General features: G+C 51.2%; 3 protein-coding genes across 3 annotated transcripts; 1 reads left to right on the forward strand and 2 right to left on the reverse strand.

The window, feature by feature from the left end:
- Positions 1 to 8,977: 8,977 nt before the first annotated feature.
- Positions 8,978 to 10,120, reverse strand: NPY4R2 (neuropeptide Y receptor Y4-2; the record flags this gene model as incomplete). Its single annotated transcript, XM_084244822.1, has 1 exon — positions 8,978 to 10,120. The coding sequence occupies exon 1, from the start codon at positions 10,100 to 10,102 to the stop codon at positions 8,978 to 8,980; it is 1,125 nt and encodes a 374-aa protein (XP_084100948.1). The 5' UTR covers positions 10,103 to 10,120.
- A 23,634-nt stretch (positions 10,121 to 33,754) lies between these two features.
- GPRIN2 (G protein regulated inducer of neurite outgrowth 2) lies at positions 33,755 to 35,128 on the reverse strand (the record flags this gene model as incomplete). Its single annotated transcript, XM_084246273.1, has 1 exon — positions 33,755 to 35,128. The coding sequence occupies one exon, from the start codon at positions 35,126 to 35,128 to the stop codon at positions 33,755 to 33,757; it is 1,374 nt and encodes a 457-aa protein (XP_084102399.1).
- Positions 35,129 to 53,308: 18,180 nt separating this feature from the next.
- SYT15B (synaptotagmin 15B) lies at positions 53,309 to 60,589 on the forward strand (the record flags this gene model as incomplete). The annotated part of the gene is made up of 8 exons (XM_084245432.1): positions 53,309 to 53,492; positions 54,634 to 54,823; positions 55,336 to 55,487; positions 56,181 to 56,476; positions 57,638 to 57,808; positions 58,370 to 58,490; positions 59,419 to 59,598; positions 60,447 to 60,589. The coding sequence occupies 8 exons, from the start codon at positions 53,309 to 53,311 to the stop codon at positions 60,587 to 60,589; spliced, it is 1,437 nt and encodes a 478-aa protein (XP_084101558.1).
- Positions 60,590 to 60,948: the final 359 nt, after the last annotated feature.

A 60,948-nucleotide genomic window follows, 5' to 3' on the forward strand; every position in this document is an offset into this window, starting at 1 on the left:
CTCTAATCCATAAAACTAGAGAAATGGGATGGCATTCATTATGAGATAAACTTACCCAAAAGGAAATATGCAGAGGATTGGTCACCCTCCTGCTGTCTCAAATGCTTTGACACTCCCCAGTCCCAAGCTCCAGGCCAGCTCAAGCAAGGTAGGAGGGAGACAGCTGCACCAAGTCCCATGGAGAAGATGCCTGGCAAGGCTCAAGCACTGACATTCTCCACCCAAGCATCATGGAATGCATTGTTGGACACCTGCCTGAGCGCTGGAGCCCAGCGTGGCAAGCTGGCAATAGTGTGATGTGGGGCGTTGACCCAGTATATCCTCACATATTTTCTCAACATTTTGGACATTTATAGCTCATAATCTAGCACCATGTGTCCATCGATGCTCAGTAATAATTCAAAGCGATGAGGCTATTTTCTGGCTTTAATAGCTACTTGCACAGCTCCAACATGCCTGATACCACCTTAAATGATGACATTAACTTGCAGAGATAAGGAATCAAGCTCTGGACTGGCTATGGAAGGCTAGAAAAAATCAGTACAGTCATGAAAATGAGACTGTATTTCATAAGAATTGGACAACTCCCCCCACACACCAGGCCCATTTTACACCTTGGTCCTGATACTGGCTCTGCCAGTGAGGGTCTCTGCTTCCATCCACGGAAGGTCAGAAGTCTTTAAAGTTACTATATTTCCCCCAAAAAATAAAGATATCATAAGCTCTTCTAAAAGAGCACAGATTCCTGAAAATATTCTGATCCAAATCCCCATTTGACTAATTTGGAAACTGAGACTCAGAGTTAGTGATTTTTCGGTATTTCTCTGTAAGTTGGTGACATGAAATTCATTGAGCAATGAGAAGATAGTTACCATGATGTGACAAGACTTCTGTGACATCCTTCTGCACAATAAACCAGACCCTGTGAGACAGAACTGGACAGAGTCCTCCTAACTTCTGTATTAGAGGGCAGACCAGGTAACATGTTATGGGGCAGGGAGGAGGGGTGGTTCTGGCTGGGGAGAGCAGCCTGGGGAGGTGGGTGGGCATAGCAGTAATTGCCCCATCACCAAGGGGTTCTCTACAACTCTCTCATCTCCCAAATCCCTGCATTGGTCAGGAGTCTGCGCTTGTGAATGGGATAGGTTTCCTTTAGCAAGCAGAACGCAAAGGGTATGGAAACAACTTAGGTCCCCAAACTCCTTAAACAAACAAGGGAAAATTACCTGGCAATCCACACTCTCCTTGTTGAAGTGGAGTTCAGTGGTGAAAACTCACAGAGATAAGTTCAAGAACAAGTGTGTTCACTCCTTCCAGGACGGGACCTGAAGGATTAGCTGGACCTGTGTCAGACTCCAAGAAAGAACTGTTGGGCCTTGGGCTTATGTGATTTGGAAAGCACCAGGGCCTCCCCCATTGGAACCAGGACTGAAGATCTGGCCATAGTGTGGTGTGGCAGAACTCTGGCCATAGGCCCTTCTCTTCCAGACCAGCATTCACAGTTGGGGAGCAGCAGCCCACTCTTAACGTGGTCAGGGGTTGGGGTTCCAGTTTGTTCACATTTGAGATTCAGCTGCAGCCAGCTTTCTTGCAGCTCTGCAGGAAAACAGCTTCTCTGTGAGATCACACCCACTACAGAGAAGATGCCAATGAATACCAGCTGCATACACCCCTCCCTAAAGCTCAGATCCAGGCCTTTCTGCCCTGCCCACAGCTGTAGGCCCCCAGAATTCATAGATGGTGTAATAGCCCCATATTCTATAGGCCCTATTATATTTAACCATGTTAAATCTGTGTACTACACAAAAGTAGTGCAGGCCAATAGTTAGATACACTGATGAGAACATTCAGTATTGCCTTCACTAGGAGGTGACCCTAAGAGCGTTAAAAAAATCTTTTACAACCCCCTTCTTGTTTGCATAAATAAGTAAGTCTTTAAAAAAAAAAAAAAGAGGGGCCTCCCCTGGTGGTGCAGAGGTTGAGCGCTGGGCTGCAAAGCTGCCCACAGCCTCTGCAGCGCCGGTTCAATCCCCAGCCCCTGGAGAGGGTCCCACATGGCGCAACAGACATCTCCTGCCGTGCCCACTGCTCCCCTCAGCAGTGTATTTCATCAGTCTGCCTGTTGTGTTCCCCGCTCTGGCTGTGGTGAATTCTCTCACCCTCCCGCGCTTCTGACTGTACCCAGTGCTTGTATAAATAAATAAAGAAATCTTAACAAAAAAAAAAAAGAATCATATTTGAAACCCCATATGATGGATTCTAAAGTCTATCCCATCACCTCACCAGGATGTGGTCATTGGCAGCACAATCTGACAGGAGCCTGGGGAAAGACTAGCGCTCACACCTGCCCAGCTAAACTTGCTCCAGGTAACTGAGTTGAAGAGGTAGGTATTTAAAAGAAAGGATAGGAAAAGAAGGTCTCAATTTGGGGAATCTCAGGTAGATCCACCCCACACCTTCAAGTCATAAAACCCCGAAGAGGCTAAAAATGACATCTCCAAGGGGACACCAGGATGCCAGCTGCCACAGAGAGAACTACCTGAGGAGGGAGACATGAGTATCACAGAGTTTTCGCCAGTGATTTAAGGCTCTTTATTCCGAATACATGCCCTGTTTTCAGTATGGTTTCCTCGGCAGTCAAAATGATGACTAATCCTATGCCCCACTGATGGCTTATGAATGAAAGGAAATGTATTTTAAGAGAGCTTTGTGCTGGTACCCAATTGCACTGATAAACTGTTTTCAGAGTTTTCAGGAATCAGTTTCAAGTAAATGGTGACCTTAAAACAACTCAAGGGGTCATGATTATACAACCACACTCTCAGCTACCCCCTGCTCTAAGGTTCATTGGCAAGTTCACCCAGCAGATGCCCTTGCCACTTCCCAGTGAAGGAAGTGCCTGGTGCTCTTGGCTAAGAAGACATGTTAATAAGCCCTGCAAACCCTTTTCCAGGTCTTTTCAGGCCCCAGGAGCCCAAACCAGGTCTACATCTGTGTTTTTGCAAGCAGTTGTAAGATGAGTCAGAATCTTGAAGAGACAGTCTGGGAAGAAGCCCTACCACCAGACCAGGCCAGGCCAAGGGCTTTGTCTCTAAAGGATCCTTGTCAAGTCTGCATAACCCACTTCAAGAGAGAAACAACAGCTGTGGTCATTCCTCTACCCCAGACCAACCCTCAGCAGGGTGTAAGAATAAAAATTTCTTCCTTGAGAAACTTCCAGATCTTTCCAGCCTAAGTCCCATCAGCAACTCTCAACTTTGAGCCAAGAAGCTTGACCTTGAAATTGCCATTGTCTCTAAAGAAGTTAAACCACAGAACATGGGTGAACGACAACTTACCTTGTGTCACCTCTGGAAATATAGCTCCTTTTCCTGCCTTACTTCAGCCTATCCACCAGGGCCTCCTACTGGAACTGCCCCACCCTATGTCCCAGGACCCCAACTTGTTGGCTGACCTTGATGTCCTATCCCCAGATTCCACTCTGGGAAACTGGAGTGCCTTTGGCGCATTGCCCAGCTCCAAATCAGGCCATACCCTAGTTTAGCCACATCCCAGGCCTGCCTTTCAGCGTCGTTTTGGTCAGGCCCTGACCAAATTTCATTCTAGAGCTCCAGATTGAATTATCTGCCCATGCATCTGCATGCCTAAGAGTGCCTCATCCAAAGATGAACTCCCCCTCCCCTTAATAAAAACACTTGTTCCATCTCATGAAGTGGACCAGACACCAACCCACTATCCCAAGTCTGAAACTTGGGAATTATTGTTCTCTATCCCATGCCCAAGACACGCTGCCCATTCAACATCTAAATATCTTTCCAATCCACTCTCTTCTCTCTGTGACCATTTCTGCTTTCATATTTTTTCCTGCTTGATATCACTTTCCTTGGGGGACTATTGCAGTCCTCTGCTATGAAAATGCTGTCATCTCCATGCAATTCAAGTGGAGCTGACCCCACCAACCTGATCCAGAGGTGCCCACTTCTCTGTTTAAAACCCTTCAGTGCCTCTCCATTGCCTATAAAGTTCAAACTCTCTAGATGAAAGCTGGGAGGCAACTTAGAGATCATCTGGTCAACCTTTCATGCCACAACAGTCCAAATCATAGACTTTAGGAGCCATCATATTGGATTTCAATTCTGGCTCTTTTTGAAAGCTTAAAGCTTTTTTTTTTAACACCTTAGGCTCAATTTCTTCATCTAGCCAACCTCAGGGTTGAGGGGAGACAACATATGGAAAGTGTCCAGCACAGCAGCCAGCATTATTACAGGGTCAGAACCCAAGATGCAAGAGCTGCTCCTCAAGGTCCCACCATCAGCTAACAACAGCTGTTAAACCCAGAACCCAAATCCACAAAACGAAATGCCTGCACTCCACAAATAAGAGATTGAAGTACCATGCCCCACTGATCAACTAACACATCTGAGCACTGGACAGTGACTAAAACATACCAGGTCTCTGCTTCGTGGAGTTTAGTTCTAATGAGGGAATGAGACTCAGCAGTGAATCACGTAAATGTACAAAGCAAGCACTGAGTCCAGTGGCATGAGGTAGGAATGCCCAGTGAGAAGGGTTGTGTTTTTATAGTGTGGTTAAGGAAGTAATCATCTGATAAGGCTCACTTAAGGTAAGGGAGAAAGGGAGTGAAAATATTGATATTGGGGTAGCCTTCCAAACAGCAAGAGTAGAAAGTACAAAGGGCTGAGGGAGGAACAGGGAGCATGTCAAGTGTTTAGGATCCAGCACACACGCCAGCACTGCTGCAGACCGCGGGCAAGAGGGCTGGGTGGGAAGTGAGGCCAGAGGACAGGTGGTCAGCTCAGGCAAGCCACAGATTGTGAATTTTACTCTGAGAGGGACAGAAAGTCAATGAAGGGGTTTGGACAGAGGTGTGGAGAGATCTAACTTAGCCTGCCAAGCGTCACTGAGACCAGAGAGGTTGCTGCAGTGATCTTATTGGAGATGACAGCGCTCAGACCTGATGGCAGAGTGAGTGACGTCTCAGGTGAGAAGGGGTCACTCCAAATACATTTTAAAGGCAGAACTGATAGGACTTGCAGATGGACTAGATGTGGAGTGTGAACAGAAAGTTGACCCCAAAGACTATGACCCGAACCAATGAAAAGAGGGAGCTGCTATTTACTGAAATGACGGAGATTGAGGCAAATCAGAGTCTGCTTTCTAAGTTCCAAATTTGAGATGCCAACTGGATGTCTGGTAAACACAATCCATGGATACACAAATCCAGGGGCAGGGAGAAATTCATACTGGAGAGTCCCATTTGTGAACAGGAGACATTTAAACAGTCCGTGGTGTTTAAAGCCAGAAGATTAGAAGAGTCCACCTGGGAAGGAGAGCGAGGACCTCACTGGCTCTTAGAGGACATGCCAGGCCAGGGAGATGAGAGTCCAGGGAAGGAGCATGAGGAGAGCCCAAGCAGGGAGGCAGCAGAGTAACAGTATGGTGTCCTGAAAAAGCTACATGCAGAAAGAGTTTTAAGAAGAAGGGATTGATCAACTGCCAGAAGGACACTGATTGACTACCTATGAGGAGACTGAGAATCAGTCATGGGGTTTGGAAACATGGAGACCACTTGGCAAGAGCTTTTTGGATGGAGAGGTGAATGCAAAAGAGCCCGGGAGGAGAGAAGCAGAGACTTTAAAGCTAGACAGGACTGGGAGCCAAGAAAACTGATGATACCGGAGTGAAGTCACAAACAGGTGAGAGGGGAAGCAATGTAATGAACAACAGGGTCTGTCCATGAAAGACAATCCCTCTTCATCAGCCAGGGGTCACAGGTAAGGAAACAGTCACTGGTAAGGAAGTGCAAATCATTTTAGCCTCTCTGTAAATCAATTTAACAATCATATCAAGAGCCCTGAGAAGTGCCCATGTCTTTTGAAGCATTCATTCCCCTGTTGGTATTCTGTCCTAAGGAAATAATTTCAGTTACAGAAAAAGCTCTCTACATAGACATTCATCACAACTATATGTAACAGTTCTAGAAACATCTAAATATGCTGCAATATTTGGTTAAAACACAGGATAGATGTAGTCACTGGATTGTCAGCTCCATGAGAACAGGGACAGTAAGCTATTTTATTTTTACTAGTCCCAGCTCCTACCATGGTTTGACATATTTGTTGAAAGAACACATAAAAGTTCACATATATTTTAAGCAAAAGACAAGATATAAAGTGATATAAAGTGATCCTCCAACGTAATGTATAAATGTGTACACACTTAAGGAATGACCTCGACCATGTTTTAGATAAATGACATGATGTCTAGAAAAACTAAAGAAATGATCCTCCAAAATGTAAACAGATTATCTTTGTGTGGCGGAAATGCTCTTTTTTGTTTTGTTTTTGTATATTTTCAAAATGAACAGGATTACTTTTATTATGGAAAAAACAAATCAAGGTCATTTCTTAAAAAGCAAGGGCAAGAATCAGGCAGGATTAAGCTCAATCCACCAGGATTCGATGAGGCTTTGCACCCACTGAAGTTTCCCAGGGAGTCTTTGTGGGTTAACCTCCATTCCAGCCATCTCAGATGGATCCTCCCACAAAACCTCCTCTAGATGCTAAAGAGATCCTGTACACAGGTACCAGCTTTCACAAGAACATTTCTAAATTCTTAATCAGCTGTCAAAAATAACATCCTGCAAGACAGAAAACTGTTGATGGTGCAGTTTCCAGTGAAAATGAAGAGAATAAAGAAGGGCATGTTCACTGAGAATGTAACCATGCAAACTGTTTATTTGTCAAATATATACTGAATGAATGAATACATATTTCACAAGAAATATGTCCACATGTGAGCAGAGATGAGGCAAACAGCTGAAAGGGAATCCACCTTTTTGGCATCACCACTTGAAGTTGTAGCTCCAGAGTTCACGTTTCCAGACTCTGTGCTGGATCCCACCATAAGTGTCAACGGGTGCTCACGGGGGGCTCTGAACTAAGGGGTGATCAGTTAGCTAGTGCAGGGCTTGTCAAACTTGAATGTGTGCACCATTAATTTGGATGCAGGTAAAATGGATTCCAATTCAATAGGTCTGGAGTGGAGAGATTCTGCTTGTCTAATAAGCTCCACATGAGGCTGAGGGTGCTGGTGTGAGCACATTTTGAGTAGGTGCTGGGTAACCAAGTGACCCCAAGGATCATTAGGAACCATGAGCAGGAGACAGGCAGGCAGGCTGTTTCAATCTAAACAAGGTGAGGGAGCACAGAAGATGCAGAGTGACTTCCAACCATTACCCCAATTCTTAATGCCAAGCACCTTCACCAGGTACCCAGCCTGGCCCCTCAGTTCACAAGCATGCCAGCACTCTTGCTCAGGCACAGAGATGACTGATGAACCACAAGCTCCAGGCAACTGCATGGGATCCAAAGGGGCTTAAGCACCCCACCCCCAACTCCAGGAAAGGAACTCATGGCTCAAAAAGCTTTTGCTTGGGGGTTAGTTGCACAGGTTATTGATCAGGGACCAGACCAGAGAGATGGTCAGAGATGGCTCCTGCTGTCATCTCTTTGCCAGACCTCCTGGTGCAGCCAGTCCTTGGGGCCTCACAGTGAAGCTTCTCAAGGGCTCTGGGCTCCTGAGCACCCTGCCTTGGTAGGCTACCACGGGTCCAGTCACTGTCCCCGGTGGGTCTAAGCGGGCAGAGCCAGGCTCAACAAATGGCCCAGGAGTAATCTAGACATTTCCTTCCCAGCAAGGACAGGCTGTCAGGTCTACACACAGATGAAGCCTTGGATCTGGTTCAGCATCCAAAAGACTGGACCGTAACCCCCATGGGGGGGGGGGATATTTATACTTATCATAGCACTTGCTCCATTTTCTCTGGCTCCTTACAGTCCCATTAAGCCACACTCCAAGAACTCCCTCCCCCTGCCACTACTGAAGGCCATTGAGAGGCCCAAACTCCTGGGGAGGTTTGGAAAAACAGTGGCACATCACCCAGGGCTAGTCAGCTCAATGAAGAGTCTGGAAGGAAGGCGGGTGCAGGCCATGAGTACTGCAGGCCTCTGCAGGGTCGACACCGGGGAGTGTCACAAAGTCCCTGGCCAGCTGCCTTGTTAAGAGAGGTCCTAGCAGGCAAGAGAATATAGCTGCAGTGGCATGAGTTCTTCCCATGCTGGACCATGGGACACACAGGGCACCTGTCCTCTGCCGAGTGCTCAGTAGGGACACCTCTGGTCAGTCTACCACAGTAAACCTCTGGAGCTCACCCCCATGCCAGGGTCCGTCCAAGACATGGAGGACACAGCTCTATGAAAATACAGATGGCCCCCTCAAAGCGTTCACAATCTCATCAAGGAAAGGCACTTGCACCCTTATTTCCATTCAAGGTTACAGATGCAGAAAAGCCAAAAAGGAGCAGGGTGTGACTCCTGAATTCTGCAGTTCAGGACAGATTTTCAGAGCGTGAACACCCAAAGCTACCAGGACCCGTTGTCTGCAGTTGGATGTGCTAATGATTTAACAGTAGATCTCATTGTCTTTTCTCCAGAGAATTATTTTCCACACACAAAGCCCATCCACAAACATCCCCTCTCACAGAGGTTAAGGGTTGACCAAGGTCCAGAGTTCTGACTCCACATGCTCCTTCCCTCCCCCACCCTCAGTGACCTCACCATGTCACCAGTGGGAGTGAGCTCCTGAGTCTCCACATAGAGCATCTGCTGCTGAATTACTAGAATGAGCCCTGTCTGCTTTGAGCGCTGGCATCTGCTCAAACGGCAAGGAGCACTGCGACCTGCAGAATCCAGACTCAGAATCCTCCCAGGAATAAACGGCTGGGCCATCTGAATGTCAGGCTTCACAATGCAAATGGATGCCAACATGGGCTTTATCTGAACCCCAGAAAGTCAATAAAGATGAAGCGCCACCCCTCCCCCAGCTTGCAGCGTGCCCACGTAGCTAAGTGAAGGAGCCTGGCAATGAACATGGTGGGAAGAAGCCCTAGCCCTGGCTAAATGGGGTTGAACCTGCCACTGAGCCTCAGAGACCCTTTGGAGACCTCTGTGTGCACTGTGGACAGGGGAAGATGTTCAGACTCCTCCACCGGGGCGCTCTGCTGGCAAGTCAGCACCAGGGCTTTAACCTCCTTCTTGAAGTTGGTGTTGAGAAAGCCATAGATGAAAGGATTGACACAAGTGGAGGCCATGGCAAGCAGGTGGCACACCAAGAAGATGAGGTTGCCGTGACAGATGGGAATGGCCTCATGGTGCCAGTCCTCCAGGCTGTTGAACACATGCAGAGGCAGCCAAAGCATGGCAAAGGTGGCCACCATTACCAGGAGAACCCCATTGATCCGCTTCATCTGCCAGGCCCGTGAGCTGTAGGTGCCCTTGCGGAACACCCGCCTCTGCTTCCGTAGGCGCCGGTAGATGCGTGCATAGCAGACCAGGATGAAGGTCAGGGGGATGCAGTACTGGAAGAGCAGCAGGAAAGTGGTGTAGATGATGCGATGGTGGTCCAGTGGCCAGGACTCAGTACAGACCACCTTATCCGCCAGAAATTCCAAAGCCCTGGAATGGTTCTTGTGAAAGACATTCTCCAGGACATTGTTGGCCAGGAGGGGCAGGGAGAGGACGAATGAAATGAGCCAGATGATCACAATCCCCAGGTAGGCCTGGGAGACACTGGGTTTCCAGCCTGTTGGGTTGATGATGAGCTGATGTCTCTCCAGGGCGACGAGGACCAGAGAGAGGATGGATACAGTTACTGACATGCATTGGATGAAGGCTGACATCTTGCAAAGGGCCTCACCAAAGACCCAGTAGTCCATGATGGTATAAATGACCGTGAGTGGCTGGCAGATGAGGCACATGAGAAAGTCAGAAAAGGCTAGGTTGGCAATGAGCAGGTTGGTCACATTGGCCTTCTCCTTCTGCCTAATGGTCACGCATATCAGGCAGAGGTTGCCCAGGACCCCCACAATGGTCTCAATGCTGTAGGAGGTGACGATGAAGACCATCGGGTCTACAGAATCCTGGCAGTGGTCAGAGAAGTTGTACAGGATGTCCTTTGACTTGCTCCTGTTTTGAGCCTGCCAGGATCCTGGGAGCAAGGTCAGAAAGTGAGAGATGTTCATGGTGGATCTAAGAAGAGTCCAGAAGACTCAGGGATGACATCTGCAAAGCAAAGAGACAAATGCTACTCAGGGATCATGCCTCCTGTGTTGAGTCCAGGGAGGACTAGGGACCAGGTTCATGGCTGTTTTTACCCCATCAGTAAAATCTATTTATTAGCTGTTATAAATATCATTCACCATGTAATTGGTCTAACTTATAAAGATGAGTCTCATAGTCATTTATGTGATCAAGTCATGAATTCAACTGACAGCTTAGTCTAGTTATTTTGGCCACTGGATCTCAGAAACAGGAGGATTTTTCTGGCGCCATAGTCTTCTGGCAAGAAGAGCCATGTGGAACTGAATATGACAAAATGAAATACACCAGAGCCAAATGTAGGGTCCAGTATTTGAGTCCAGAAATAGTCACCAGTGCATGAAATGGTGGTAATAAGATGCACCGTGCCCAGGAGCAGCAAATGGGACAGAAACTTAAGACTCTGATTGCCCATCGCCTAGGGCAATGGACGCAACACTAGTGATTCCAAACTGACCAAGTACAGCATGGTCAGAGCAGAATTCCTAACTAGAGAGGGCTCTAGGAAATCCCACTTCATCTGCTCATTGCTCAATAAGCATGTCTCAAGCTCTATGGCAACCACAAGGTCTGCAAAAATGATATATCCAGTCCCTCCCAGACCAGAGGAACTGATCACCAGGAATGCAAATGAACTTTCAAGCTCACATGCCATCACCAAAACTACTATAAACGAAAGTCCTGGTTGCTGGGAGTTTAGAGAAGGAGCAGAGAGATGATAAAAGAGGTGACATTGATCCAGGGCTCAAAGGTTGAGGAGAAATCAACCATCCAAATGGATAGGGCCGAGGAAGAAATCAAAGGTACAGCAAGATCAAGTCCATTCCAGAAAGATCACTAGGATGTGAGAAAGTATTGAGGAGGATGCCGAGACAGGGGAAGAGGACATGCTGAAGGCAGCACTGGGAATCTGCCTGGCTTGCAGCTCTTCTTCTCAGAGAACCCATGAAGAGCTAACACAAGGGATGGTCACAGTGGACAGGGCCACCCGTCACCCGTGCCTGCTGCCTAGACTACATGGATGCCTGAACCCAAACTACCCCTTCCCAGCAGCTTCTGGGACCAAGGCAGAGGAAGGAAGTGCTGGGGCTGGGATAGTATCATGGCAGGAAATCACTGGGGGATCAGGAAAGAAGCAGGAACTGACAGCTGACCCATGCATCTTTCTCCCGAGCTGCAGGGTCTGGGAAGGGCCTCCAAAATGTCCCCATTCCCTTGTGCAGAGACTGAGGATTTCCAGAGGCAAACTACAGAGGCAAGGTGGCAGTGATCCAAATGCCTGAGTCTCAGGTCAGCGGGAAAGCTGGTTTCCTTTTGTAGACTGTGCTGAGAAGTGGGCCCCTGGGACATAGGAGGCTCCTGAATAAAGCCAGGTAAGGAAGTCTTGAGATAGGACTGCAGTGTAGCCAGCCCCGGTGAAAGCAACATGACCCAGCAATAACCCCACTGATTGAGGCTAATGTGCTCAGGGTTAGAGACAGTCAGAGAGCCCAGGTAGTGGCAGAAAGCAGGTCATCTTACAGCTAGGGGAGCTTTTCACCAAGAGCGGACATGGCTCTCAGTCATCGGAGGGCTTTTTGGGTCATGAATAGGCTCACAACTAAATCCACCAGAGGTATCTGGGAAAACAGCAAAGTACCATTTCAGGACCCCAGGGCAGCATGCTTGTCCTGAGTGCAAGTCTTAGCTCTGCCACCTACAAGCACAGTGGCTTTGGGAAAGTCACCGGACCTTTCTGAGCCTCAGTTTCCTCAGTTATACTTTTGGGTGGGGGAGCGTGAGTAACACTTACCTTGCAGGATAGTCTGTTTCCCTCCTAGGGGAGTCCCACAGGATGAAACAGGGAAGAGGGGAGTCTGAAAGGTAGGATCCTTGCATTTCCCTCCAACTAAGTCTCCAACTTGGTTCTTTGGGCAAGTGATATAATTTGATGAACCAGGTCCTGCTCGGGAGCTTTTCTTGCCACCTGGAAAGCTTATTACCTAGTTGCCTAGGTTGGTAATAAGACCTACCTAGTACTTAATGGGTGCTCAGCAAATGCTAGTTCCCTTCTCTTCCCACTCATGCCACCAGCCCCATCCGAGGGAACCTTGCTCCCCTCCACCATGAGAAACAGGTCACAGTGACTACACAAACCCATGCCCAGATCTCTGAGGACATCTGGCTCTACATCTGAACCAAAGCCTCTTGAGAAAGCCCTCTACGAGGGCACAGGGTTGGGATGCATCACCTCCAATCCTTCACCCATGCCCAGCCTCAGAGCACCTGTCTGGCTATAGCAGCCCCCTTCTGTCCTGCTCTGAGCCCTGCCCCAGATCCAGCACCCATCTCTCTCCCAGGCTAGAAAGGGTCACACTCCCACTCTCCCATTTCAGAGCTGAAGACCAGCCCATCCACAGGCCAGTGCCTGGGGGACACTCATGATGCTAGTCACACTGCCTTTGCCACAGAATCCCATGCAAAGATGAAACCCCAGGACAGGGGGCAGTGGCGGCAGCATGCAGAGGTGACTCTGTCCTGTTTGTTCCACTGGAGATGCCTAAGCAGCCTGAGAGGTTGCACCTGGGAGGTGGGATGGGATGGGGGTGAGGCGAGCAGTTTGCACCTATTGTACCAGAGGAGTGGAAGGGGAATTTGGAAGAGCAGGCAGGAGAGGGGATGCAGGAGCCTGATCTTGGATGCAAGAGCCCAAGGAAGGGGATCCCCTCACCCTGGCAAGCACCCACTTTCTTAGGGCAGAAGGGTCAGTTTTCACTGAGCTCTGGGCACTACACATTAATTCATACCATAGCCCCACCAGGAAGGACTTATTAGACTACACCATATGAAATTGCAGTATTTGACCATTTTCAACGTGCAATAACAGCGAATTCCTATGTTCAGATCTATATCAAACCCATTTAAAATTTATAAAGAGGCGGTCGCTCGCTGAGGCCCCCTTGGATGGAGAGACATGGTGAGGCTAGTATGTGGTGATGAGTAAGTGGCAGAGCTGAACTGAAACCCTGGTCAATTTATTTCTGAAATCCAGCACTGATGCTTCCAGACACATCTTGAAAAGGAGGAAAGTTAAGAGGACCCCATGCAGGAACACCTGGGCACAATGGGATCTGACTCCACCAAGTGTGAAGACACCACAGGTAGAGCAGCAGCTGCCCTGGGTCCTCTGACCTGTGGCCCCCACATGTTGGCTCAGAAGCCCCAGCTCCCCAGCTGCTCCAGCCCCTCATTCTTTCCAACAGACCTGGGGTCGCTGGGCCGCTGTAATGACACTTTCAGGCAGGCTGCCTCCCTCCCGACATGGTTGGGAACCTCGCAGCAGCCCTCACTGTGACAGAGCACAAAAGCACAGTCCCCCAGGGGAGAAATGTGGGCCATGATTGAGCAAGCGCCTGTCCCTTCCAGCGTCCATCCCTTACAGACTCCAGTCCTCACCTGATCACCTGAGCCATCACATCACTCTGGGGCTGCTTCAGAAGCTTCTGGCAGGTTTGCCCCAGCAAGGAACCTCATACTAAACTGGCCCTCACTTCCCACTGCATTCCTCAGAGATGCCCAGCAAGGACAGGATCTGTTAGATCTGCCAGATTCACCCCAGAGGGCCAGAGTCAGGAGGGGAGAGGCAGATTGTAAGGTCAGTACAATGGTGTCTCCAGGTTGAGTTCCCTGGCGGCTCTCTAGACAAAGTAGAAACACCTACAATGCCTGGGGGGTAGGGGAAACCCCCCCCCACACACACACACACACACACACACGCACACACACGCGCACACACCACTGCCGCCTGCCTTCCCCATCATTCAGAGGAAAACTAACCAAAGATACAATAAAATCAATCTCCCAGCGAGGAAAGAATGGAGGAGTCTGCTTTGTTTCCTGCAATTTCAGAGAACAGCTTCTAGCTCCTCCTGTCCCTGACACCTGGACACTTTCTAGGTTCCCTCCCCTCCTCCCCTCACGCTCCCAGGGAGCGGCCGCGGGCCCCTCCACACCACCACCCGCTCCAGGTGAGGCCAGGGCGGCTGGAGGCGCAGGGCGCTCCCCCGGCCGGCCTGGGCGGCGCGATTCCGAGCCCTGGACTCGCGGAAGCCCCCGGGGCGTTCACTCCCCGGCCGCGCGGCGCCCGCAGCAGGCTGGGCACGCGGTCTACCGAGGCTCCGGGCACCCGGCCCTCTCCGCGCCCGCAGCCCGGACTCACCTGCTCTGCGAGCGAGCGGCGCGGCGTCGCCCGACCCGTTTGTTTGCCGTTTGCGGGTCGGCTCTGACCTGCGCCGCCGGCCGCGCCCGCCCAGTCTGCAGCCCGCGCCCGCCCACCCCGACCCGGGCGCCCTCGCCGCCCCGCGCCCCGCGGGCTCCCCACGCCCACCCAGCCCCGCAAGCCAGCGGCGGGGAACCCACTGCGCTCCTGCGCGCTCGCGCGCTTCTCTCTCGCTCTCTCGCTCTCTCTGTGTGTGTCTCTCTCTCTCTCTCTCTCTCTCTCTCTCTCTCTCTCTCTCTCGCTCGCTCGCTCTCGCTCTCGCTCTGGCTCTCGCTCTCTGTCTGTCTGTCTGTCTCCCACTCACTCTCTCTGACCTCGCTTCCTCATCCGTGAAATGGGCACAAGACCTGCCTTGTAAAAACTCCTTCACAATTATTGATCTCTGCGGAGCTCCGCTGTTGGCAAAAGGGCTGGGCAAGACAAATTCCCCCGCCTTGTGTCATTCAGACCTCCCAGTTCTGGGGGGACAAGATCAAACAGGGACGAGTAAACGAGGAAATAAATAAGTTATTGCAGAGAATGGGGTATAAGGAAACAGGTTGGCTTTAGATGTGTGGTCCAGGCCTAGAGCACAGCAAGGCAAACACCCCAAGGCTGGAGCCATTTAGCCACTGGACACCAGGGGAAGGCAGTGTGGCTGGAGAAAGTCAGCAGGGGGCTTCCAAAGGTGCAGAGGGGCACCTGGGGAAGGCCTCATATCCTGGAAGGGCCTCCTGGATGGTTGCAATGAGAGTGAAATGAGAAAGCACTGCTGCGTTGACACTCAGGTGACAAAGGACTTGGCTGAAATGGAACAGCATTTGTTACAAGGTTGTCCAATTTTGAATACACTAACTTGCATTCCCTCCCCCAAGAAGGCCACATGGTAAGATCAAGTATGTGCTCAGAGGAGTCGAGAGTAAGGAATCTGCTTCCAGAGCATGTCAGAAATATTGGACATGCGAGCAGCCCTCGCATAAAACCTTCTGTGGCTTGAACTGGGAGAAAGAGAGGAGCAGTTCCCAGGGGCTGGGGGGGGGGGGGGGGGTTGGGGGCATGGAGAAATATTGGTCAAAGGGTACAAATTTCCAGTGATAAAATGACCTAGTGTACTACAGCATGGTGATTATCACTAATAATACCGTGTTATAGGCTTGAACATTGCTAAGAGATTAGATATTAAATTTCCTAACCCCACAAAAGAAATGACAATTATGTGTGGGTATGGGGGTGTTAGCTAATGCTATCATTACTTTACAATATATAAATGTATCAACTTGACTCTTTGTACACCTTAAACTTCTATGCCAGTTATATCTTAATAAAGCAGGGGAAGAACTTCTGTGGCTCCCTATAACTCACAGGCCATGGCCCAGACCTCCCAGCCACCACACACACATTCATGGTGCCATCTGTGGAAATGATCCTGAGTTGTGAGCAGTGGCCCTTTCTAAAGTGGCAGTTGCCATTTATGGCATATGTGAACTCATTATTTGATGATCACAACAGCTCTGAGGTGGGCATTTTTATTCCTGTTTTACTGATGATGCCATGTGAGAGTCAAAGATTGAACAATGCCCCTGAAATGCTCATACCCAGTCAACTCCTCAAGCCTCTGTTCAAAGGACCCTTGAACTTTCCCCCGCTGTTTCTTCTTTCTGGACCCCTCTCCTCCTCCCTTGACTGCCTGGAAGACTCTGCTCCTCCTTCGCTCCAATGTCGCCTATGCCAGGAACCATCCCTGAAGTCTCCATGCTCTGCTGCAGAGGTGCATAGTGCAGCATGGTTGCATGTTTGCACGAGCATCCTGGTCCTCCCACTCCCCAATTCTAGGGTCCCATTCTTGTCTCTGTCCCCAGACCTCAACATGGGTCCACACACACAGGCAGCGTCTGATGAAGGAAGGAATGCATTAACAGCACCTAATTGTAATGGAGGCTTTCTGACTCTAAGTGGAAAATATTTTCTGTCCAGGAACCCCTCAAATCTGGCATGGAGCCTTATAGATACCTCTTCTTTGTTCAGGCAAGAACTCAAATGCTGTCACCTCGTCCTTGTGGGGCAGCTGTGTGGGTCATGTGCTGCCTGCCACCACTAAGGCCTTGCTGGTGAGCCTTTTGGAACAGGTTACCACATGGACAAATTTGAGAACCACTGCCCAGGGCTCATGGTCCCAAGCCCTAGCCTCGTGGTCAGCCAGGAAACTGAGAGGTGAGTGGAAATAGTAAATGGCTCCCATGCCAGGCAGAAGCACCTGCTCTAATTCCATCCACGTGCCCACCTAGTGAAGTATGTATACATTTAAAGTGAGAAAACTAAGGCTTGAACAAATGGAACGACTTAGTCACCCAAATTGTAGACCAAGACTGGGTTCTGAACCAACGTCTGAGCTCCTTCTCCAACACTCCGGTGCCCCTGAGATTGGGCAGTTGCTCCTGGTGGCAGACAATCTTAATTAAATCAAGGCATCAGGAGCTGCCTGTCAGCTCCTTTGCTTTTGCTGGGGAGGAAATAGCACCCCCTGGTGGCATCAGAGCCTTGCATCAAGTAAAGCACAGGCATCTTAAGCTCCCCCAAGAAAGCAGAGGCCACAGCAAGAAACTGGGAGCTATACTTCTCCAATTGCTGGGGTTTGGGGACCAGGAGCTCAGTGTGGGATGCCCTGTCAGCAGCCAGACTGCATTCCACAGCCTCTGGGAAGGGGCTCAATAGGGATTTCCCTATGCCATAAAAGTGACTGAGTTTCTCTGACCTCCTAGACATTGATTCTCCTTAATAGCTTAGTGACAGCCTTCATTGCCATTCCCTTAGGAATGCTCCATGTGAATCACATTGGAGCCGAGCAGGAGCACTAATCCCTCAGGCCTTCAACATCTTGCAATGTGACCTCTTAGTCTGCTTCAACGTCAATATTCTCCCTGGACTGATGGGAAAACTGAGGGTCAGGAATGAGGAGATGGACCCCGACCAGGTCCTTGCTGGCAATTTGCTAAGATTTGGCATCGGGCGCATTTCACTATCATTTTCACCACCTTAAAGGAGAATATAGGGAGTGGTCATGATGGGCATGGGAACCAATCCATCAAGTCTTAGATTTTCTCCTATAAAACAGAGCTAATAATACAATCCACCTCGAAGGCTGTCATGAAGAGGAATGAGATAAGATTGCAATAGCTCCTAGCACAGGCCCTGGCAGGAAATACATCCTGGTGAACTGTGGCTGCTGTTACTATTCCTGGGTCCCCTGTGCTTGTCCACGACCCGCCCCCAAGCCCACCAAAGCTCTTGAGCAGTCCTTATTGATCCTGGTTTGAAAGTCTCCAGCTCTACATCATGACCCAACCTGTCCTTACAGGCCCCAAACTCAGCCATGACGAGCTTCTAAAATTTACTGTGACTGTTTCTCCTTAAACCCTTCTAGAGTGTCTCCCCAGGCTGCTTTCCTGCTCATATAGTTAATCTGTAGTGAATAGCATTTATGTTTCAAATATCCAGGCTTGTATAGATGCTTCCACAGCCTGGACTCACTGAGTTTATTCATTACTCCTAATTATTCTTGGAGAACCAGCCCATATTGTCCTCTGTCCCTGAGCCCCCCACATTTTAACTCAAAGCTGACAAGTATCTCTCTCTCACTCTCTCTCTCTCTCTCTCTCTCTCTCTCTCTCTCTCTCTCTCTCACACACACACACACACACACATAAAGTTCCCAGATATCTGTCCAGCTTTTCTCCCGGGAAACCCATTGCAAAGGAAAACCTCATCAACTATCTGGGGAGATCAACTGAATTTCCCATTCTTATGTGAACAAAAGATCCTATACATTTAGAAAATCAGTAGCACAAACAAGGTAGGTCAAGCTATAGAAATAAAGTAACTGATGTCAAAAGAAGCTGAAATAACTCAGGGAATAGAGAAGAATGTTACAAGATCGCAAACATCCTGCGGGGGAGGAGGAGGGAGAGGGATAGGAAGGAGGGAGGGAGGAGCTCAGGGGATAGAGGTGATGGTTCTCGGGTGCATTGGTGGTGGAAATTCTATGGGGACTATACCTTGGGGGGAGAGGAAGCAAACATTGTTTAAAAATGAACAATGGGGCCTCCCCGGTGGTGCAGCGGTTGAGCACTGGGTTGCGAAGCTGCCCGCAGCCTCTGCAGCGCTGGTTCGATCCCTGGCTTCTCCCCGGCCACCGGAGGAGGGTCCCACATGGCGCGCAGACCTCTCCTGCTGCCCGCTGCTCCCCTCAGCAGTGTACTTGGGTCCTTCTGCCTGCTCTGCTCCCTGCTCTGGCTCTGGTGAATTCTCTCACCCTCCCGTGCTTGCATAAATAAATAAAAATAAATCTTTTTAAAAAATAAATAAATAAAAATGAACTATGATGTGAAATATATATGAATAAATAAATTTTTAAAATAAAATAAATAAATAAACAGAAAGTAGCCAAGGGTAAATGTTCTTTATCCTCTCTTGAAACTTCTCTGGAAGTTTTAAATTGTTGAAATTATATTTTTAAAAAAAGAATAACAAAAAGGTTTTTTTCACTTGTGTGGAATAAAACAAAAGTTGAATACAGCAACTTCTAGAAATAGAATGTGAGTTGGTGTGGGAAGAATTTTCAATCAGTTATCTAAGGCAATAGGAATAAAGATGATTTCATCTTCCCTATTGATGAATAGTTATTATTTTATTTTTAAAAAAGAATAAATACAGCATCTAAGTTTGGGGATAAAGAATAAATAGAAGTGAAATGACACCCCACCACATAGAGGGTACAGGCACTTGGTAATGACCATTCCAGCCTCAGTTTCCTCATCTGTAAAATAGAGCCAAGCTCACAACAAGATGCAAAGGACTAAGGAGGGGGATACTATGTCAAGGACTTTTCAAAGCTACACAGAAGGGAGATAAAAGGCAGGGACCCCAGGAATTCAGGGTTGTCAGCAGGTAAGTGTCTAGCCTTCCAAGAGGTCCTCTAAGGAGTGGACAGGGCTGCTAAAGAACCACACCAGCTGTGGGAGGCGGCTCTGGGGCCTGAGGGATCATGTGTTCTTTGCCTTTGCTCCCTTCCGAGGCCATAAAGAGGCTGGGCTGTCAAATTACCTGCTCTCGGCCACAGGGGGGAAGATAAGGGATGTCACCCTGGTGGCCAACAGTCCTCCTGCCCCACCCCAGATAGCTGGTCCTGCCTGGCCCCCAGCCCCTGCCTCTCTCCAGGGCAGAGCTGGATTCCTAGTACCTTTTCCTGCTCCATTTACCAACACCTCACTCCTTTGCTGCTCCATCTTCAGGGAGGGCGATGCAGAGCATGTTCACCAGTCAGAGGGGAGGAGGAAGAAGGCACGACTGCCACCTGCCACTAAATCTCCACCCCACAGTCCAATCCATGGTCTTGAAATGGATCCGCTCAGAACAGCATCAGGAAAAGAAAGACAAGGACTAAGGGACATCATTCCTCTAGAGGCCTGGCTTTTGTGAAACCAGTGTACTGGCTCCGTGGAGGACTGGGGTGAGATAGCAAAGCCATGCAGCTGCAGTGTTTGTATCCAGTTCCCCTGTCCCTGCCTTCTGGGATTCATGCATTCTATAGTCATTCAACCAATATTTTAAAGCATCTACATGTGCTAGACACTGGACACAGAGTCAACTCCCCAAGACATATGATAAGGGTTTTTGATACAGAAACTCCCAAAATGTGTACAGATGGAATATTAAGTAAAAATCTACTAGATTACCATATGCCTTGGAAGAAGTCGTTCTGTTCTGTTCCTCTTCTCAGATTGTACTTAGCTGTGCTGTTTCCAAGTTTACCTGATATAAAACTGTATGGGCCAGCTATTGTGGAGTAACAACCACACCAGCATAACTGTAGATCAACTGGGGTGAGCCAGTCGAGGCCGGGCTCAATGGGGAGCCCTGCTCTGAGTTCTGAATCCAGCTGGACTTGACTCCTCTCTGAGGTTTAGGCTCTTCCACCTACTTTCACTCTGAGGCCCAGGCTGAAGGTGAAGTTCAAAAGAAGCTTTTCTCACAGAGATGGCAGAAGTGCAAGGGTACAGGCCCAGCTATGCAAGCTTGTTTTCAGCCCCATTTGAGCCACATCAGCTAATGTCAATTTTCTGAAGCAATGGCTGATTGCAGGGTCGAGGGAGAAGGAACGGCACCCCACCCACCAATCCTGTGACCAAAACAAGTCACAGAGCCACACCCAATATTAACAGAACCAGGAACTATACTCTTGTGATGAGGTGGCAGCGGTGGTGGGGATGAAGAGGTGGTAAAAAATAAAAATACGTCCAGAGGGCCTCCCCTGGTGGCGCAGCAGTTGAGCGCTGGGCTGCAAAGCTGCCCACAGCCTCTGCAGCGCTGGTTCAATCCCCAGCCCCGGCCAGGGTCCCACATGGCGCGCAGACCTCTCCTGCCGCCCGCTGCTCCCCTCAGCAGTGTACTTCGGTCCTTCTGCCTGCTCTGCTCCCCTCTCTGGCTCTGGTGAATTCTCTCACCCTCTCACACTTCTGACTGTACCCAGTGCTTGTATAAATAACTGAATAAAAATGTTTTTAAAAAAAATATGTCCAGAAATAAAGGACACATTTACTTCTATCCCGTTAAACTCAACAACTAAGTTTCTCTCATCTTCCATTATCAAATCCAATTCTTCTTTTCCACAGAGAATTTTAAATCTTCCCCCAAATAAAGAAACCCCATTTCATTTTCTCAAAGAAAAATGAAGCTCAAAACGCCTCTTTCCCAAGAGTAGTGTCACTCCAGCGTCTGGACAATGTCTCTGTTTCCTTAGTGCCTGGCTCAATGGTGACTTTTTTCCACAAATGTTCCCAGGATGCCATGTTGAATAGGGGCAGCTGAGAAAGAATGTGGTGGACATATGTATTTAGAGGTAGAGTGAAGGAGGAGGGGACACTTTAGACTTGTGGCAAGCTTTCAAATCAGCTGCTCCACTTTGGGCCAAGCATGTTTGGCTGGGCATTTGCCCATGAGAAGATGTGTCATTTTTGGAGTTCTACTGGGACTCTATTATTTGAAATCCTTTCTTCTCTCTCTTTCTCTCTGTCTCTGTCTCTCTCCTCCTCCCTCCCTCCTTCCCTCCACACTAATTCTATTAAAAGTCTCTCACACCGAGAGTCTGCGTTCTTTGCCTTTGTGCACTTAGATGACTGGACCCTTGTGTAGCCCTTAAGTTTGGGGGCCCTGAATATCCCTCAGTTGTATGCTTATACTAACCAATCATGAAGAGTCCCCATTTTACAGATGAGGAACAGACTCAGTAAACAGAAAGTACATGCCCAGGTGCATCAGTAAATGGCATCTATTGGGGTGAGGCACTTGGGGTCACCGCCTTGGTCGAAGGCATCAATTGTATACCACACCCTGCAAACAGTGAGATCACTGTGTCCTCTCCAGGGTCTGAGTGATGCAGAGGAATGACATGGGCTCTGCCATGGCTATAAGCATATATCGACCTGCCCCTTGGGTATTTTCCCTGCCCTTCCCTCTCTCCCACCTCCATGCTACTGGAAGTTCCATCCAGACCTGTACCCAACATTGAGGACCCAGAGGTTCTCAAGGCAGAGATCCAGTAATGAACAGTAACTCTAGGAGATGTGAAATGCCCCAGGAAAGATTCAGGAGACACCAAGGGAAACAGGGGCAACCAACCTCACTCATCCACAGAGGTGAGGGGCAGCTTTCAAATAGAAGGCACATTTGTGCTGAGTAGACTTTCCTCCTGTAGACACAGGGATGGGGCGGAGGGGAGGAACTGCTTGAAAATTGACATAGATCTGTTGAATGAGACTTCACAATTTTCCAAGGACACAAAAATGATTCATCCTGTTAGGCAGCTATGTTAGGCACAGACGGATGAGAAGCTTCCTTCTCTTCCCAATAAACTGGCATGCTGCCACGCTCTCTCACCTAATAGACGATGAGTCGGTTCCTGGCCAAAGGGTCCTCTTGTCTCTCCTCCCACCCACCCCTGCTGCCTCTTTCACCTTCCAGTTGTCCAAACAAACTGACTGCACAAACATTTCCCTTGCTCCTCTAATTTCTGATTAACAGCATTTTCTCTGCAAGCAGAACTACACTAATTCAGATGCATCAGGGGAAGCTGAATCTGAATTTGATTGAGAATCTGTGTATAGAAACCCTGTGAAACACAGCCTTGGGAGGTTGAGAGAGCCCCCAAGGGGGTTGCTCAGATAGTAGTGAGCTTTAATAGCATCCTAGAACTTTCCACCAAGTATATTTCTTGGCTTGGTTGTTAGTTCCTTGTGGGCGGGGGGCTCATCTTAATCATGTCCAGGAGGTCAGGCACACAATAAATGTTTGCTGAATGAGTAGTTCACAAATAGGTCGATTTTTGTTTTATAAATATCGTGAGTTTATAAAAACACAAGCTGTCATCAATTTCTACTTTTAAATGACTTGCCCTTTTGTATACCTTACATACGTACGGCCTTGCATCAACCAGCTTCAGACCTTTGCTCACACCGGCAGAGATGGGTTGAGTTCAAATTGCCCCACCCAACCCAGGCAGAAAGTTCTCCAGGTCTATACAGCAGTATTCATCCATTATCCAAATGCTTTGTATTCATTTTTGCCTGGTTTTATTAAATTTTTACTGGAAAACTGAGAAAGTGCTCAGGGCTCAAGAATTACACAATTGAAATGAGGTTAGAGATCTTTGGGTATGCCAAAGCAGAGGTGCTGAGCTTCCTCTGGGTACCCACAGTTGTTAAGCCACTTGACTGTGTTCATATGTGAAGGAAAAGAAGAAAATTAAAGCACATGTTTGAAATGCTAGCAACAGAGCCTTGAATAATGCCGCAGTCAGACGTGGAGAAGGAAGCAAGGATTGTGCCATCTGTCCTCTCCTCCTCACTCTGGGAAGCCACACCCCCATACCTCTCAAGTGCATCCTTTCTCGGTCTCCACTAACCACACTCTGTGAAGGTGGACAGGGAAGCCCCTGTTGTGTATTTGAAAATGGTGTGTTTCCCAGGAGCATATCACCCGTGGCCCGCCATGCAGTGTTGTACACATTCTTCAGTTACTCAGTAAACCTCTTGCTTCTGGAGAGCAAAGGTCACTGGCAACCCTACCTCTGCCAGGACCAGGTGAGGTGGGGCAGGAGCCAGGAAAGCTAAGAATGGTGGCCAGGGCCACAGCTCAGAGCCCTGGCTCGGGCCCTAGGCGCTCCAGACCTCAGGCAATTTGCTGCAATTACCCAAACCTAGGTATTTTTCCAGTGTAAAAATGGGTACAAAAATAATATCCTCTCTGGACATTATGAGATGACACAGATGATAGTGCTTTGGAACTCACAAAGTGTTGTTTCAATATTAGTTGATCCTTCAATTAATAACGCCTCTCTAATTACATATTTGCACAGAATGAGTCTGTGTGTCTATTGTACTCTCCAGCCAGGGAAAACAGAAATATCTCGAAACTCCCTTCTTTGCCAGAGCAAGCTTCTTTCTCAGGGTACCCCAGCTCTCTCACAGACCCCTGTAGGCACACTGGCCCCCAAATGGGGAGCAGGCCTGTCCAGCCCAACCAGAGGGGATCATGGGCTTTGTCTGTGGCCACTTTCCACACTCCACTGCGGTGATTCTGAGGTCCCCCCACCCTGGCCACACACGAGCGCACACACACACTGGTGTATCCCAGTACTGACTTGCTCAACTGTCAGCTTTCAATTGTTTATTGAACACCTTCCAGCACCAGGCACCAGACCATCTGCTTTATGCAAAATCCAGACAGACACGGAACCAGAGTCAGTCCTTGAATAATTGTGAAAAAGAAAGAGGTTGACCAGGGGGAAGGGAATACCAAGCTGGGTTTCCTTATGTTTCTCCTGCTCCACATCCTATGCTTCCACTCTGACGTCATGTCTTTCTAAATTGTAGAAAATTCTGTCATTACCTCTTCTGCTGCTCCTTCTCTGCCATTCCCTCTCAACATGGTTCTTCTTTTCCATCTTTTCCTCTGCTTGTACCTGTAAGTTGTTTTCTGTCTTTCAAGTCAGAAAATTCTTTGACTCTCTTACCTATTGTTTTAATTAGATATTTTATATCCATATTTCTAATAAGTTCTTTCCAGAACCAATCTATTCTCAAGTCATATTTTCTCACTTCTTGTAATTTTTTGTGTGAATTTTTTTTCCATTTTGAGACCCCTACTTAAAAGTTTTTAGATTCTTTTCATATTTCAATTCCTTTAGCAGTGAATTCACGTCCTTGTGGTCGATTTAATTTCTCACTTATCCTGTAATTCCTTTATAGTTTGCGATTGGAATTCTGTTTTTCTTCACTGTTCTCACTTCAGTCACCTCCTGGCCTACCACCCCATGCCTCCCCTTCCCAGGACTTTGTAATTGCTCCCATCTGGCCTTCCAGCATACTCAGCCCCAAAACAAGTTTCGCATGAGCAGCTTAGAGTTTCTAAAATGTTGGCATGGAGGACACTATGGATCCTGTCATTGGCCCAGGAGCTGCCTGTACAGCCTTCTTTGCACCTGCTTTACCTTTAACCATGGTTAGAGTTCCAGTTTCTTCCAGACTCCTATCAGAGACGGATAGATCTGCCCACTGGCAAATTCTGAAGTTACTGCCACGAGTAAGATGGCTTCGGTTCCCAATTCCTGAATGACAGGATCCAATGCCGGCAGACCCATGGCCTCACTGCTCTGTGTTGTGGAACCCTAGAGGACAAAACCACTAACTGCCCCCCAAGAAGTCCAAGAAAGCTGAGAAGGTGAGTTGGCTTAAAGGTCACTACTATGGGCCAAGGCCAAGGCAACTGTCACCTGTTAAATAGACCTATCAGAAGCACATCAAGGGGTAAGATATGGAAAACAGGAATGCTGAATCTGGGTAAGAACCAGCTTCAGCTGTCTGGCAGCCCAGAGTTATGGCAGGGACAGGGAAAGGAACAGTGGGGAGGGCTTACAGGATCCTTAGCCCCAGCACCAGCCCAAAGGCAGGAAGTCAAGAATAAAACCTACCATTTAGGAAAGCTGATCCAGAGGCTGACTGGAGCCACCATGAGGCCAAACCATAGAATTGCATGGCCCTGCCTGCTTCAGAGACCTCCCTTCATCCAGGGGCACATCATTTTGACCAGACCCTCCCATCCAAGATGCATAGTGACATCTGGGCCAGCTGCCCACATCACGAACATCAGTAAAGAACATGAATGTTTTATTAATCAATTGCCATTTGTATGAATACTTTTCTGTACTAAATATGCAACACACATTTGAGATGGATCAGCCAACATGCATTTGAGATGGATCTAAAAGGATAAATAGGAGTTCCCCAGGTGTGCATTTCAGAAAGAGAGAGCCCAGGACTTGGAACATTGGAGACTGGGTAAGAAAGCCAAGACTGGAGGGCAGGCAAGGTTCAGAATTTTGAGATCTTTCCTGTGTTATTGGGAAGCCTTCTGAGACTTTCAGCAGGAGAGAAACAAGATAATATTTACATCCTAGGAGGAAAATGGGTGGGTTTATGGAGGAGCTGTTGGAGAGGGAGAGATAAGAGGAGGGAAAGTTGCCATGTCCAGATGAAATTTGATGGGATCTCACAATTCTAAGGATTAAGCAGAAGAGAAGAGGTGGGATAGGGGGAGAAATAAAAGGAGAGTGAAGAGGCAGGTGGGGGGGAGGAGAGAGGATGAGGTGCTCCATTCTCTACCAGATCATCACCAGTCTGTACCAGAGGAGATTATGCTCATTTTCCTTTCCTGTCTACACCCTGTTTTTCCAGTCCCCTGGCATGCAAAGCAGCTCCCAGTGCAGCCCTTATCAGGGAGTGGCCTTCCAGAATCTGGATCTGGGACACAGAATCAGGGCTGGGAAGGCTTGGTTCCTCCAAGCATCCCTTCCAGCATCATGATGTTCTGACTAGACTACTCTCGAAGGAGACCTTTCCCCAGGTTTCAATTTTACACCCTTCTGAGAATTCCTCGGTGCTGACTTTGGGTCCAGGCCCACTTATTCCATGCTGACTCAGTAAGCCACATTCCTCCTTAAACCCATCAGCGTTTCCATGGCTTGAAGTCACAGGTCTAATGCACACAGTGCTTTATGTGTTTTGTCTCCCGTAATTATCACATCTTTATAAAGGAAGATCTCAACCTAGACAGAGAAAGTGCCTGGCCCCAGGACACAGCTGTCAGACAGGCATTGGGATTCTGACTTGACGAGTCATTCCTTGCTCTCCCTACAGCAGGAGGCTGAGAGCAGCAAGTTAGAGGTTCCCAATGAGTGATGTGATCAGTCTAGCTGCGTAGTTATTTAGACATTTTGCTGTTTCTTGAGTTTTATCAGAGCTGTGAAAATTTCAAATAATGGACAAACAGGTGCCTCCCTGGTGGCCAAGGGGTTGAGGCTCAGCACAATTGTTAGGGGGAAAGGATGTCCTGAGCTAATTCCATGCAGGCTTTGTGGACCCACCCCCAGTCCAGACCAAAGCCATCAGGACATGGGAAAGACAAATCCCGTCACCACCAAAGGGAAGGTGGTTGGGACATGAGGGTGGAGTTAAGCAGCCAGGTTTGCTATAAAAACCTTAACACCTTGGGCCTTGGGGTGGCTCTCTCGCTCACCTCCTGGCTTCACGACTCCTGGCTGGCGGCCAGCTCTCAGAGCGCCATTTGGGATTCCAGATCGGCGGATCGGGTAGGACACATTTAAAACTTTGTCTCCCACTTTTCTCCCTGAGCTGTACATTTCCTCATTTCCCCTTCCCTTGTAAATAAACCTTTTGTTAACCTTTCGTGTGTGCCTGCAGTAGAGCATTGATAAGTCCTTTTAAGCGCGCAGGTGAGGACCCAAAGTCAGGCACCCCGTTTTGTATCGGGGCTGCCCTATAACACTACCACCTCAAAGCCCCGAGTTCCATCCCAGGCCAGGGAGCACATGGCACAGCAGACCTCTCCTGTCTCTCCCGCTGCTCCCCTCAGCAGTGTACTTCAGTAGAATCCTGGTTCAGCCTCCTACTAAAGGTGTGGTCAGTATCTTTACCTTTCTGAACCTCAAATTTTTTTTTCTTTTCTTTTCTTTTTTTTTAGATTTAGTTTATTTATTTATGCATACAAGAACTAGGGTCCAGGCCAGAGGTGCGGCATGGTGGGGAGGGTGGGGTGAGAGGATTCACCAGAGACAGAGTAGAACAGGCAGAGCTACTGAAATACACTGCTGAGGCGAAACAGGAGAGGTCTGCTGCACCATGTGGGTCAGCTCCCTGGCTGGGGATCAAACTCATGCCTCAGTGGCTAGCAATAGCTTAATAGCATTGAGATTTTTAAAACTTGTGCCACCACGGAGGCCTGAACCTCAACTTCTGCATCTGTGGAAGAGGGTGAGCCAAAGCTCTCCGCAGGTTATTTTAAGAAATCCCTACAATCACTACTGCAAAGTGCCCAATATTTGCTAAAAAGTTCTGATTCAGAGTTGACAGTATTAATGCACTGGTCACCCCTCCCCTATCTCCCTGTGAGTTCCATGGGGAGCGAAACCACATTGATTCTTGTCTAGAACTGTTACAGGGCAGGGAGAGGGGTAGCCCAAACCCCGCAAACCTGCCTAGTCTATATAGGGTTCTGCCATCCGCCGCATCAACACAAAACACATGAGACTTTAATGGGAAGGAACTTTAATAAAACTAGGAAACAATACAGGAAAGGCAAAGAGTCTAGTTTCTAAATGAAGCACCCAAAGTTACCCGTCCCCTCGTGGGTAAAAGTCCATCCATATGGGATCGGCCCAGAGCAAGGCCCCAAAGCCTGCCACAAGCCCAAAGCATCTTCCAGTGGGGACCCACAGAAAAGGATCAGAAACAACCAGACAAGCCCAGAAGGAAAAGAGCAAAATCAAGAAAAGCTGCCATTGTCACCTTCCCACGGGTCTCACCCACATCCGTGTCCCCCAGTCCATGACCAAAAGACAAGCGCAGTTTCTTCACGAGTCTCTAGGCTCCATGCGCCTCCTCCAGGTGTCCTGGCTCCATCCTGCTTCCTTCCTTAGTTTCCTCTGCAGCTTCTTCTCTCCCTGATCAGCTCTACCCTCCCTTGGGTGGGGCAGGAAACCTGGAACCTCCCCCTTTCCTGGGGACCACCCTGTTACAGAACCAAGGCACACCTCAGAATTGCATGTAAGATAAACTGGATAAATGCAAATGATCACAGCCCTCTTTGCCAGTCAAAGCATTAACTGTGACTCCTTTGAGAAACCAGAGACCATGCTGGTGAATTCCATTAGCCATCAGAAACAGAATCAGCTCTTCCCACCCAAGCTCTGGATGGGCCAAGAGGCAGTGTGGGTCTGCTACTCCTAGGCAGCCTATTCGGCCACCATTTTGTCACCTAAATAAGATCAAAATGGTCTGGTCAGTTAGGAACAGGAGCCCAACCCTTAAGCCCTTCAAATCAAACAAGAGCACAAAGCTGGATCACACTGGGAAGGTTATGCATCACAAGGTATGTCCAGAATGCCCGGTGGGCCGAGGACTGATGTATGACAAGGGACCCCAGAAGCTGATCAGTGGAGGCCTTGTTGATAAGATTAGAACCATGGCTGGGTATTAGGGTGTATCATCAAGTAGATTAGAAGTGCCTGGAGGGCAGACTCACAATCCCTAATCTTCTACACCCTTCCCCTTTCTTTAATCTCCTTAATCTCCTTACAACCAATTACATCTGTGAATAAAAGGCCAGGATCTTGCTCTTCAGCAGCATCCGGCATAGTGCAGCCTCCTCCACAACTCCCATTTGTCAGTGTGGTGTTGTCCGACACAACAAGGCAGCAAAAGTGCAGGAACAGGGAGTGAGAACCAATCATGTCTGTAGGCTCCCCTTCCACAAAGCCCTTCTTCCTCAACAATCCCTGGGGGTCCCTGCCCCGGACTTTGGGAACAGATGCTCTCAGAAATTTTGGAGCTTCTCTCCTCCCCAGCTAGCCTCAGAATGACCAGGCTCCCAGCTGCTCCTCCTCTGAATCCTGCCTGTGGAGGAGGGAACTGCTCCCACATGGCCCCTGACAACAACACTGTCCTTGACCAAACTCTAGTGAGGCTCCTCCAAGCCCTCTAGGACTCCACCCAGAAATCCATCCCTGCTGGGCCTGCATGGCAGGAATCTTTCTAGTTAGTTTGGCTAGAATCCCCCACCCTTGATATCTGATCACCTTCAATATCTGATCAAATTCCTCACCCCCTCCCTGGGTATCTGATGACTCTGGCGTCTAGTAGGTTTAAGTAGGACACTCCCCAGTCCTGTCTTTCCTCTTAGTAATTTTCCATCCACTGACCCCCACCCTCACTATGAATCCCCACTTGTCCATGCTGTATTGAGACTGGAGCTCAGTTCTATACTAAGTCTCTTCTTCCCTATTGAAAAATCAGTTTTAAAATTCTTTCCAGCTCTGTTAGTTATTAACAGCCACCACAAGCCCTGCCCAAGGGGTCCTCTTGACAACCAAAACCTCTCTCTTCCCAACCTCTAGCAAGGTGGAGATGATGCCAGGCAGTGCATGACAGGGGGAAAGACCCTACCTCAATGAACCTTAGGCCCCAGGGCCACTTTGACAGCCAACTCAGCTCAGAGGCTCCTCCTCAGCCCACTGCCCGCCACTGCCTCCCTGTGCTTTCTTTCTGCCAGACAGGGTCAATCCCCGGAGAGGCGGCGGCCATCCTGGCTGCTCTCCCATGACCCAGGAAGAGGACCCTCTCGGGGTAGGACCCTCTCTGGGTGCGACCATCACACGACCTAGAGGCTCCAGGTAAATAAGCCAAAAAAGGGTGACAAAAGCACAACCGAGTTCAGGGTGGAATGACCAAGGCTCCCACATCTAGCCCCCGGCGTCAGAAGTATAAGTACAGCAAGAATGGCTTCCCGTCCAAGGGCCCCTCCCAGGACTCCAGTCCCAACACAGTCTCCATCTCTAGCCTCTTCTCTGGAATCTTCCATCTTGCAGTCCTGGTTGGCGGGGAGAGTCCAGAGGAGCTATCAAGCTGCAGGACCTTACCTGGTGGTGACACTCAGCCGCTCCCCTCACCACCTCCCACCCGCCGCAGGCGAGGACTCTGGACTGAACCCCCGGCTGATGCCCTGGAGGGATGGGGGGTGATAGACGGGGAGGGGATGGGGACAGAGCACGCCGTGGGGGAGGGCTGGAGGGGGTGGGGGGAGGGGTGAGAGGCAGGCGGGAGGGGGCCCGCGTTGGAGCGGCTCGGTGGCCAGTAGGGGGCGCCCAGGCTCCTCCCCGGGCCACCCGCCAGCTGCCGCCCGACTCCCAGTTCCAGGTCCCGACCCAACCGGCCTGGAACTGCGGCTGCCAACTCACCACCCCCACTTCCAGCTCCCGAGAGCTCTATCCTCCCGGGAGCCGCCCTGCACCTGCCAGGGGTAGGGGTCTGGAGCCGAGAGAAAAATGGCGTCTTTGCTCGCAGCCCGGATGTCCTACCGCAGGGGAGCGAGACCCTGGGGAAGGAGACCAGGCAGGGACCAGGCACAAAATTTTAGGTGTCAAAAGACTCTGTCATCAAGATAGCATTTTAGTACAATGTTTTTAAATCAGGATTAATACCAAAAAAAAATATCAAAAACTCCAATAAAGGCAGGTTTCAGGAGAGCCAGCCTGACTTTCCTGCCTTTCAGAAGGTGCATTGTTCAAGGTCCAGTAGTTGCCGAACCATGTCCCAGCCCTGCTGCATTAGGGAGGAGACAGGGTCCTGTGCGTCTCAGGAAACTCCATGATAGGGACATGGACTCAGGCCGAGGCAGACTGTCGTCATAAAGTAGAAAGCAGCATCTTCTCCACTGAGATGCAGGCAAGGTCAGCTGCCCACATTCAGATGTGACTGTCCCTGTCTCTAGGAAGGATTATCTCCCCAACACAAACTCCAGATAAAGTTTTTACCACTAACCTTCTCTGCTAATGATAGGGCATCCACCCTGAAGAGGTCACAGGCACCAGATCACAGGTTCAAGAGATGGAATGACCTCATTGAAAGAGGAGTGAAGAACTCCAACCCTCTAGTTACACTGGGTAAAAACTGCTTAACTAAAGTTTCCACCCGTTTCTCCGAGAGCAGCATACAAATAGATCCTGTCCCTGATGCTGACTCCCTTGTGCTGAGTTGCACAAGCTTTCATAAATCCTTACTTGGCACCCACAGGATTAGAGTCTCTATTATTTCTGTTTCTCAGAGCACTCAAGAACCCAGGATCCAGGGAGGGCCCTAATGGCTCCCGCATACACCTCCCAACTCAGTGGGTAAACACGGAGGCAGCTTGGGGTCAATAGCAAGCTAGGATTTATGGACTCCACCTTCTTTCTCTTTGTGTTGTGTTGCCCCTAACAGCCCTCCTTGGCTCCCACACCCACATCCCCCAGGGCTCCTGCCTCTCAACTCTTCTTTCGTGGTATCATTACTAAGGTAAAAAACTGAGCGCCCACTCCCTGCCCAGCAGACAAGTTTGGGAGGCTTAACTGGATAAGGGGAGTGGATGGGACTGCCTTGGGAACCGGGCCAGGAAGCTGATAATCCTCCTGTGTCAGGACATGCCCAAAGCCAGATATCTTAGCCAGTCACTGATGCCTGGCGTCTAGGGCCTAGGGACCATCTAGGCTCTCCCATCACACCTGCTGCTTGGCTCAGGAGTGTATTTCAATAAATTCCTTTTCTGTTCTCCATCTGTCTCTGGTGAGTTCACACACACACACACACACACCCCTCCAGCCTACACTCTTGATTCTCTCCCACAACATCTTCCACTCTAGTCATTTCTCCAGTGTCTCCTGGCCCCCCTTGGCTTATGACAATGCCTATCCTGCTTTAGAAGTTGCCCAGTGTTGCATGAGTCCTTTCCACATCGGTGAGTACCAGGTTCTTGGGGGTGGGGAAAGGTACGCTAGGTGTCAGGTCCTGGGTACCTAGGTGCAGAAGGGGGCCCAAGCAGCAGGCTATATCTGGGCCCTTACTCCATGCTCCCAAGCCAGGTAACCCTAAACAGGCTCACCTCCTGCTCCCTCACAGGGTAGGCTGGCAGATTCTGTCCCAGAAGCTTGGGTTCTTTAGCGATAAGCCCCTGGATGGAGACACAAGCCTACTGCCATCTTCCACAGGCCTTGACATCCTAGGGCAATGAAGTCAGGCTTTGCCAAGGTCCTGTATACTGGGTTTCCCTACTCTACTCCACCCCTGAACCCCTAATCCCCACTGCTGGCTTATGCCAGTCATGTGGGCAGGACTGGGCAAATAGAACCACATACTTCCCTGCCATCTATAGCTCACAGCCAGTCATATCCCACCCCATGGGGGTCTTCACCCTAAGATCCTTCCCTTTATCCTTACCTGCACTCCCTCCTTCAAAGAATTACACCAGCTGGAAATAAACCCATAAACCAAAGGAATAATAGTGCAATCTCAGGCACTGCAACATATTTGGGGACAGGTGGCCACCTGTTCATCCCTTACTGAGTCCAGCCTCTGACACAATGACATACCTGGGGGTTGGCCCTTAGAAGTACCCCATGCCAGCTGGTGGCCCTTCTATAACACTCAGCACCCTAGTACCTCACACACTGAGGTCAGTGAAGGCACCAGTAGCCTATCATTTCCTGGAGGAATCCCCAGGACCTTGCACAGAGAATGGGCCCAACAAATTCTTCTTGTTCATGACTGCCTGTAAGACACTGTGTGCCATGGGGAAATGTCCCAGGCTTCAGCCAGTCCTGGCTGTGACTCTGCCAGCTTGAGGCACATCAGCCAAATGCCTGTGGTTACATCAGCAAAACAAGTGAAGAGATAAAGAACCAACAAGGTGATGGTTCACCGTGTGTGGCAGGCAGGAGGCCCCAACAATGTCAGTTCCCTTCCCTAAAGACCGAGGCAGTACCTGCCACTTGGAGCCCTCTTGCATGTCAAGAATTTGTTATATTTTAGCACTGCTTTAAAAAAAACCACCAAGAATCTAAGGGGAAGTCATGGTGGAGTTGGGAGGAAACGCTGAAGAGAAGATCAGGTACTTTTAGAGAAAAACCAGCATGTCCCTTATGCACAGTGCTGAGACCCTGTCCCAAAGTTCAGAGCCCAAGATGTGCAGAGATGTGGTTCTTGGAATCAAGCCCTTAAAAACCAGTCCAGCTTCATGGAGCAGGAAGCCCCCAGGCTGCAGTCCTGAGGTCTGTAGGCAGCAGACAGCTGAGATATGTCCATGGCTGCCAGCAGATCCAGTGGGCAGTGTCTCCACTGTCTCTGTCCTTAGCCCAGGGGCAAATCCATGGCTCAAGGCCCACTCTGACAGCTACAGCTCATCACTCAGGGGCTGCACTGGAACAGCCACAGCAGCTGGGGCGCCGCAGGGACTGCATGACAGCTCGCAGTGGCCCCCTCCGGCCCTCTGCAGACAGACTATCTTCACTGGGGGGCACCCGCTGCAGTTGCTCAAACTGCATCTCCAGGTGCTTCTGGATGGCCACACCAAGCACCTCAGGGTCCACAGCAGCTCCATACACCTCCCATGTCATGCCCTCAGCATCCCATCGCACATCCCGTACAGGGGATGGTGCTTCCTCTGGGCTGGACTCCAGAGCTACCTCCGGGAATGTGTGCAAGGCCACAGGGGCTTCCAGGGGTGGGCTGGTGGCCACAGCCTTGCAGGTGGCTATGGGAGCCACCTGCACACCAGCATCCTGGGATGACGGAGGAGATGCCCACGTGGGGGCCAAGTCACTGGCTGAGGTCATGGTACACACATCCTTGGTCCTAGAGCCAGGCTCCGTGGCTAACCTGGTAGGACCCCAAGGGTGGGCACAGCAGTGGGAATGCCCAGGAAACCCTCCAGGCAATGTACACTGAAACTTCACCCCATGCTGAGCCTGCAACCCAGATTCACTCACTGATGCCACTAGTTTGGGAAAGGTCAGGATCCGTCGGGTAGGCAGGGCATGGCAACAACCACCAGCTCCCACCTCCCTCACACCACAGAGTAGAGCTGCTGGGGGCAGGGCATGGCAGGAGGTGGTGGCCAGCTGCCCAGTGGTTTTGGGCATGGCCAGGGGGCTGCTGCTGTGGGCAGTTGTGCTTCCCAGGTCTCCCAGGTCTAGTGGCGGCACCCACACCTCTCCCAGGGTCCAGGCTGAGTCTGAAGTTCCATCCTCCGGACCCAGGTCCCTTTCCAGACCTGAAGGGTCCTGGTCTCCCTGCCCAGCAGTACTGCTAGGCTGCAGACGAGTCCTGTGGACCGGTGAGCTGCCAAGGGCTGAGCAGCTGAGGCTGGCCTTCTGAGCACCACCGGGGCCCCGGGTCTGGGTAGTACGGACCAGGTCCGAGTGACTCCTCTGCACAGCAGTGGCGCTGGGGGCCCGCAGGCAACACAGGTCCCTACCACCCACAGTGGACACATTGCCCACAGTGCTGCTCCGCCAGTGGCCCACAGCACTGGGCCGGGGGCTGGAGGCCTGTGCCTGCTCCACGCTCTCAGTCTGGTGTCCCTCTTCCTCCAGGACCCTGGGACTGTCACCAGCTTCAACCGGCTGGGCCTGCCACACAGTGCTGCTGGCAGTCTTGCGGAGCTCTGGTCTCTGCCCCCGGCCTTCACTCAGCAGGCTTGAAGAGCTCCGGGACAAGGGCTGTGAACGGGGGCTCAGAGGTGTCCCGGCATCTGGCTTGGGGTTGCTGGTGCTCATGGCTGCCTGCTGGAGAAAGAGGAGGGATTGGAGTTGAGTTAGGTGGCAGCACCTCAGTGGATTCTGCTGTGAGCTCACATGGTGCTAGACACTATGAGGGGACAGCTTCAGTCCCAGATGCCGAAGGGTCACAGCCACACACAAAACAGGTACAGGACGTCACACTTCAAATCAAAGTCATCACACATGCACAGGGATGACATAACAAACATCTGTAAACAGTACAGAATCATTAGACTCAGTCCTAGAGTAGGGTCCTGAGGCCCTCCCACCATGCCAGTTGTTGATTTTATTGTTCGACATGGAGAGGGAGGTGAATCCAGGGCAAAAGCCAAGTCCACTGGGGCTTTGGGGGCAGGCCCTTTGGTACAATAGCTCTTTTTTTTTTTTTAAAGATTTATTTATTTATGCATACAAGAGCTGGGGCACAGGCCAGAGATGCTGGGGAGGGGGGGTGGCGGTGAGAGGATTCACCAGAGACAGAGTGGGGAACAGAACAGGAGAACAGGCAGACTGACTGAACACTGCTGAGGGGAGCAGCCGGCGAGACAGGAGAGGTCTGCTGCGCCATGTGAGTTCCTCTCTCTGCCGGGGATCAAGCTCATGCTGCAGAGGCTGCGGATTGCTTCATAGTGCGATGCTTAACCCCTTGCACGACCAGGGAGGCCCTGGTACAACAGTTCTTAGTCCGTATTTTAATAACCAGTGATGCCCAGTGGGTAAATACTAGCCGGGTTCCTCCCAGGACTGTTAGTAGCCATCTCAGTCTGCACTGGGGCCTCCTTGTACAGAGGCTGGGAGGAGGTGAGGGGGATGAAAAAGCAATGAATAGAGGACACCATGAGGACCTCACTGAGTTCTCCCATAACACCTCTCCTCCCCCTCTGGCCTAGCCTGGCTGAGCTGTCATGTCTCCAGGACTCAGTCTTGGAAGCTGGAAAGGAGAAAGGAGCTCCCTGATTGCAATCTCTGCTTCCAGGCAAGGGAGAGGGCCTCACATCAGTTCTTCATGCACTGAGATCACTTGGCATTTGTTCATTCCACAGCTATCTCCTGAGAACTACAGCATGCCAGCATCATCTCTGGCTGAGCACTGTCTGGCCTGGATGGAAGAGTCTGGCCACCTGCGGGCCTCCCACCAGCCAGAACCGGTCAAAGTCAGCCTTGTGGCCTGTCCCCCACTGTCTGCCCAGCATCCAGCATTGACCTGGCACACAGTTGGCATTCAGAGAATGTTATGACAGAGAGAATAAGTGAATACAACAGTAAACCCACAGAGGAAAGGGCTGAGTACCAAAAACAGGGTCTGAAGGAGAGAGGGTGTCTTTAAGGCAGGGGAGCTCGACCAGCCATAAGAGTCCTCAAGGCCTGAGGGAGAGGAACGAGAAGCTGCCTGAGGGTAAGGAACTAGGTGAGCAGAAGGTGGAGGTCCTATGGTCAGAGCACAGGAGAGGAGCAGCAGGCTGGGGGCAGGGCGAGGGCCCAGAGGGAGTGAGAGGGGTCAGGGGAGCTGGGACTGTTATCAGGTGTGTATCAGGAAAACCACCCTGGGACTCCCTGCCAGGCAAGACTGGCTGGAGAAACAGGGTGGGGACACAGGCAACAGTCGCAGTTTGGGCAATCCTAGTCCTGCCCTCCCAGCCCTGGGCTGATAAGAACTACCAAGAAACCAACTGCTCTGGCCAGGGGAGAAAGGCCACATGAAAGGGGATGTGGGAAGGCTTTCTCAGGAACTCAGTTTCTGCATAATTACACACACTGGCCTTCCCGGGGCTCAGGAGGTGGCTGGCAGCTGTTTGGGCCAAGGTGCAGATGTTTCTGGAGCAGCAGTCCTCCGGGAGCTCAAGGTTTACTGCAGAGTCCAGCTCAGCACACCTCCTGTGATGCTGGAAGGATTCTACTTGGCACTGTCCACTTGGGACCACTTGGCAGGTCGCTAATGTGACCGAGAAACTGAATTTCTAATTTTACTCAAACTAACTAATTTCAACTTCAATGGCCACATGGGCTGATGACTACCATACGGTCCTAGCCTGGACAGGAATATCACACTGGTCTCTAGAGGAATGAGGAAAAGGAGTAGTCAAGAGAAGACTAGGACCCAGGCCCTGCCCTCCAGAAGTTCTAAGGTAGACATAGGGACAGAGAAGGATCACAAAGTCCTAACAATCACAGTGAAAATAATAATAGCTTATGGTACCCAGTTACCCACCATGAGTCGGGCTCGTGCCACATTCTTTCCAGCATTGTCTTAACTGGTTCTCAGAACAACCACATAAGATAAGCATCAGGGCCTCTCTGGTGGTGCAGGGGTTAAAGACAGCCCAATCAAGCTATCACCAGCCTCTGCAGCATGAGTTTTATACCTAGCCAGGTTGCTAACCCACATGGCACAGCAGACCTCTCCTGTCTCGCCAGCTGCTCCCCTCAGCAGTGTATTTCAGTAGATCAGCGTGTTCTGTTCCCCACTCTGTCTCTGGTGAATCCTCTCACCCTCCCCCCAACACCTCTGGCTTATACCCCGGTTATTGTATGCATAAATAAATAAATCTTAAAAAAAAAAAAAAAAGATAAAGCATCATCCCCATTGTAGGGCCAAGGAGGCTGGAAGAGCAGAGAGGTTTAGTGACTTCCCCAAGGACACAGCTGGTGAGTAGCTAAACCTTCCTGCCTGAGTGTCTTCAGGTGGTCAGTCACCTTATCTCTTTGAGCCTTAGTTTCCCCAATCTGCAAAATGAAAGTAAATCTCGCCCTGCAGGATTATTGTGAGGACTAAACGTGATGGCATATGAACTGTCTAGAACTGATATTGTTAATGATAATCTGTCTCCCTCCTTCCCATCAGGAGTAACTTGTGCTAAAGCTATCATTGCATGAAAAGGTCTTTTAGGAAGTCAGAGACACCCTAGTGTCTAGTCTCGCTTCCCAATCCTTTCTACCTTCAGCCAATCACGGACCTCGTCATCCCCAACATAGATAAAGTCCCATTTTACACTGAGTTAACCAGCCTATTTTAAGCCTTAATTTGGGAGGATGCACATGCATGTGCTAGTACATGCATGCACATGGGCACACGTGTGCACACAAGCTTGGGTTCTTCATTGCAAATGCCCAGACTTGCAAGCCCACAGAACTTAAAAACCATGGGGAATGGCTATGGCTCTACTTTCACCTTAAAGAGCCCTAGAGGAATGAGGAAAAGGAGTAGGCAAGAAAAGTAGTAAGATGCTTTAGCACAATATAAAGGACAGTCATGTAGCAATATCTAAATCCTTAGTTCTTTGGGTGACACCTTACGTTGTCTCTTACACATTTGACGCCAATCAAACCTGTGATCCAGGCAATGTCCTGTGACCTCAAGGCTGCTTGCCGGTAAGTGAAGATTCAGTGAGCCTCACATGCAGCAATCAACCAATGTCATTTTGAATAAAAGCTCCCATTTCTGCAGAAACTTCCAGAATGGTCCATCCAAAGAGACAATTAGATCAGCATAATTAGAGATTCTGTCACTCCAACAGAGAAGTCCAGGCCTTTGAGGATGTGCGGGGACTATTAAGGCGACCACATGTAGGCCCCATCTCTGACCACATGTGGCATCCAAATAAATCACCTTTCATTAGGATAGGTAACTGAATGATGACTTCTGCTTTCAGAAAAACTAAAATAGGAAAAGCAAACCCACATGGTCATGAGGGAAAACTGTCTAAATGTTAAAAATAGCCCGACACCTCGGCACCGGGTAGGGTTGCACACTCCACAAATCCAAATCCATAGTAGGGGGGTGGCAACCTCCAGCAGGTGGTCTGACTCATCCCCGCAGCACAAGGGGGCTAGCAAGAAAGCTGAAAGTCAAAATTGCACAAGGCAACTAAGAGCACACCTGAGCTACGGAAGAGTGTTTGGAGGGGATAAAACCAGCCCATCACAGAAAGGATAAAGGGGCCTTACAAACGAGATGCCTCAGATCACAAGCTGCACCAGAAAAAGATTTGGGAGTAACAGTGCAACAAGGTCTCAAGGGCTTGGCTCTCTCACCAGAGAGGTCCAGGTCCCCAGCACTTCCTCCTCAGAAAAGGATTTGCTCCTACATTCCAAGAGACACCTAGAGTGAAGAATTTAAGCCTCCCCACCCAGCTGCCCAAAACCAAAAGCTTCCCATGTGGCTGGTGTGTCCCCACCTTCAAGCTCACAGCCACCCAAGGACTGATGCACCAGCAAAGGCATGCTTCCCACTTTGGACACACAAAGGTAGAACCACAGGCCCCAGTGCTGTGGGAGCAGGCAGGAAACAGCATCTGCACAGCTGCACTCTGCACACCCATCGAGCTGCCTCTGGCTGCTGAACCAAAGGCCTGAACACAGCACACCATACACTCTCCCCCAGGGCTATGCTCTGTTCCCTAGGCCCACCCAGATTCAGGGAGAAATACTCCACACTGAAACTAAGCTACCGACCTTCCCAGCAGCAGAGGCAGTGGCTGGACACGGATCTGCGGGGCAGGAGAATGCGGGCAGGGAGATCTGGGCTAGGGGCGGTGGGAGGCGAGTGGGGTGGGAAATGGCGAAGGGAAAGGGGCGCAGGAATGCGAAAGAGAAACCACAGGAGTACGAATGGGGGCAGACAAAGTCGGGGCCCTGGGCTAAGTATTAAAAATGGGAGGATGGGCAGATGAGCTAAGAGGGGGCCGGACAGGCGGCGAGAAGAGACGGGAGGAAGGATGCGGCCATGGGGAGCGCGGAGCGCCGGGCAGGGATGGGAAGGGGCTGAGCGCAGGGCGAGGCGGAGAGCGGGGTTCCGCCGCGCTGGGAGGGGGGCGCCGACCACCCCCCCACCCCCTGCACCCGCGCACACGGAGACGCCCTCTCACCCTCTCGCCCACCCGAGGGCAGCGCGGGTCGTTGAAAGCGCTGCTCCTGCGGCCTCCACAGGTGCCGGCACTGCGGCCCAAGATGGAACCGGGGCCAGACCCGGCCTGGGCCGAAGACGCCACCAGTCGCCGTCCGCCGGACCGCGAAGCCCGCGCCGGGGAGGGGCCGAAGGGCGGCTCGCGGCGGGGGACCCGGGGAGGCGGGGCGGGGGGGCGGTGGCCCTGCTCACCTGGGCCCGCCCCCGCGCTGCTCGCCCGCCGGCCGGCGCCCAGGCCCCGCCCCCTGGCCGAGCCCCGCCCCTGGCCGAGCCCCGCCCCCCGGGCCCTCCGTCCGCGTGTCCGCCTCCGCCCACCAGACCTTCCCCTCGGGCTCCCCGCCTCCGCCCCCAAGTCCCCGGTCCTCCCTCGAGTCCCTCCTCACGCCGGGCCTCCACTGTTCCCTGTCTTTCTGCGCCCTCCCACCATGAACCCCTTTTTTATAGGCTTTCCCAACAATGTACTCGTCTTCCACCCGACCCCGCCGTCCCCAAGACCCAGGCTCCGCTCCCCACAATCCTCCAGCCCCAGACCCAACCCCCAGGCCCCTTCCTCAGAGCCCCCCTGCTCCCCTCCAGCTCCGCGCCCCGCACCGTGGCCCACCAGCCCCCTGGTGACCTCCTTCCCCACCACCAGGCCCCCGTCCGCCGTCATCCCGGCTCCGCCCTTCGCAAGCGTCGGGCTCGTGTCCTGGAAACCCCTGGCCCCAGGACCCACTCCCTCAGATACCAGGCCTGCTCCCTCCCGGTCGCAGCCCGACGGACCCCCAGTCTCCAAGCCCGGGATCCCACCGTCCCATCCTCTCAGCTCCACAGACTCCGAGACCGATCCCTGTTTTTTCAGCTCCGCCTCCAGGGCCCCTCCGCGCTCCCGGCCTTGTCCTCAGAGGGCGCGACCCGACTCCCACTACCCCTGCCTCTCAGACCCATCCCCAGAGTTGGGGCCCTGCTCCAAGCCAAGACCCCAGTTCTCCCACCCCTTCCCTCTCCCACTTCTACCTCCCCCTCCCCAAACCAACCCCCAGCCCATTCCCAGGCGCTCAGAGCCTGCAACACTTTCCATGGCTCCCTACAGCCCCCAGACGCCCCTCCCGCACCATATCCCTGGAGCGTGCCCAGACCCACTGCCCTTTGCTGGCAGGGGGGCCTTAGCACTCGGTTCCCTCAACATCCCCCAATCTCCAACAGTCACTAGCCTGCTTCCCGTGCACTGACTCCACAAAAGTCCGCTGGCCCAGGCTAGTCCCCGCCCCTTTCACCCTGGAGGGGTTTCTACCACCCACCCACTGGAACAGGCGGTAAAAGGAGCTTGTCTTATCTCTGGACCCCCATCACCCATGAAGACCCCCATCACGCCATCCAAATGTTGACCCTCCGCCATTAACCCCAGCTTCCAGGACCCCTGACCTCCTTCCCCAGACCTTTACGGAGGGGTGTGCACCCCTTCTGTCCAGTGGCCTGGAAGCCCAGGCTTCTCTGCTCCTCCAGTTTGAAAAGATCTCAGGTCCCAGCCTCACCTCTCTGGCATCTTCCTGCCCTGTCCTGTGCCGGGAGCACTAGGGGCGGCCTACAGAAAATTCCCCAGGTCCTTGGAATGGAGGCCCAGGCAGAAACAGACACTCTTCATTCCCCCACCCCACCCCATAGTCCCTAGCCTGGCACCTAACCCAGAGCGGGGATGTGACTCAGACCTCACACATAGCGGCATATTCTCTGCAGGCTTGGAACCTCTTCCAGCCTTGGTGCCCCGTCAGTAGCTCTGAACTGCCCTCCATCAGATTGTATCATGGATGGGGAGAGACAGCATGGTCTCCTTGGACCATGAGAGGAACACCAGGCCAAATACCTCTAAACATGCCCACACCCACCAGTACCACACACCATATACTTTCCCCAGAAAGTGGTGGCTGGGTGGCCAGACACAGGCATGTTGTGACAACTGGTCATATTTGACAGGCAGGGAGAAGACCCCATTAAGAGGGAATGGCTAAAGAACAGGAAAGAGAGGGACTCACTGGTGGCATAAAGTCCCCAAGGGACTGAGGCCAGAACATGTTAAACAGGAGTAGGGGCAGCTTCTCTACATAATTGCAGATCAAAAAGAAATGATGGGGTAGGACCTTGGTAAGTCCTAAGTTTGGAATTGAAGTTTAATCGTTTCTGTTTCCTTATTTGATGGTTTCTGTTTTCTCTGTGAAATAAAAGGTCAGATCATGTGCTAAAACCTTAAGGGAAGATAGGAAGGTTGGAGGGGTAAGGAGAGTGGGGGAGGTTTGAAATAATCCTTGCAGGAAGATGGCCAGGCCAAATTGGGACCCACAGAAGATTTGTGACCAGCAGTAATACCCCTAGAAAGAATCTTCATGAGAGAAAAGCAAGTTTTAGTTTGGACTCACAGTTGTAAAAGAGAGAAAAGAGAGTCAAAGGCCATAGCATTCTGGAGGCTGTCATCAGGGGGACACGGTCCAGCTGGCTGGGCGCTTCTTGGGTCACCAGCTGAGCCTTGGCTTATCAAGTGTCAGTTGAGTTTGTATCCAGAATTACTCCACTGTACATGTTATGATTTAATTAAATAGCACATGAACTGATGGAATATGGGTTTGAAAAGGAAGTTTTGTTCCTGTGAAAACTAGGTTAAATGCTTTGGAACGTGAGTCACAAACAACTGCTGTCAAGTGTGGGAAAGGCAAGTTGAAAAAGAATGGGAGGAAAAGCCTAAGCATCTAGAAATATTCTGAATCAGTTTGCTTCCCTACTATCTTTAAGTTAACTGGCCCGCATTAGCATTAACCAATTATCAGACCTGACTATGCATAGAGAGGCTAGTATTGCAGAGTTGAGGCAAATAAGAGAATGTGCTGAATCTAGCTTCAGGCATTGCTAAAGCCAAAGGCTCAAATGATGTGGACTGGGCTGGGTCTTGCTCACTTCTTCCTCCTGACTCCCTCTGGGTTAGTCATTCTTATATAGGCCCTTTCCTCCTGGAAAGTAAAGTGGCTGGCACCCCCCAAACTGCATCTCTAGATCTGAAAATCAGATCTTACTAGTCTTGCTTGACAATTCTGACCAGGGGAGAGAGTTCTTCAATTGACTAGCTTGAGTCATGTGCTCTTCCCAGTAGGGTGGAGACATTGCACTGTGGCAACCCCCACCAGAGAGTGGGGGCCACATCAGCCCCCAGTTCCAGAGGGTGCTGCAAAGACAAAATGCTGTAGGGAAAGTGACAATGAGTTGGCCCAAAGCACAGAGGATCACTGGGAGTCTCAGCAAATGAGGTTTTTGTGTTTTTTTATTTTTGAGATAACCTTGGTTTACAGCACTGTATATGATTTAGGGGACTAGTTTCACACATCAGATGTCACCATACCACACCAACCACCAAAGCACCCATGATCAGAAAGAAGATTCTTTGTTTTTTAAAGATTTATTTATTTATGCATACAAGAGCTGGGGTACAGGCCAGAGGTGTGGGAGGTGAGAGGATTCACCAGAGACAGAGTGGGGAACAGAACAGGCAGACTGACTGAAATACACTGCTGAGGGGAGCAACAGGCGAGTCAGGAGAGGTCTGCTGAGCCATGTGGGTAGCTCCCCAGCCGGGGATCAAACTCACACTGCAGTGGCTGTGGCGAGCTTCATAGGTTACGTCTTAACCCCTTCTGCCAGCAGGGAGGCCTCAGAAAGAAGATTCTTAAAGTAGAAATGTGAGTGTGTCATCAAGGCATAAAAAGGAGAGAACTTTGACTAAGTGAATTGTATCTGTTTTTCTGACAAAAATATCCCTGGAGTGTGAGAGAGAGTTATAGCCATTAAAATTCTGACATATAATGGATGCTCACTGAATAAATGGATGCATGGATAGGAATCAGAGCGTGAAGGAGGGAAGGAGAGAGGGAGGAAAAAAGCCATGAAAGATAGTGGACAAAGAGGGAGGCACCAGGGCCCAGAAGAAAGGTCATGGAAAGAGCGCTGTCATCCAAGGTATTTGCTCCCCCTAGAGAATCTTAGCGATTTCTGACCCTCCAGAACTTACTCAATGACTGCAGTCAACCAGTGACTATAATGGGCTGTCATTTTCCCTTCTTGTGGATGAGTTTCCTACTTTGTTACACTACTCTACCAACTACTGTGTACCAGGTGAGATGAGGCAGAGAGCTTGTGCATGCAACTATAGTGAATTACCTCACCCAGCCCCACCAGTGCAAACTATCCTTGTGCTGAGAGCTGGGTGCAGGCAATGGACATAACTTTGGGGGTTTCTCCCCCAGGAAGAGAACATTTAAAACTTTGGAAAAAGGAGGCACGCATATATTTAGTTGGTCAAATGGATAGAATGAAACTGAAACATCTCATATTTCCCCCAATGGTCATGATCCCCTTCTACATTGAAAGAACCCCCGCTTTTTTTCTGGGGACATGGAAATCAGGGAGAAAAGATTGTATTTCCTCATCTTCCCGGAAGCTATGCTTGGCCAAGAAAGTGACCAATAGGACTGAAGTGTGGAGAGGTGACACCTTTAACCATAAGGGGTGAGCTCTCTTTCTCTCTTCTGTTTCTAATGGCTGGATGGTAGGCGTGATGAAACATCTCAAACCACAAAGATGCACAATATCTAGGGCTAACGAAGCAACAAGATAGGAAAAGATCTGGACTCCCAGGCTGCTTACCTGCAGACAGGTGAGACTTGCTTAAGCCAATCTTATCTGAAGACTCTCTTCCAGCAATTCAACCTATATTCTAAAAACTACTCACCTTCTCCTCTACTGGACATCCATGTGCTTTGGGTAGGGCTCAGAGGAGGAGCATATGACTAGGTCTGAGCCAATCACTGCATCTCATTACCTTCTAAGGAAAAACATGCGTCCCACTTAGAGCCCAGTACACGCAATAAAGAATTTCTCTGGGAGTCCAGATGATGACACTCACTCTTTCCCCTAAAGGGATGTAGGAACTGAAACCATCATCTTACACAAAGCCTGATACTAGAGTCAGCCTAGAGAGTGACAAAGTAAGGATGCAGAGTGTGGTCCTTAGTACATCATGTGAGCTTTGAATTCAGTTAAAACTAAGGGTGATCTCAGATCTCATCACTTAACTTCTCACTAAAGGGAGTCAATAATTTTTTGTTGTTGTTGTTTAAACTGGTTTGGGTTAAATTTCCAACCTTTGCTACCAAAACTGGCCTCAGAAAAACAGCCTTCAATTAAGCCTGGGAGTATAGTAGAGGCACTATGGAGGGAAGACAGATGCCTGAGTTCAGACTTGCAAAGCAAGACAGAGACCATCCGAAGCTTGCTTGGCAAAGGTGGGCAAATGGATTTGTTGTTAGGATCCATGTGGATTTGGAGCAGAATTGGAAAGTTTTCAGGAACAGGCAAGACAAATCCAGAAATGTCCATTTCTGCATTGTAGAGCCACGTGAACCCTCTCCTACTCTTCTCCACTCTGCTCTTTCTGCCCACTAGCACCCTCTACTGACGCAGAATTTCTGCACTTCAAAACCTCCAATCATCAAGCTCTTCCTGGTGGCATTTCTTAATGCATCCCTCACACCTCTTCCCCTGCGGCTAGCTGCCTCCCTCCTGCCGTGTTCAAATAAGAGCAATCTGATAGATATAGGTCATCTTTAATGCCAGAGAAAAACTTACACGTCTCGGCCAACCAGTGGAGTCAGTGCCACACATTGGCAATGAGAGGAGAAAAGAGCCCTCCCAGAACACAGGTGTGAAACTGTGGCCCTATGGTCTAAAAGATGTCCACTTACTGGCTGCCCCCTCTAATGAGACTATGGGCATGGTGGACACAACTGCTTACATGACTTGTGTGGCTACACAGAAATATTGTATCAGTCAGAACTTTTCTGACTTCATGAGGCAGAAACCCAACTCAAATTGGCTGAAGCACGGGAGGTACTCTTTTTTGGTGTAAGTCAGGAATCCAAGTCAATCAGGCTTGGCTGGATCCACAGACTTAAATGATGCCATCAGACTTGGCACCTCTCCATCTGTTTGAGCCAGGCTTTCTGTAGAGTGGGCCCTTAGCAGCTCCTGGATTATAACCTCAGAGATCTAGTCCAAGTTTAAGGCTTTGAAAATAATGCCAAGTTATTGTATTAGCCATTCTTGTTATTAGCACTCCCACGGTTCCCCCAAAATCTAAGTCTGAGTCATAGTGAACTAATGTGAGTTACTGCCGGGGCTTAACCCATCATTACAGCTTAAGGAATAAGAAGCTTACTGGCCAGCTCCGTTTCTCATTGGCCCTGGCCTGTCCCTTTGCCACTGTCTCCCCCAACATACCCCTGCAGGTTGGAAAGGGAGTTTCAGAGGAAGCAGGGCTGGGTTCGAAGCAAAGAGTAGGATCAACCACACTTGATCCATTGGCAATAAGAGGAGAGAAGAGCTCTCCCAGAACACGGGTATGGTACCATCCTAGCATGAAGCTGTGTTCCAACAACCCCAGGCATCTTCCCTTCTCTCCCCACTTTCACCACCCAAGCCTTGGAGTTTCATCCCTCCCACAACAACAAAGGCTGCTCTAAGTCAGACAGTAATGAGAAGTGGCAATACCACCCACTTTGAGCATAACTTTAAGGCACTGGGGTGGGGGAGGGTGAGCAGAGGAGGACAAAAGATGTAGCTCTTCAAAAATGAGCCCTGCTCAATTCACCTCTCTAGTCTCAAAAAATAAATAAATAAAAAGTAGGCCTCCCTGGTGGCATAGGCAGTTGAGCACCACGCTGTGAAGCTGTCCGCAGCCTCAGCAGTGCTGGTTCGCTCCCAGCCAGCCGGTAAGGGTCCCACATGGCGGTGCAGACCTCTCCTGTCTCGCCCGCTGCTCCCCTCAGCAGTGTATATCATCAGTCAGCCTGTTCTGTTCCCCACTCTATCTTTGGTGAATCCTCTCACCCTCTTGCACATCTGGCCTGCACCCCGGTTCTTGTATAAATAAATAAATAAATAAATCTTTAAAAAAAAATTTTGAAAAGATTGACTGTGTTTCACTCATTTTTGTTGCTCACAGCATCTCTATGGTAATCATCCGAAGTGTTTCTATCTCCCTCCTGTGTCTGTGGGTTGGCTGGGGAGGGTTGGCATAGGCTGGACTCATTGCCTCTAGGCTTCTGGTCCAATCTGCCTCTGGTCCACAGATCTCCCATTGACCTAGGACCTGCAGCCACCTGGAGCATGCTCTTCTTACACACACAGCGAGGTGTTTCCAGCACCTACTCGCTTCCTCTCTGCTAACATTCTACTGGCCCAGGTAAGTCACATGGACAAATTCAAAGTCCCTGACTGGCTCAGACTATCAGATTCATCCCTGAGGGCTGGGCAAATGCTGCTGCAAACATTATCTGGGTTTTTTGGTCTTAGCAGTGGAGAAGCTGGAGGAGTGGCAGGGTGGGCACTGGAGGCTGAGTAGGAAATGGACTGTGTTCACCGCAATGGCTATGATTGATATGACCCCATCCCTAAGGAGCCAACAATCCTTGGGACAGCTTCATGGCTGGAAGTGACAATCAGTCCCTGATTTTTGCTCTGTCTGAGGTGCAATCTTAATGGTCAAGAGTCTAAGAGTCTAAAAGGAGCAAAGACTATGCATTGGAGCAAAGAAAGTTTGTTCAATAAATGGTGCTGGGAAAACTGGGTTGCTACATGCAAAAGAATGAAGCTTGACCACTACCTCACACCATACACAAAAATCAACTCAAAATGGATTAAAGAACTAGACATAAGACCTGAAACCATAAAATACATAGAAGGAAATATAGGCAAAACACTACGTGATTTGCACATCAAAGACATCTTTACAGACACATCACCCAAAGCAGTGATAGTGAAGGCAAAGATAAACAGCTGGGATTACATCAAATTAAAGAGCTTTTGCACAGCAAAAGAGACAATAACAAAAACAAAGAGAAACCCCACCAACTGGGAGAACATTTTTGCACCCAACACTAATGATAAAGGACTGATCACAAAAATCTGCAAAGAGCTGATGAGACTCAACAACAACAAAGAAAATAATCCAGTCAAAAAATGGGCAGAAGAGCTAAAAAGAAACTTCTCTGAAGAGGAAATGCAAATGGCCAACAGGCATATGAAAAAATGTTCAACATCACTTGTCATCAGGGAAATGCAAATCAAAACTACCATGAGATACCATCTTACACCAGTGAGAATGGCACATATTAAAAAAACTAGCAACAACAAATGCTGGCGAGGGTGTGGAGAAAAAGGAACTCTTCTGCACTGTTGGTGGGAGTGCAAACTGGTCCAACCACTGTGGAGAGCTGTGTGGAGATTTCTGGACCTACTAAACATAGAGCTTCCATATGATCCAGCAATTCCACTCCTAGGTATTTACCCAAAGGACACAGAAACATCAATTCCAAAGAACACCTGCACCCCTATGTTTATAGCAGCACTGTTTACAATAGCTAAGCTTTGGAAACAACCCAAATGCCCAAAAATAGATGACTGGATCAAGAAGATGTGGTACATATATACCATGGAATATTACTCAGCATTCAAAAAAGATAAACACATGCAATTTGCAGCAACATGGATGGCGCTGGAAGGGATCATGCTCAGCGAAATAAGCCAAAAAGAAAAAGAAAAATACCGGATGGTCTCACTCATAGCAGGAATCTAGAGAACTTAAGGGACCAGGAAAATGAATATAAGAAAGTGAAAATCAAAATCAACAAAAAACTATGAACCAGAGACACTTTTAGGGGGGCGGGGGCGGGAGGGGAGGGATTGGGGTCAGAATGGGGGGGCTGCAATTGTATGGGGAATATAACAATAAAATTAAAAAAAAAAAAAAAGAGTCTAAGAGTCTAGACTAGCTGTTATCAACCAGCCATCCATTTCCCAGGGAGTGGCCTCAAGCAACTCATCAATTAGAGGTCCCCCACTTTTCACTGGTCTAAAATTGGAATAAGAGCCTCTCAGAGCTTACTGACCCTGCCTCACACCACCCTATTCATCCATCTCCTGCTTTGAGTAACAATTAAGACTCTCAGTTTCAAGTGGCAGAAATCAACTCATACCAGCTTAAAGGGTGGGGCACAGAGGGGAAAATGTCATTGACTGAAGCTTCCTGGGATATGGCTACCAGCACATGGGCACCAAGGGTCGGGCAGCATCATCAGGTTTTGTGCCACACACTTCCACCTGGGCACTCCCAACAGCCCCAGACTTAGCTTCTTCAGCTCAACAACTCTCACCAAAAAAGAGAGAACTCACAAGAATTCTAAGGTTGATTCTGATTAGGTCACAACCCATCCCTGAACCTAGCACTGTGATCTAGGTCATGTGCAAAGTCCCAGAACAGAGGTGAGGATGCGGACACAGAAAGGAGAGACTCATTCCCCAGGGGCAAAAAGCAGGATGTAGTTGCCAACAGAGGGAGAGAGGCTGCCAGGCAGGAAGGAGGGAGAGAATCAGGGGAGACAGGGAGTCCTGAGCTCTGGACTCCATTGTGGGACCCTGGGTGGTTGGCCCTAGGATGGGATACATGAGCCAGCCTGATGGAGTGGGGCCAAGTGGGTAGCCTCTGACCCAACAGTAGAGATACCCTGTCCAGCCTCCTCAGGAGGGGCTGTAGGAAATTAATGCTGAGATCACGCTAACATGAAGCAGGCTTGATGGATATGCTCCTATGGAACCCTGCCTGGTGTCAGCTCTGAACACCCTCTCAGAAGAGGAAAATAAAGCAAAGAGAAAATAAAGCCAGAGGAAAGAGATGATGCTGGGGGTAGGGGAGAGAATCTTCCCCACCCCCTAAGAAGGGACCTGGAGTGACCAAGCTGGGATTAACATAAATGTGAGAAACACAATCTTCCATGTGTTTCTCAACATGGCCTTTATCCTGTGCTGGCCTCTCTGTTCCTAAGTGATGAGAGATGACACTTCCTCAGACTGGGCTGATTCTTAAGGTTAATTGAAAGTGGCCTTTCCCGTGAATCATCCATTGCACTGAATTATTAATCACCTGCAGACATTTGCAGTCCTTTAAACACTTGGACTTCCTGCAACCCTCCTTGGAAATGCTTTTGCCAATGGAAATATAATTTCCTTTGGCCATGGAAAAGAGAAACCCTGCCTGCTGCGGTTTCCAGAGTTCCCAGCTCCCAGACCCAGCAAAGAGCTGAAAACAGGAAGCAGGGCCAGGGCTGTAGGCAGAGCCGGAGGCCATTCTGATATTGGCTCGGGCCAGCCTGGTCTCAGAGGCCCCGTGAGACTGTAGATGGAACAGAGACTGACCTCAGTGCCTGTTGCTCTAGCCTAGTTCATGGTTATCTTCTGGGGCCCACTGTAAGCCCCTCAGCTGGTCAGTGTGAAAGAGAGGAATCAGGAGGTCAGGTGCCTGATCTAGCTTGACTTCTTACTGGTGTGTCATAGAATCTCTTTGCTTTATTTTCCTCTTCTGAGAGGGTGTTCAGAGCTGACACCAGGCAGGGTTCCATAGGAGCATATCCATCAAGCCTGCTTCATGATGTCCGGGAGATAAGAAGCAACAAGAAAGGTGAGTTCCCGCCTGCTCTTGTCCTTCAGTGGAGGAAGAAAGACTCAAGCCTCAGTGGGCTCACCTGCAGGTGAAGCAGCCAGCAACATAAGTGGAAGCCCCAGCAGCTGGTCTCCAGGGCAGGGCCAAGGAACTCCTGTCTGGTCCCTAGTGTGTTTCCAGGATGAGTATGGTGCATGCACAAGGTTGGCAGGAGCCGGGGGGCAGCTCTTCTTGAGGACACAAACTCTTCATCCACCACTCAGGACAACCTGGCCACATAAGTGGGTACTGGGCATGCAAGTTGAATAAGACATGACCCCTGAATTCACAGAGGTCCTGATCCACTGGAGAGATGGTGACAGGTATAGAGTCCTATACCTGGAAGGACAGGAAGGGCAAGAGCTTCATGGAAAAGGAGATCTGGAGGGTTTTTTTTTTTAAGATTTATTTATTTATGCATAAAAGAACTGGGGTACAGGCCAGAGGTGTGGGGGTGGTGAGAGGATTCACCAGAGACAGAGTGGGGAGTAGAACAGGCAGCCAACCGAAACACACTGCTGAGGGGAGCAGCAGGCGAGTTAGGAGAGGTCTGCTATGCCCTGGCCAGGGATCGAACACATGCTGCAGTGGCTGCGGATAGCTTCATAGGTTGCATCTTAACCCCTCGCGCCACCAGGGAGGCCCTGGAGGTTTATTTTGAAGGGGGAAGAGTAGCGAAGGAGGACAGCACCAGGGAAGAGAGTGAGCAGCCTGGGTCATGGTGGCTGACACATTAGCAGAATAGCCAGAATTAGCTCACCAGTCTGGTAACTGAGCACTACAAAGAAATGGGGGCGGGAGCACCCAGGTACATAAGCATAAGGAGAGAAGCCTGGAAGCTATCAGCTAGGGTGGGCGTAGAGGATGAACTCTGAAAAACAGAGAGGAAGTCGATGCACTGACCAGGTGAGGGCACTCACCAGGTAGAGACCTGGGTGAAGTGAGTGGTGATGGAGATGGACAGAAGAACTGGAGGACTTGACCACTGTTTGGATGTGGGGATGAAAGGAGGCCAGACAGGAAGATGGGGACCCTGGAAAGACAGCTTGGGGCTAGAGAAGCATGGGCAGGTCTGGGCCTGGCACTTCCTGACTAGCCACAAAGTATTCTCTTTCCCCGGAGCACTTACTTGCCACCCTACATCCAGAAAAGCCCTAGGCCAAACTAAGCTCAGGCCCAACTGTGGAGTAGCCAGATATGAATGGGTGCCAAGGCCTGAGGGGGCTGGTCAGGTCTGCACACGTGGCAGCTGAAGGGCTACCATGCAGGAAGTAGGTGGGCCTTGCTAGCTGTGGCTCCCAGCCTTGGGGTTCACTAAGAGCTCCAGCAGCGGAAGGAGGGAGAATGTAAACAATTGCCCCCAGAGGGCTGCATGCACCCTGTAGTCAGCACAATAACAGCTCCAAAGATGTCCATGTCCTAACTCCTGGAACCTAAAAATAGTTACCTTACAACTTTGCAGATATGATTAAGTTAAGCACCATAAAATGGGGAGATTATCCTGGATTATCTGGGTGGGATCCAGGTAATCACATGGGTCCTTATAAGAAAGAAGAAGGCAGAAACTGCCATATTGCCTAACGTACTACCCCCAGCCCCTGAAGAAGCAGAGTTCAGGGTCTGAGTTCTCAAGACATTCCAGCCATTATGGTGGTGGAGGAAAATAACTGCTTCAACCAAGTTCCTTCAGGGGTCCCTGGTGGAGTGGAAAGGAAGGCCCACCCCTCGGGGACAGTGGCTGGGTGAGGGTGTGGAGCCCTGCGTTGTCACCACTCCACTTTGGCCAGACTCTGCAAAGAGAGTGGCCACACTTCCTCTGTACACAGGCAGCTGGAGGTGCCCAGACCCCAGCCCTACAAGGTGAGGGGGACCCCAGTTTGCCACCCATGCCACCTGGAGTCATTCAGGACTCAGACAGACTGGAGTCTCACCCACACTGATGGCCTGGAGGGCTCTCCCTCTTACCCACATCCCTCCAACATCCTACAATAGGCAGTAGTGCCACCAAGAATCTGGTACTCAGGTTCCCTTATTGGACACAATTTTCTAGGCTGTAAAATAACAAGCCTGATCCTCCCCCACCGGACATCTCCCATGCTTCAACACACTTACAGCTGCCTCCAGATCTCAAAGGCTCACACCAGAGCCCCCTGCAGGGACACTGGGCCAGCACCTTAGAGGTGTACATGCCAGCTGGGGCGCATGCCCCTGGAAATGTGCACGGGACACGGAGGGCCCTTCCATGACCTTCTGCCAAGGCTCAACTGGTCAGGCCCCATTAGTCTGACAATAATCACTATAATGATAAAGGCTGTGAGTGCAGAGAGGGACTCAGGCGATTCTGCCCTCTCTCAGATGAGCATCATAGTAATGGTTGACAGGCACTGCACCCCCTTCCTAGGCCTGCCCACAGTTCTAAATGACCCTCGCATATCTTAATCCTATTGCAAAAGTGAGCCCAGAGCACCCAAGTAAGTCGTCCCAAATGGCGCAGTTGGTGAGTGGGGAACCAGAGTTGGCCTCCAGGTGGTCAGCTGCGGAACCCTCGCTTTTCAGTGCCTCATGATTTGGTCTACTGAGTAGGCGAAGGAGTAAACTCTAGCGCAGCACGGTGGGCTGGAATCTGGGAAGGCTCCGGGGAACAGGCACGGACCTGGGCCCGGGGTTCGCAGCCTCATCCTGCTGAGGATCAGCGAGCCGCGAGGCCCATCGCTGCATGAGCATGGCACCTGCCGAGGCCGCCGTGTACCGACCGGCACCCCACCCGAACCGCAGCGGCAGTGAGCACCGAGCGCGCCTTAGGGTGAGCCAGGAGCAAAGGGCGCTTCCACAACCGCCTGGGGCCAAGGCGGCCGCCAGCCCGCAGCTTCGACTGCTGCGTCCCAGCAGCCGCCGCCTGCGCCACAGTGCGCGAGCGAGGCGAGGGCCCGCCCCGTGCCCGCCCGACGGGCCGCGCTCTGCGCTTTAAAGCCTCCCGGCGGCGGCAGCCAGTGGAGCCGACTCCAGACACCAAGCCAAAGCCCGCTCCGAGCCACTGTGGAGCGAGCCAGAGTCCGCGCGCCAAGCAGAGCCATGGAGGGTGAGTACCCTGGCCTCCCCGCCCCTGCGCCCAGGCCACCCCCCGGGACCTTCCACTGCCTCCACCCCATACTCGCTGGGGCGCGCAGACCCTGTCCTGCCCTGCGCCCTCCTAGCCCGACACCCGGGGAGAGTAGAGGTGCCTGTTCCTCCAACACAGCTGTGCATCAGGAGGTGGGAATCTCCCCTTCTCACCACCCAGGGAGTCCAGGCCCCACAGCCAGAAGCTTCACCGGCACATGACCCGAAGAAGGCACCTTTTTTTGCCCAGCCTGGTGGCTGACTCCATACCCAGTGTCTGAGCACTGCCACAGGCCAGTGGAGCCTCCTAGGTGCCCACAAAAATGTGGGGTGTAGATACCAGCAGCAAAGGGTCCTGTGTTTTAGTTACTCATACCCACTACCCCCCTTACTTACCCACATCCCTCTTCCCTCCTCTCACTGACTCCCCTAAGTGGGCTTGCTTTCAGAGAGGGTTGGGCAGATGCAAGGGATTTAGAGATCACTACAGAATTAAAGCATGAGTCCAGCCTCTCAAGAGAATCCAGGTCCCTAGGGATCTAGTGGGTGAAAACCAGGGCATCCTCGCATCCCTGTTTCCCTTAAGTGCACATACCCACACACCCAGGCTCAGCCTCAGTCAGAACAGAAACCCAGGCAGGGAGGATCTGGAAAGAGGTTTCATCTCTATTCAGCAGCACAAGGAAATGGTTCATTTCAGCCAGCATCCCAGATCCGGGGTCTGCTGTTTTCCAAAGGAAACCAAAGGCTCTACCCAGGGACTGAGACCCCAAGGAAAATGGTTTTTCTGCAGCCAATAGAACCCTGGACTCGGGAAGTCTGCTTCTGTGTCACTCCTGGGGTCCAACCCATGGGTAGGGTTGTTGCCTGAAAACTCCCCAGCAGCCAGTGGTGTGAAAGGGGGCAGCTTTCCCCAGGCATCACAGTCCAGGTGGTCTCTGTCCCCAGAACTGGTGGCCCTGGTGATCGGGGCCAGTGCTGGGGGGCTACTGCTACTGCTGCTGATCGGGGTGAGCTGCTGTCTCTGGAAGAGGTGTCGTGCCACTTTCATCTATGAGGAGCTGCCAGGGACCACGGCTGCCTCCAGCATGCAGGGGGACAATCTCTGCCCGCCAAGTACCAGCACCCACACAAGCAGGTGAGGCAGGACAAGGCCACGTGAGCTTCTGGCCATGCTTAGGATCCTCTTGTGGTGTTTCCCTTGGAGTGGGTGGGGAAGGGGGGGCCTGTTTATGACTCTCATCCTCTGTGCCACCATGCTGGGGGCTGAGCGCTATCACAAAGAAACTCAGCATCCTCTCCACAAGCTGAGGCAGGCGTTATAAAGCCCATTTTCCAGCTAAGGGAGCTGTGGCTCAGGGTCCAGACAGCACAGCGAGCAAGTGGCGGGATGGCAAACTCCGGAGGTGGTGCTCCTTCTCCACCTCCCCGCTGCTGCAGGCACTCAACACTCTTGGCCGTGTGTGTGTGTGTGTGTGTGTGTGTGTGTGTGTGTGTCCTGGCGTGGGCACAGAAAATGGTGCTCTTGCCTCTTCCTGGCTCACGAGGACTTTTCTTCATCCAGACCCTGGTATTCAGACTCTCTGGGTTATGTGCCCTGAGGCCACACCTTAACCTGCTACTTTATGTTGTTTCCCTACCTCTGAACAGACAACCAGCTGTGCCTTTTGTGGTACCCGCTTCCCTCCAAGGCCGAGAATGTGTGCCCCTGCATAGTAGAGAGTGGGCCCAGGCCCCCCAGTACTCCTGCACAGCCCCAGAGCTCCTGGGCCACACCTCCAGCGACAGTAGCAGCAACCGTGGTAAGTGCTCCTGCCAGGGCCTGTCCTGGGGTCAAGTTGCTCAAACCATGTGGAACCATCTGCTTTCACTGGGTCTGGCTCCAGAACACAGCCTGGACCACCTAGTGATACCAGAGTTGCCCAATGACCATTCTTTTCAGGTACTTGGGGTTACCATGTGCTCCTGCATCCTAGCCCCAGCATTTCCTATGCTATTTTGGAGTTGGACCACCTCATGCCTTTGGGGATGATTATCACCCCATTTTACACATTCATTAACTGTGACTTGAAAGGTTAATAGTGGCTTGCCCAAGGTCACAGAGTCAGCACCAGATCTGGGGCTGGTACCCCAGTGCATCCCCTGGGTACAGAGCCTGTACTGGGTTTGGACTTTGGCCAGTCCAAAGGGTAGAAAATGGTAGGAATTGGGCACACAACCTGCTGCCTGCTTTTCAAGACCTCCCAAGAGACCTTCCCAGGAGCCACCCAGTAATCAGTAAGGTCCTTCTCATTTGAAGAGGAAGAAAGGCGGCAATACTCTGTCACTGAGACATCCTCGGGACCCCATGGAAAGGGGTCAGGCCAGTGCTGGATCCTTACCCCAGAGATAGGGCTCAATCCCAGGGGACAGAGGTTGAATGAACACCGGGACCAGGGAACAGCAAGCTGGCTGAGCTTCCTTGGCCGCCAGAGCTCCCGGCCCCTGTGTCGTAGGAGATGGCTGCATGGTGGGGACCATCAACCCTGCGCTGTACAAGTTCCCGGAGGACCAGAGTGAAAGCGGCTTCCCGGAGGGCTGCCTGGGACGGCTGTGGTTCTCCGTGGAATACCAGCAGGAGGCCGAGCGGCTGCTGGTGGGCCTGATCAAGGCACGGGGGCTGCAGGCCCCCAAGGAGACCTGCAGTGCCCTGGTGAAGCTCCACCTGCTACCCGACGAGCGGCGCTTCCTCCAGTCTAAGACAAAATGCCAAACTGCTGACCCACAGTTCGATGAGCACTTCGTCTTCCAGGTAGGAACTGCGGAGCAGGCAGGACCTGGTGTCGTCTGGCTTGGGAAGGAGCAGACACTGTGTGAAGGGCCGGACCCAGCTAAGCCTCCCCTCCTGCCAGGTGGGGGCCCACGAGAGCCCTGTCCCCTGCTGGCAGGCATGTAAGAGCCCTGGGGCTGAGAGGGTAGAGGGCTCCTTCCCTCAGGGCTGCCTGGAGAGAAAGAGGAAACACTTCCAGTGTCCACATTGAGCAGGGGGAGCCTCAGCAGATTGGGTGATTTTGTGTGTGGGTGTGTGGGGGGGGGGTGTTGGGTGGGTGTCTTCTGAAGCCAGCAATCAAGAGCTACCAAGAAGCCTTGGACAACATTTTGAAGCGTTGGGTAGCAGGCTGACTGGCAGGTCGGCATCTGGGAAGAGTGATTGCTGAGGCCAGAACCCCAATTCCTGCCTGCCTTTGAAGCTGAGAGCTGAGTGGAGGGGTGGGGTGGGGCGGGGTCAAGGCTGTAAGATTTCTCAGGTGAGCCTGCTCCTCTCAAGGTCTGAGGGGTGCAGCCTTGCAGACCAGCATGACTGCACATCAAGCTCATATCCTTATTTTTCTTGAGTCGTCACTTTCCCGCCCTATGCCAGCTCCAACTTGATCCTGGCCTCTCTGTCCTTTGCAGGGAAGGGGAAGAAGAAAATCAATACTAATTGATCATCTGCCATAGGCCAGACACTGTGATTGAGATTTACAAGGTGGAGAGCAACAACTGCTGTCCCACTTCACAGCAGGAGGCTGCGTCTCAGGGAGATGAGAGCTGGAGTGCCCGGCTCAGCAGAGACAGGCAGGCTCCCTGTCTCCAGGGCCTGTGCTCCAGCACGCGCTCTCACGTCTATGTGCAGACAAATTCCTTGGTAGATTCTGCTTCCTGGGTCTGGGCTGGGGCTCAAGGGTTGCATTTCTAACAAGTTCAGGAAGGGTTGGATACTGTTCCTCCCCAGACCACACTCTGTGTGGTGAGGCCCAGTAGTACTGGCCCCAGTGCTGAGAAGGGTCCCCTGAGGATGCCTGACTTTGGGGTATAGAGGTCCCTGGTTGAGACACCCCTCACCGAAAAAGCTCCTGTATCCAGGACAACATGCGCACATACAATCCCCTGCCCCCCATCAGATCCCAGCCCAGGTCTTTGTCCCCCTCAGGTGTCCAGCAAGAGCATCACACAGAGGGTACTGAGGTTCTCAGTGTTCCACGTGGACAGACAGGGGAAGCACCAACTCCTGGGTCACGTGCTGTTCCCCCTGAAGAATGAGACCCTGGTAGGCAACTGCCCGCACGTCGTCTGGAGAGATCTGGAGGCTGAGAGCCTGGAGGTAAAGGTCAAGGTCACTAGACATAAGCCACCTGTATAGACTACTGGGGGCAGGCAGCAGGGGCACCCCGCATCTGGTGACCAATGTCGGCCTTCAACATACTGCCCGTCACCCCTAGAGTGTGGCTCAGGGTGGTGGACCTCAGACACAGCGCATGGGATGAGTGGGGGGAAGGATGGAGTCACTTCTGGGCAGGGTAGGGCCTCTGGGGGTTCTTTTGTGCTAGCGGTGAGTCTACCTGAAGGAACCTGGGAAACGCACGCTTGGATTCCCATGCAGATCAGACATCTGAGAAGGGTACCACCCAAAGGGGTCAGCCAAGGCAACTATTTGCCCATGTTTCCCTGGCCCCAGGAACGCCTTGAGCAACTCAGAACCCTGACTGAACCCTCAGCTTTGCAGCCCTCAGTTTCCCCGTCTATAAAGTGGGGGGTGACTTTAAAGGGGAGGAATGTGGGCGTCACGTGGTAGCCGGGCCTGACTGAGAGAGGAGGAAGGATTTCCTCAGCACCTCCAGCACCTGCCAGGGTGACAAGGGTGCTTTCCTCGCTACCTCTGCAGCCGCCCTCAGAGTTTGGCGACCTGCAGTTCTGCCTCAGCTACAGCAACTGCCTGAGCCGCCTCACCGTGGTCGTGCTGCGTGCCAAGGGCCTCCAGCTGCGGGAGGACATGGGTTTTGCCAGTAAGTTTTCCTGCTGGGGCCTATCCTGCCCTGTGAACTTGGGGCCTGGGCCGCCCATCCAGTGCCTCCTTGCACACTGCCCGTCATGGTGTGCTCCCTGCCCCTCAATCTCGTCCTCCCTCTGTGGACTGTTATGGTGTGAGAAGCTACTTCCTTGTGTGGAACCTAAGGCTGAGGCCCCTTGGGCTCCACCAAGACCTAGAGACACTTATGACCAAGTCTGCCTCCTCTCCCCCAGGCAGCATCTTGGCTTCTTAGACCATGCTGCCCCCTCCAGCCCTGCCCTTCTAGGTGGGTTGCAGTTCCTCCAAAGCAAGGCCCTCCGGCTCCCCGGCCTCGGGGGTGGGGGGGGGGGCCTACACATGGAATACAGCTGGAAGCAGTGGCACCCCAGGTGCACTGCTCCACTGGCCTCCCAGGCTCCCCGGCCTCCCAGCTACCCCAGCTCACCCCTTGCCCCCCATTCCTGTGTGCCTCCAGCAAGGTGGTAGTGGTCTGCCACCCACTTTTGATCCACTAGGGATCCCAAACGCATCTCAACCACAGCCCTCCAAAACTTGACCCTCTAAAGGAGGTGTTTAAGGGAGCTCTGAGTGTCTGCGCACCCAGCAGACAACATCCGCCCCCCCCCACCCCACCCCAGGCAGGGAGGGACAGGCAGGTGGTGCCAGGCTCCGATAAACAAGAGCCAGCCCAGCCACGGGGTCAGAGAGGAAGGAAGAGGAAGGGAGCTGAGCATTTCCTTGGCCCTAAGTCCATGCGCTAATCAGCCCGGTTTCCTCTTACAATGCCGCCTGATGGCAGTGGCTGTGAGTAAGGGCATCCTGGCGCCCGCAGTGGGCATGTTCCATCCTAGCCAGGCCTCCCACAGGCTGGGTGCTGGGTCCCTCCCCACCTCTCCCAGCCTGCTGTCTGCACTGCCCCTCAGGTGTGTTTGTAAAAGTGTCTCTGATGAACCAAAACAAGTTTGTCAAGTGCAAGAAGACTTCAGCTGTGCTGGGCTCCGCCAACCCTGTGTACAGCGAGACCTTCAGCTTCAAGGTGTACCCTGCCGAGCTGGACACGGCCAGCCTCAGCCTGATGGTGCTGCAGGGCACAGAAGGGGACAGTAAGCCTTCCCCCTCCCACACCCCACCCAATTAATGTTGGGGCAACTGTCAAAGGCGGGACAGAGCAGCAGGCAGAGTGAACCCTTGGAGGGAGGTTTCTGTTCTAAGGAAACTAGTGCTCAGAGAGGCTGACACGCATGCCCAAGAACACAGGGCTTGCTCGTGGGAGAGCTGGGATTCTCATCCAGATTTTGTCCATTTTGAGCATCATGGCACACTAAAAACGGGGGGGGGGGGGAGCCTCTGCTACCGCCTCCTGGGCAAGTCACAGCAGCAGGGAGGCCGTATGGCTGCCTGCACCCGGCTAAGTGACCTGCTGCTGTGGGTCATGGTGTGCCCTGCATTGTCTCATGCCTTCCAGGCAAGCCTTGAGGATGGTGGGTGAGGTCTGGGATAGAGACGTGTTGGAGTTACTCGAGCCAGCTTTCCTGCACTGCCCCACACCGCAGGGTCCCTTGTCACTGGGGAAGCAGAACCGTATCATGGGCCAGAGCTTCAGCTCCTTCTCCACTGTGGGAGCTGGTGGGAGAAAAGTTGAATGTCCCCACTGAGCGTACAAGTGGACTGATGAAAGAGAACTTTCTGGAGGGCCCCCGCCCTCTCTGTTCTTCAATATGAGGCAGACTTAACAGGTCCCACCAGGAGGGTGAGGCAGAGTGGGTGCCTCAAGGACAAGCTATTCACCTCGGCCAGCCCCAGCACCAGAGCAAAGTCAGGGTCATTTGGGGACTGCCAGCTCGTGCTAGAAGGGGGGTAGGGGGTTGCTACTTCCTTCAATGGGTGGAATGATAGAGACACACTAGGGGTTCCTTGCTCCAGAGAATAATGGTGCTTTGCCTCTCTGCAGAGAGCCACCAGCTGGGCCGGGTGGTGGTGGGCCCCTACATGTATGCCCGTGGCAGAGAGCTGGAGCACTGGAACGAGATGCTCAGCAAGCCCCAGGAGCTGGTGAAGCGCTGGCATGTACTTTGCTGCACCACTGTGCCCTGAGTCCTGGCGGGGATCTCGGGTCTACTACACACTCTCCTCACAGTCACGCCCAGGCCTGGATGCTTCCTCCCTCATCCCCTTGAGCTGCAGGGCCTGCAAGACCCAGGGGAGCGCCAGTGCTGCTGATGGGCAGGCACGGAGAGGGGACAAGAGGCCCCAACCCTCCTGATTCACTCCATCCTTTCTCATCTGTGACCCTGAATCCTGGTACGTGGCCATCGCTGTCCCAATCTGGACCGACGCTTCAGACATTCTGAAGAAATACTCTGTTTAGAGAGAGCCCCGCTGTGTATGCTAAATGGAAGTGCGGGGTACACTTGGGTTCCATCGCAGAGAGCTGAAGACGTGTTGATGCTAAA

The sequence above is a fragment of the Talpa europaea genome (genome assembly GCF_964194135.1).
Source record: "Talpa europaea genome assembly, chromosome: 10".
NCBI lineage: Eukaryota > Metazoa > Chordata > Mammalia > Eulipotyphla > Talpidae > Talpa > Talpa europaea.